This window comes from Callithrix jacchus, chromosome 9 (genome assembly GCF_049354715.1).
Source record: "Callithrix jacchus isolate 240 chromosome 9, calJac240_pri, whole genome shotgun sequence".
Lineage (NCBI taxonomy): Eukaryota > Metazoa > Chordata > Mammalia > Primates > Cebidae > Callithrix > Callithrix jacchus.
The window spans coordinates 24,394,126-24,460,580 of NC_133510.1; the positions used below are offsets into that span (position 1 = coordinate 24,394,126).

Sequence of the window (66,455 nt, forward strand, 5' to 3'; positions counted from 1 at the left end):
TCCACCTTTCCTATTTGAATACACTTTATTTCTTTTTCTTGCCTGATTGCTCTGGCTAGAACTTCCAGTACTATATTGAATAGGAGTGGTGAAAGAGGGCACCCTTGTCTAGTGCCGAATTTCAAAGGGAGTGCTTCAAGTTTTTGCCCATTCAGTATGATATTGGCTGTTGGTTTGTCATAAATAGCTTTTATTACTTTGAGATACATTCCATTGACACCGAGTTTATTGAGGGTTTTTAGCATAAAGGGTTGTTAAATTTTGTCGAATGCCTTCTCTGTGTCAATTGAGATAATCATGTGGTTTTTTTTTTGGTTCTGTTTATGTGGTGAATTATGTTTATAGACTTGTGTATGTTGAACCAGCTTTGCCTCCCCGGATGAAACCTACTTGATCATGGTGGATAAGGTTTTTGATTTGCTGTTGCAATTGGCTTGCCAATATTTTATTGAAGATTTTTGCATCTATGTTCATCATGGATATTGGCCTGAAGTTTTCTTTTCTTGTTGGGTCTCTGCCGGGTTTTGGTATCAGGATGATGTTGGTCTCATAAAATGATTTGGGAAGGATTCCTTCTTTTTGGATTATTTGGAATAGTTTCAGAAGGAATGGTATCAGCCCCTCTTTGTGTGTCTGGTAGAATTCGGCTGTGAACCCATCTGGACCTGGGCTTTTTTTGTGTGGTAGGCTCTTAATTGCTGCCTCGACTTCTGACCTTGTTATTGGTCTATTCATAGTCTCAGCTTCCTCCCTGTTTAGGCTTGGGAGGACACAGGAGTCCAGGAATTTATCCATTTCTTCCAGGTTTACTAGTTTATGTGCATAGAGTTATTTGTAATATTCTCTGATGATGGTTTGAATTTCTGTGGAGTCTGTGGTGATTTCCCCTTTATCATTTTTTATTGCATCTATTTGGTTGTTCTCTCTTTTCCTTTTAATCAATCTGGCTAGTGGCCTGTCTATTTTGTTGATCTTTTCAAAAAACCAGCTCTTGGATTTATTGATTTTTTGAAGGGTTTTTCGTGTCTCTATCTCCTTCAGTTCAGCTCTGATCTTAGTTATTTTTTGTCTTCTCCTGGGTTTTGAGCTTTTTTGATCTTGCTCCTCTAGCTCTTTCAATTTTGACGATAGGGTGTCAATTTTGGATCTCTTCATTCTCCTCATATGGGCACTTATTGCTATATATTTTCTTCTAGAAATATATAGCAATATATATTTTCCTTTAAATGTGTCCCAGCTATTCTGGCATGTTGTGTCTTCATTCTCATTGGTTTCGAAGAACTTCTTTATTTCTGCCTTCATTTCATTGTTTATCCAGTCAACATTCAAAAGCCAGTTGTTCAGTTTCCATGAAGCTGTGCAGTTCTGGTTTGGTTTCTAAATTCTGAGTTCTAACTTGATTGCACTATGGTCTGAGAGGCTGTTTGTTATTTCAGTTGTTTTGCATTTGCTGAGGAGTGCTTTACTTCCAATTATGTGGTCAATTTTCAAGTAGGTGTGATGTGGTGCTGAGAAGAATGTATATTCTGTGGATTTGGGGTGGAGAGTTCTGTAAATGTCTATCAGGTTTGCTCGCTCCAGGTCTGAGTTCAAGCCCTGGATATCCTTGTTGATTTTCTGTCTGGTTGATCTGTCTAATATTGACAGTTGAGTGTGAATTTGATACTGCCATTTTGATGCTAGCTGGGTGTTCTGCCCTTAGTTGATGTAGATTCTTCATTATGTTGATGCTCTTTAGCATTTAGTGTGATTATGGAATGGCTGCTACTGGTTGTTCCTTTCTATGTGTAGTGTCTCTTTCAGGAGCTCTTGTAAAGCAGGCCTAGTGGTGACAAACTCTCTGAGTACTTGCTTGTTTGCAAAGGATTTTATTTTTCCTTCACTTATGAAGCTCAGTTTGGCTGGATATAGAATTCTGGGTTGAAAGTTCTTTTCTTTAAGGATGTTGAATATTGGCCCCCACTCTCTTCTGGCTTGTAGAGTTTCTGCCGAGAGATCTGCTGTGAGTCTGATGGGCTTCCTTTTGTGGGTGACCCGACCTTTCTCTCTGGCTGCCCTTAGTATTTTCTCCTTTATTTCAACCTTGTTGAATCTGACGATTATGTGCCTTGGGCTTACTCTTCTTGTGGAATATCTATGTGGTGTTCTCTGTATTTCCTGCGTTGGCCTGTCTTGCTAGGTGGGGGAAATTTTTCTGCATAATGTCCTGAAGAGTATTTTCCAGCTTGGATTCATTCACTTCGTCACATTCTGGTACACCTATCAAACGTAGATTAGGTCTCTTCACATAGTCCCACATTTCTTGGAGACTTTGGTCATTTTTTGTGTGTTTTTTCTTTAATCTTGGTTTCTTGTTTTATTTCATTGAGTTGATCTTCAACTTCTGATATTCTTTCTTCTGCTTGTTCAATTCAGCTGTTGAAACTTGTGCATGCTTCATGAAGTTCTCGTATTGTGTTTTTCAGCTCCTTTAATTTATTCATATTCCTCTCTAAGTTATCTATTCTTGTTATTATTTCCTTGAATCTTTTTTCAAATCTTTTTTCTGGGTTCTTAGTTTCTTTTCATTGATTTAAAACATGTTCTTTTAGCTCACAAAAGTGTCTCATTATCTACCTTTTGAAGTCTAATTCCATCATTTTGTCACAGTCATTCTCCATCCAGCTTTGTTCACTTGCTGGTGAGGAGTTTTGGTCCTTTATAGGAGGCGAGGTGTTCTGGTTTTGGGTGTTTTCCTCCTTTTTGCACTGGTTTCTTCGCATCTTTGTGGGTTTATCCACCTGTTGTCTGAGTAGTTGCTGACTTTTCGATTGGGTCTCTGAGTGGATGCCCAGATTGTTTATGATGAATTATTTCTGCTACTTGGTTTTCCCTCTACCAGTCTAGCCCCTCCACTGTACGACTGCTGAGGTCTACTCCAGGCCCTGCTTGTCTGGGTTGCACATATAGCAGCTTCAGAACAGTTAGGGATGCTGCTGGTTTCTTTTTCTGCTATCTTTGTCCCAGAATGATACCTGCCAAATGTCAGTCTTTTGTATATAGAGGGGTCAGGGAGCTGCTTGAGGAGACAGTCTGTATTTTATAGGAACTTCAGTGCTTAGCTGTGAGCTCTGTTGTTCATTCAGGGCTGTTAGGCTGCTACGTTTAATTCTGCTGCAGCATAACTCATAAAAAAACCCTTTTTTTCTCAGGTGCTCTGTCTCGGGGGGTTGGGGCTTTCTTTGTGAGTGTCCATTGCACTTTCCTGCTCAGGTAGGAGTCAGTCTAGTCACTATTTGCCTGCTGAGGCTCCGCCCTGCTGGTGTGAGTTTCGCCCTGTTACTGCAGGCTCTGCCCTGCTGCTGCATTCTCCACCCTGCTTCCATGGGCTATGCCCTGCAGCAGAGTCTCTCTGTTGTGGCGGGTTGCCTCCGCGATGGCAGGCTGCATCAGCAATGGGTGTGTACCTCAGTAGGGGCAGATTGCCTTGGTAATGGCAGATGCCCCTTGCCCACCGAGCTGCACCATCCTGGGTTCAGCTGATCCTGCAGTGAAACTCTCCACCCGGAGCGTTTGGAATCGCCATTTTGTTTGTCCCACTGCGCTACCCCAAACGCTGTTTCCCTGGAATCTCCTGGCCTGGATCACTGTCCATGTCCTGTTCAGTCAGATAGGTATGGCAATCTGCCCTCTCAAGTCTCAGATTGCCAGTTCAACAGGGCACCCGGACCAGTGCAGTTTGTGTGGAGCACTGTGGAGCACCACTGCACTATAGCGCCAGCTGCTGGCTGCACCAGCTGCAGGCTGCTCCAGCCAAAACCTCTGCCTGGTGTCCCACGTCTCTTTTATACCTGGGAATTTCCTCGTTCTGTGGGCAACAAAGATCCGTCTGGAAATGCGGCCCTAACTCACCCTCCATGCATTCACCGAGAGCTTCAATACTGGGTTGTTCTCACCATGCCATCTTGAGTCAGGAATCAACCAGGATGGTCTTGATCTGTTGACCTCATGATCCACCCACCTCGGTGGATTTTTTTTATTATAAGGTACTCACAGTGCCTGTGAAATGGCATGGTATTATTTGAAAACAAACTTACATTAGTTTTGAGTGTATATTGCAAACACTAGGGTAACTATTAAAAATAAATTTTTAAAATATAATCAATATACTAATCATGGGAAAAAATGGAACTTTATAAATGCTAAGTTAAAAACTACAAATGCAGAAAAAGAATGGAAAACAAGGCTGGGTGCAGTGGCTTACACTTATAGTCCTAACCATTTGGGATGCTGAGGCAGGAGGATCATTTGAGGCCAGAAGTTCAATGCCAGCCAGGACAACATAGCAAGAATCTGTCTCTGTAAAAATTAAATAAAAATCCACCAGGCTGGTGGAACATGCCTGCAATACTGGCTACTCAGCACTCAGATAGGAGAATCACTTGGGCCTAGGAGTTCAAGGGTAGAGGGAGATATAATTATACCACTGCTCCAGCTTAATGAATAAAGTGAGACTCTGTCTCCGAAGAGAATAGAATGGAGAACAAAAAAGAAACAAAGAACAAAGGCCCAACAAACAGAAAACAGAAATATAGTAGATATTTAATACACCTATGTTAAAAATAATTTTAATGTTAATGATCTAAAGGCACCAATTAAAAATCAGATTAACCTATATGATGTTTGCAGGAAATGCACTTTAAATGTAAAGACACACAAATTAAAAGTAAATGGGTGGTAAATATATATATATACGTGTATATATATATATTTACCACCCATTTACTTATATATGTGTGTGTGTGTGTGTGTGTGTGTGTATACATATATACACACACATTTATATATCATACTGGCACAAACAAAAGAAAGCAGAAAAAGCTATAAAAATTTCAGATAGAACAAACCTCAAAGCAAGGACATCTATCTGGAATAAAGAAAGGCATTGCATAATGGTATAAGAATAAGTTTTCCAAAAAACTATGTTATGTTTCCACATAACAAATCTAAATGTGCATGCAACTAACAAGAGAGCATTTAACTACATGAGGCAAAAAGTAATAGAACTGCAAGGAGAAATAGATGAATTCATTATCTCAGTTGGAGATTTCAACAACACCGTATCAGAAATGCACAGATCCAGCAGGGTATAATGGCTCATGCTGTAATCTCAGCACTTTGGGAGGCCAAACGGGCTGGATTAGTTGACCTCAGGAGTTCAAGACCAACCTGAGCAACACAGAAAAAATTTGTCTCTACAAAAAGACAAAAATGAGCCAAGTGTGGTAGTATGTACCTGTATTTCCAGCTACTGGGGAGAATGAGGTGGGAGGATTGCTTGAATCAGGAAGCAGTAGTTGAAATGAGATGAGATTGCACTACTGCATTCCAGCCTGGGTAACAGAGCAAGACTCTGTCTCAAGTACAACCACATAAAAATAGAAAGAAAGAAAGACATGCACAGAATCAGGAAATAGAAAATCAGTAGAACTTAGTTGAACTCAGCAACACCATCAATCAACTGAATATAATTGACATCTACAGACTACTACATCCAACAACAGCAGAATATGCACTCTCAAAATTATGTGGAATAGTCATCATAATACACTACTTTCTGGGCCATAAGACATACCTTAACAAATTTAGCAAGATAAAAATTATACTGTGTCTGCTCTCAGACCACAATGTAATTAAACTAGAGTTAACGACAGAGAGAAAATTTTTAAATCTCACAAATCTCCACAAACATGTGAAGATTAAACAATATACTTCTAAACAACACATAAGTTAAGGAAGAAATCACAACATAATTTTTAAAATATTTCAACTAAATGAAAATGAACATACAGCTTAATAAAATTTGCGGGAGGCAGTAAAAGCATTGTTTAGAGGAAAATTGATAGTATTGAATGCATATATCAGAAAAAAATGAAGAAAATCAATGATCTAAGTTTGCACCGTAGGAAAGTAGAAATAGAAGAGCAAATAAGGTATAAAGTAAACAGAAGAAAAGAAATAGAGCAGAAATAAAAAATAGAATACCAATAGAGAAAGGTTATCACAACCAAAAACTAGGTTTTGAAAGATTAAAAAAAATGGATAAGGCTTTGGCCAGACTAATTAAGGAGAAAAGGGGAAGGACAAAAATTATTCATACCAGAAGTAAATAAGAGGCAATTAGTACAGATCCCATGGATGTTAAAATGGACAGTTCTATGTCCACACAGAGGATCAATCACTTGAGAGACATAATTTGTCTAAACTCATACATGGAGAAATAGATGATCTAAATGTGTTTGTATTTATTACAGAAGTTGAATCAGTGTTTAATAATCTTCCAAAACAGAAACTACCATATCAAGATAGGCTCATGGTGAATTCAACCAAAGATTTAAGGAAATAAATCAAATCAATTCTCTGTAATTTGTTTTGGAAGTTAGAACAGAGAGAATACTTCTTAACTCTTTCTATGAGGCCAGGTTTATTCTAATAGGAAAATCAGATTAAGACATTACAATAAAAGAAAACTATGGATGAATATATCCCATGAACATAGATGCAAAACTTCAATGAAATATTAGCAAATCTAATCCAATGATGTATAAAAAAAATTATATACTGTGATCAAGTGAAATTTATTTCAGCTATTCAAGACAGGTTTGACATTTAAAAATCAATTAATGTTATCCATAACATTAACAAGCTAAAAAAATCACTTGATCATGTCAATATATACAAAAAATTTAACAAAATTTAACACCCATTTGTGATAAAAACTCTCAGTAAATAAAATTCAATACAGATTTGTGACAAAACTCTCAGTAAATTAGAAATAGGGGAAAACTTCTTCACTTTAATAAAGAATATCTACAAAAACCTACAGCTAACATCCTCAAGTATGGTGAGAAACTTAACACTTTCCCACTAAGATCAAGAGCAAAGCAAAGACGTCCCTCTCATCAGTACTTTACACATTGTTCTAGAAGTACTAGATAATGCAGTAAGACAAGAAAAGGAAACAAAAGGTATACAGATGAGAAAATAAGAAATAAAACTGTATTTCTTTGCAGATGACATAATCATCTATGTAGAAAATCAAAAAGAATTAAATATTCTGGGAACTGATATGCAAGGTTACTGATATGTAAGGTGGCAGAATGCATGAATAACATACAAAAGTCAATCACTTTCCCATATGCCAGAAATAAACAAATGGACTTTAAATTGAGAATACAGCACCATATACATTATCATTCAAAATATAAAATGCAAAGGTATAAATCTAATAAAATATGTATAAAATCTATATGTGAAAAACTACAAACTGATGAATGAAATCAAAGAAGAACTAAATAGAGAAGTATTTTATGTTCATGGAAAGACTTAATATTGCCAAGATATCAATCTTCCCAACTTTATCTACAGATTAAATGCAATGATAATAATAATCTCAGCAAGTTATTTTGTAAATATCAACAAACTGATTCTAAAGCTTGTATAGCTAGGCAAAAGACCCAGAAAAGCAAACACATTATTGAAGGAGATGAGCAAAGTTAAGAAATTGATACTACTTGACTTTATGACTTACTCTAAAACTACAATAATCAAGACAATGTGGTATTGGTTAAAAAATAGACAAATAAATTAATGAACAAGGATAGAAGGCAGAGTAGTAGACTAAAGGGAAATAGACCCAGGTAAATATAGTCAACAAATCTTTGATAAAGGAACAAAAGCAATACAATTAAGAAAAGATACAATCAACAAATGATGCTGAACAACTAGACACGCACATACAAATAAATGCCTCTTGACTGGGTGAGAGATTTCCCAACAAGGCTCACCAGACACCTCATACAGTCTACAGAGAGTTCCAGTTGGCATCAGGCCAGTGCCCCTGTGGGACAAAACTTCCGGAGGAAGAAGCAGGCAGCAGTCTGTGCTGTCCTGCAGCCTCCATTGGTGATACCTAGGTGAACAGTGTCTAAAGTGGACCCCAGCAAACTGCAACAGACCTGCAGCAGAAGAGCCAACTGTTAGAAAATAAACAAAGAAAAAGTAACAACAACAACATCAACAAAAAGACCCCACAAGAACCCCATCCAAAGGTCATCAGCCTCAAAGATCAAAGGTGGATAAATCCACAAAGATGAAGAAACCCCAAGGCCAAAACGCTGAAAATTCCAAAAGCCAGAATGCCTCTTCTCTAAATGATCACCACACTTCTCCAGCCAGGGCATAGAATGCGGCTGAAGCTGAGATGGATGAACTAACAGAAGTTAGGCTTCAGAAAGTAGGTAATAACGAATTTCATTGAACTAAAGGATTATGTTCTAACCCAATGCAAAGAAGTTAAGAAGCATAATAAAAGATTATAGGAGCTATTAACCAGAATAACCAGTTTAGAGAGGAACAAAAATGACCTGATGGAGCTGAAAAACACAGCATGAGAACATCATGATGCAAACACAAGTATCAATAGCCAGACTGACCAAGCAGAAGAAAAAATATCAGAGCTTGAAGACTATCTTGCTGAAATAAGGCAGACAGACAAGATTAGAGAAAAAAGAATGAAAAGGAATGAACACAACCTCCAATAACTATGGGACTATGTAAAAAGATTGAACCTATGACTGATTGGAGTACCTGAAAGAGATAGGGCGAATGGAACCACGTTGGAAAACACACTTCAGGATATAATCCAGGAGAACTTCTTCAATCTAGTAAGACAGGCCAACATTCAAATTCAGGAAATCCAGAAAATCCCAATAAGATATTCCATAGGAAAATCAACCCCAAGACACAAAATCATCAGATACTCCAAGGTCAAAATTAAAGAAAAAATATTAAGGGCAGCCAGAGAGAAAGGTCAGGTCACTTACAAAGGTAAGCCCATCGGACTGTCAATTTTGTATGATTACAATATGCCAGTGCCAGTGCACACTTATTAATTGTAATAAATGTACTGCTAGTGAAGAATGTTGATGTTAGAGACTGTTATGGTTTAAATGTGTCTCCCAAAGTTCATGTGTTAGACACTTAATTCCCAATGCAATAGTGTTGAGAGATGGACCCTTTAAGAGGTAATTAGGTCATAATGTTCCTATAATGGGAGTGGGTTTACTATCAAGAAATTGGATTTGTTAAAAAGCAAGTTTGGTGCCTCTTGCTCTCTCTCTTTCTTATACATGTGCTCTTTTGCCCTTCCAAATTTTGCCATGGGATGATGTGCAAAATGACCCTCATCAGGTGTGTCACTCAGTCTTGGACTTTCCAGCCTCCAGAACCATGAGCCAACACATTTGTTTATTATAAAGTACCTAGTCTCAGATATTCTGTAACAGCAGCACAAAACAGACTAAGACAAAGTCTGTGTATGTGTGGCAACAAGGAGAAAATAAAGAAAACTACCTTTTTCTCAATTTTGCTGTGATCCCAAAATGGCTCTCAAAACATGGTCTTTAAATAGAAAAAGAGCAAAAGAAAAAAAGGATATACTAGAAGCAGATCTGACAAGACTATATAGATTTGACCAGCCATCAAATCAGTGGTGAATTTAAATTTCCCTCCTCTAATATTAGTTTCCTGAAATTAATACGGCCAGAAACATAGAATTGAGCATCTGTCAGCAAAAATATAGAGAGAGCTCCAGGAGAAGCACTATAGGTATGGCCTGAAGGACAGAAAAGCAAACCCCTACCTCAAATAGAGTATGAAAATGTCACATTATTTTTTCTTTCTCTCTTGTCTGCATTCTCATGTGCCTCAAACCTCAGGCAATCTGATGATGGTAGTAGAAACTACAGCAACAAACAATAGCCAAAACCATGAGAAAGGTCAATCTTCTCCATTTAGTAGCGCTGTGGTTCCATGAGGGTGGGGACAAATCTTTTCCTTTTTTTTTCATCTTCCTCACTGTCCTTCTGCCTCATGAGCTTAAAGATACAGCCATGATTGCAGAAGTGTATGGTACATCAGAATAAAAGGAGCCCCACATTTCTAGCTGGAGGATGGAAAGGAGAAGCCACTGGGATCCTGAAAGTACTAGTCTGATGGTGAAGAGGAAAGAACTTTAGAAAGAGACCCATGAACATTATTTATAAACTCCTGTATTCACCTTCCCCTCAACCTATGCATGCCTAGATATGGTTCTAATTGGCGTACTAAAGATGTTAAGACCTGAACTAATGAGCAAAGCATTGCATAGTTCCCAAATTCACCCCTGGTTGGTGCACAGGAAAGACATAACTGAATGGTACTACAAAGGTTTTCAAAATGGAACTGATATTGGAACCAGATCCCACAGATTGTCTTTATCCCACCAGGGTGATTGCTTGCTAAAACAATAGTATCAATATGCTCCAAAACTTAAATAAGATCCAGTCTAACTAAATATTTATTCAGAATGTTCAAATTACAATCCAAAATTACACAGCATATGAAGAACCATGAAAATGTAAACTTGCATGGGGCAAGACAGCACAAGCCAAGGAGGATATGACAGAGATGTTGGAACTATCTGACAAATGCTTCAAAGCAGTTGGTATAAAATGTTCAAAATACCCAATGAATGAATAAATAGTTGATGTCATTTAACAACATTTAGAGTTCATCTGTTTCCCCCCGAGTACTTTTTCTCTAACTTGATTACCTTTTAAGTAGAGAAGAAAAAACTCCAAACTTTTAAGTCCTAAGTTATAAAAGCTTGATTTTCTCTGGCTTTGGCAATAGTCATTATTTTCACTTACTAAACCATCATATAAATCTTCAAGTAAAGCTTTTTCTTAAAAAATATAAGCTTCATATATACATACTTACATAATATGTATATGTATTTCTTTTTCCAGTGCATCCAATGTAAGATAATTCCATTAGAATGCCCTACGAAGCTTTTACTTCAACCTTTGTTTACTTTTTTGATTTGTAAATGTCCTTTACATACTATTTTCTACCTTTTCTCTCTGATGAGCTTCCATGATAGGTTTTCTACCTATAGAATAATGATAGTATCTCATATCTGAGTAACACTATAGAGTTTGTGTAATTTCTTTAGTGAAATTATTTTTATTTTCAGTCATAACCTGATCTCACTGTCTTACATCTTTCTCTTCTTACTTGTTAGGACTGGGAATATAAATATATGCATATTTTACACAAATTATAAACCAATTTATGGACTCCCATATTCCATCTATTATCCTGGAAAACTTTTTATTAGTTCAGCCCCTTTCCTGTGTAAGCCCATCATACCATTACCCTCCCACTCCAGTCCCCACACTCACTCTGTATAGCCCAGCTTCTTACCTGGGTTTGCCAGCAATTTAGACTGTGCAATGTCTTTCTCCACATTATTACTGTCATTCATTTTGCCACCAGTTTCCACGTGTGATCTCAACCACAGTCTTTACCTTCTCAACTCCAAGGATGATTCAAAAAGAAAAAGCCCCAATGACTAAAATGTGTCAGTGTGTAACGGCCCCAGTAACTCAAAATGTCAAGCCTTTAAATTAAATAGAGGAAAAAAATGAAGCACAAATTCTGTCAAAAAAAATTAGCTCATCACACACACAGAAAAACTAGTGTTTGTAAGAATTTAAAAGAAAATATATTAAAGCTAGTTATCTAATAGTGTTTTGGTTATAAGAGAAAATAATCCTTGATAACTTTAAATTATTTTGTTATTAAAAATTATAATTTTACTATATGGGGTACAAAGCAATGTTATGATAGAAAATAAAAATTTATTGAAAGGAAAAGTTAGCTCTCAGAGGAAATGAATGTTAGGTAAGTAAAGACAACAGCAATTTTAATATCAAATTAAAATTCATTCCCAAGAGTTTACACTCATTTGAAAAATATCTTGCTTTCAAAAGAGCCACATACCTTGTCTTCCTCTAGAGAGACTCAGGATGCTTGAGTCTTTTTTATCCTTGAAATAGCACATACATATAGAAAAGTATTATTAAAACATAGGAAATGGGAAATTAACTGAGTCCAGGAGTTAAGAAAACGCCCCTGTAGTAGAGTGATGATTAAGCTAAGATTGTGGCGCACAGATCAAACTCCCTCCCATAGTTGCCTTGCTTTCCCTCCCCACCCTCCACACTCAGTAGTGGCTCCTTTCTCCAAAGATGATTCAAAGGAAAAGCTTGGTTCTCAGCACTGAAAATTAGAGATCTGTGGCAGTCCAATCACTAATTTAGCCATAATCCCAATTAAGCAGAAATTTGCACGATATTTTGGGAAGTTACTGCTACGGCTGATACAAGAGTTTTTATTTTTATTTTTATACTGCTATTCAAATCTGTGTAAATCTTTAAAAATAATTATTACAACCTAAATTCAACCATGTAAACAGCACTACACACAGTACAGACCTGCCCTGAAAAACAATATGCAAAAGTGAGATCTGGCACTGTATCATTTTGTAATGTTAATTCAACCTAACAGTCCCATCCCCCCCTCCCTGTTCTAAACCCTCCCCAACAAAAAAAATCCAATTTGTGCAATAAATGGTAGGCTTATTCTGTCTGAAGCCTTCAAAAAAAGATACACAATGTGTAGCCAGGTTCTAATATTTTGGGAGATCTCCCCCCAAAAAAGAAATAACCAAAATAACCAAAAAATGAAGAAAGTGCCTAAAACATGATATAGCATTTTAGAGCCCTTTCAGATACAAGGCAGAGAAAGGTGTAAAGTAGAAAATATCCAGATCTTCAGTAATTTTCTTTTTTTTTTTTTTAATTTTTTATTGCATTTTAGGTTTGGGGGTACATGTGCAGAACATGCAAGACAGTTGCATAGGTACACACATGGCAGTGTGTTTTGCTTCCTTTCTCCCCTTCACCCATATTTGGCAGTAATTTTCAAAAAGCTCCAATTCCTCAGTTGGCTGTAGGGCAGAGGGCAGATCCTTGCTGCTGCTCCTGGGACAGAGCCACTAAGCCTGCTCCTTGGGACACAAGCCCTCGGGCCCTGAGCTGAGTGCACCTCTCCCTTCCCCTTCTCTTTTCCTTCGCTCCATTTCCCACTCCACAAAGGTGTCAAAGAGACTTGGAGAGGCGTCATCTTCACTGTTGTTGCTGAGGTCAGGGCCAATCACCTAAGTGAAGTTAAGGAACGTGTTCCAAGTGTCCTGGAGATGCCCTTCATCACTGAGGGGTTCTCTGTTAGGAAGTTTAGCCATTAGTCCAATACCAGAGGATTGTTCTGGGTAAAGACTAGTTTCCATAGGGCAATGGCTATTTCCCAGTGCAGTGACCGCTGCCCTTCTTCAGAGTCCAGGCCAAACTGAAATGTAAACCGGTAGAGATCCTTGAATTTATCCTCTTGTTTGGCTTCTGTTAAGAGGCTAGGGAACCGTGCACAGATTCCGTCAATGCTGTCTGCACTTATTGCTTTGTAGCCATCAAAAAACTCCTTCCTGGTGAATTTGCACATGGAACTTCCAAGCTAAGAGCAGCACTTGAAATTCTGTGGGGTCGACACATAGGTCATTGCAAAAGTGCTCCATCCCTTCCTCCAAAATTGCATCTTCCCGCTCATCCTTATAGTGCCTGAACAGTTCTTCCAAACACCGCGAGGAAGACTCCTCAGCCCTGGACTTGGACTTCCTCCCAGCATCTTCCAAGGACGTTGGCAGCTGGCAGGCCTCGTTGGCAGCCTCGGCCTTCTTGGTCCCATTGACGAGGATATCTCCACCTGGCTTGCCACAGGGTGGTACCTGCTTCTCATGGTGGCCTTCACTCCGCCTGCTGTGTGACTTGTTGCTGTGGGCATGGTCTCCATTCTTGCTGTCCAGAGTCGATGAGGGATTCTTGCACTTGGTGACACACTGGCCCATGGTGCTGCTGGCCCAGCCTCTAGAGTGGCCCCCTTTGGATCGGATGCCCTCGCTGCCACTGGCCCATGTACTGCAACATGCCATCAGCCAAAGGAGCCAGCCAACAGCTTCTCCAGAGGTTCCTCCAGTCAAACCCTTTCTGGAAACGACGGCGGCCCAGCGGGTCCAAACCACCTACCATCCCAGCTCGTGTTTCCAGGCTCCCTGCCCCCACCGCCACCACCTCTACTACAGAGTCTTTTAAATGGGCCTCAAGGGTATGCAGCTTCTGTGCTCCCTCTGGAATAATCCAGGAGCACAGAGGCTCTTTAGCAGCAGCAGCTTCTTGTCAGATGTGTTAGTTTCTTGTATGTAAATGCCTGTAAGGGCACTTTTTACTAAAATATAATATATAGTACCTTGCACAAATCGTAAGCTTTTATTAAAAATGTAATGTGGAATACCAGGACTTTGGGAGGCTGAAGTGGGTGGATCATGAGGTCAGGAATTTGAGACCAGTCTGGCCAATAAGGTGAAATCCTGTCTCTATTAAAAACATGAAAACTAACCAGGCATGGTGGCAGGCACCTGTAATTCCAGCTACTTGGGAGTCTGAGACAGGAGAATCTGTTGAACTGGGGAGGTGGAGGTTGCAGTGAGCTGAGATGGTGCCATTGCATTCCAGCCTGGGTGACAAGAGCAAAACTCCATCTCAAACACACACACACACACCATGTAACAAGTTCCTAGATGAAGATATAAATAAAGCCATATAAAACAATACACTCTATGTGCCCAGCTCATGTCTTGTAATGCTCATTACCCCAAATATAATCTCTATCTTAACTCTGACACCATAAATTTCTTTTCCCTGTTTTTGAACTCTATACAGCAGTTCCTGCTTACCTATGAGAAATAAGTTTCAGATTGGACAACCATTGCCTTAATCGAATAGAAACAATGTTGAGTTAGGCCTGAGTTTCAGTTTCTGTAAGATTCTATATATCTCTTTGTTTACTATTTCATTTCTAGTTTGTCCTAGCATCTATGATAAAGCCTTCTAGAAATTCCATCTGAGAACCTGTTTTTTGTTTGTTTTTAATTTATAGACATGAGGTTTCTCCATGTTGGTCGGGCTGGTCTTGAACTCCCGACCTCAGGTGATCCTCCTGCCTTGGCCTCCCAAAGTGCTGAGATTACAGGCATGAGCCACTGTGTCCGGCCGAGAATCTGTTTTTTATTAAAGCTGCTTCTCTTTGTTGGAACCCAAATTTGATTTTGTCTCCTGAACAATGTGTGATTGCTAAAAGTTGAAGTCTGTTTTTCACATATTTCTTCCTAACCTCTTTTCCTGTGAAATTTAATAATTTGGAACATGGTTTGAGAGAAAAATTCTTCTGATTTCTTTGGCCCTCTCTCCTCTTTGGGATTTTGGCCCTTTAAGTGCTTAGGAAGAGATTTTTCTCTCTTCCAAAAAAAACAAATCTGGTTTCTAAAGCCTTCTGCTCAGAATCTCAGCATCTGACCCACTGCCAAGATGCCCCTAAAAGAAGGGTGGCTCCTGGAATGCTGACTCACTTCTCTGTGGCTCCTTTCCAGAATCTTGTTCCCCTTCCAGTTGCCTTGAACACTCTCCAGTACCTTAAGGAAGTCTTTTTCTTTAAATCTAGCTCTTCTAGTTGTTCGCAGCATGAGTTTGATGTCTCTCCAGTTATATTATCGTACACAGACGTGGATATGAACTGTCAGGCTTATCATTTTCACATTCTTTTATGATTTTATTTTTAGCTTAAAGGGGACAAAAGATAAACCTTGATAAATTTCACATCATCTTGGAATTTCCACACTAATTTTAGACTTTCTGGTAAAACTAATGATATTACTTTTACTATTACTATCCTAGCAGCTTATTACTGCTTACTATGCTCCAGATACATTAATATGAGATTTAAATATGTGTTCTTATTTAATTGGCATAACTAATAAGGCTGACATTATTTTTATTTTTTGAACGAGCTTTTTGGGTGAGGGACTAACTAACATGACTAAGTTCACAGTAAGCAATAAAACCCATGACTGTAAGATCTGATATAAAAACTACTTTAAATATAAAGGTCAAATATCAAATGACATGGTATTCTGAGTTAGTCACATCATTTAGTCATATCAGTCTCTTGGTTTCTATGTTGCTGTAAGTTTCTCCTTCTGTGGAAACTAAACTGAAAGTAAGATCATGGAGTTCTAAAGATGCACATAATCATTTATCCTTTAATAAATATTTTCAATTTCAATATCTTTCAACCAGCATGCCAGGTGGATTCTTAGTGTACAATAATGTCCCTTCCTTTAAGGAACTTAATACAAAACTGAAAAATAAGTAGGTATGCATGACTTATTGTAACAAGCTGTGAAGGGCAGGGTAATAATTTATTAGGAGAGCAACTAATGAGGGTACTTAACCCAGAAGAAGTTTTTTCAAGAAAGTACCTACCAATCAAATTTACCAGCTAAAAAATGAGCTAGAGTTAGCTAAATAAAGTGAGGCATTTGGGCCAGGCATGACGGTTCACACCTGTAATCCCAGCACTTTGGGAGGCCAAGATGGATGGACCACCTTAGGTCAGGAGTTCAAGATCAGCCTGACCAACATGGTGAAAACCTGTCTACTGAAAATAAAAAAATTAGCTGAGTGTGATGGCATGCACCTGTAGTCCCAGCTACTCAGGAGGCTGAGGCAGGAGAATTGCTTGAACCTTAGAGGCAAATGTTGCGGTGAACCAAGATCATACACCCTGGGAAACAGAGCAAGACTGTTTTTAAATTTCTGAGTTAGTCACATCATTTAGTCATATCAGTCTCTTGGTTTCTATGTTGCTGTAAGTTTCTCCTTCTGTGGAAACTAAACTGAAAGTAAGATCATGGAGTTCTAAAGATGCACATAATCATTTACATAATCATTTTAAATTTATTAAAATAAATTTAAAAAAATAATAAAGTGAGGCATTTGAGGTGAAGGAAGAAGTCTTCCAGTTTCTTCAGTTAGGCCCCAAGAGAAGAGAATATATAGCAGAGTTGGGAAAACCTAAAATTTGAGATGGCTGGAGCACAAATTATGAAAGGAGAAATATGACAAAACATCTCTCCAGTTATCACAAAAGCTTTATATTAATGTGAATCTCATGACTTCTAAGCTATATCATTGTGCTTACTTTCTTGTGCAACCCTGTGTTAAATAGCTGATACAATATATAAGATACAGTGAGGCGTATTTACATGATCCCTAGAGAGTTGCAGTGTGGGGAAAGAAGTACACATATAGAGTAATCTTAATTTCATTTGGAAAGTAAATATGTTTTTTTCAAAATATAATTATTTAGTTGAGTCTATATTAGGAGGCAGGAACTGATGACTTATTGACTGAATATAAAAGGAAAGAAAAAAGCCCCTTCAAGTTACCCATTACTCCTCAATAGATGTGAATGTCTCAACTGAGTAGTATAAAAGCAATATATAATCAGATTTTGCTTTATTGGAACAGCTACTGATGAAAAGTTGCAAGAAAGAACAAAAACTTACAAAATTATTTATTCTCAATGACCTGTATCACACTTCTCTTGGATTTTTCTGTTTGTGGTAGCATGATGAATGGTAACGATATTGAATAAGTGAGGGATATAAAAGGCAATGTATTATGATGTAATGGAACACAACCTTTGTGGCAACACAAGCGCAATTCAAATATGACTTTTGTAGCCTGACAGTTGTTTAAATGTAGGTGGAAAGCAGAATAATGACCCCCTAAAGACATTAATAGCCCAATTCCCAAAACTTTCAGGTAAAATGTTATTTTACATGGCAAAAGACGTTTTACAGATATGGTTAAGAGTCTAAAGACAGAGGGATTGTCTTGGATAATCCATGTGGGCCTAATCTAATTACATGGGTTTTTATTCAGGGAAGTTAGGAATGTCACTGTCAGAGATTTGAAGATGCTATGCTGCTGGCTTTAAAGATGTAGCAAGGGACCATAAGCTAAAAAATGGAGATGGCCTCTAGAAGCTGAAAGAAAGCAAGAAAACAGCTTCTCCCCTAGAGCCTCCAAAAGAAATATAGTCCTATCAGTGGCATCCTAACTAGCCATTTTGAACACCTCTCATCTCTAGACAGTAAGATAATCTGTGTTTTTTTCTTATATCTATGTCTTTTCTTTTTTATTGTACTTTGGGCTCTGTGATACATATGCACATCCTGCATCTTGCAGGATTGTTGCATAGGTACATACATGCCATGATGGTTTGCTGTCTCCATCCTCCCGCCCTCCCTGTCCCATCTCCTACATCAGGCATTTTTCCAGGTGATATCCCTCTCCATCTTCCTCTCCCCACTGCTTTCCATCCCCTCATATCCCCTCCACCCCCGAAACTAGCCCAGTGAGTGTTGCTCCCCTCCCTGTGCCCAAGTGTTCTCATTGTTCATCACCCACCTGTGAGTGAAAACATGCAGTGTTCGGTTTTGTGTTCTTGCATTAGTTTGCTGAGAATTATGGTTTCTACATCCATCCATGTCTCTGCAAAGGACATGAACTCATCTTTTTTTATGGCTGCATAGTATTCCATGGTGTATATGTGCCATATTTTCCCGGTCCAGTCTATCATTGGGCATTTGGGTTGGTTCCAGATCTTTGCTATCATAAACAGCACTGCAATAAACATATGTGTGCATGTGTCTTTATAACAGAATGATTTATAATTTTTGAATATATACCCAGTAATGGAGTTGCTGGGTCAAATGGAATTTCTATTTCTAGATCCTTAACGAATTGCTACACTGTCTTCCACAATGGTTGAATTATTTTACACTCCCACCAACAGTGTAAAATTGTTTCTTTTTCTCCACATCTTTGCCAGCATCTGTTGTCTCCAGATTTTTAATGATCGCCATTCTAACTGGTGTGAGATGGTATCTCAATGTAGTTTTGATTTGCATTTCTCTAATGACCAGTGATGATGAGCATGTTTTCATATGTTTTTTGGCCACATACATGTCTTCTTTTGCAAAGTGTCTGTTCATATCCTTTGCCCACTTTTGAATGGGTTTCTTTTTTCTTGTAAATCTGCTTTAGTTCTTTGTAGATTCTGGATATTAACCCTTTGTCTGATGGGTAGATTGCAAAAAGTTTTTCCCATTCTGTTGGTTGCCGGTTCACTCTAATGATTGTTTCTTCTGCTGTACAGAAGTGCTTAAGTTTAATTAGATCCCATTTGTCTATTGTTGCCTTTGCTTTTGGTGTTTTAGTCATGAAGTCCTTGCCTATGCCTATGTCCTGAATGGTGTTGCCTAGGTTTTCTTCTACAGCTTTTATGGTGTTGGTTCTTATGTTTAAATATTTAATCCATCTGGAGTTTATTTTTGTATAAGTTATAAGGAAGGGGTCCAGTTTCAGCTTCCTACATATGCCTAGCCAGTTTTCCCAGCACCATTTATTAAACAGGGTGTCCTTTCCCCATTGCTTGTTTTTGACTAGTATGTCACAGATGAGATGGTTGTAGATGTGTGGCATTGCTTCCGAGGCCCCTGTTCTGTTCCATTGGTCTATATGTCGGTTTTGGTACCAGTACCATGCTGCTTTGATTACTGTAGCCTTTTAGTGTAGTTTGAAGTCAGGTAGTGTGATGCCTCCAGCTTTTTTCTTTTTGCTTAGGATTGTCCATACAGGCTTCTTTTGGTACCATATGAAGTTTAAAGTGGTTTTTTCCAGTTCTGTGAAGAAGGTCAGTGGTAGCTTGATGGGGATAGCATTGAATCTATAAATTACTTTGGGCAGTATGGTCATTTTCAGAATATTGATTCTTCCTAACCATGAACATGGAATGTTTTTCTATTTGTGTCCTCTCTTAGTTCCTTGATCTTTGTAGTTTCTCCTTTGAAGAGATCTTTTACATCCTTTGTTAGTTGTATTCCTAGGTATTTTAATCTCTTTGTAGCAATTGTAAATGGGAGTTCGCTGATGATTTGGCTCTCTGGTTGTCTGTTGTTGGCATATAAGAATGCTTGTGATTTCTGCACATTGATTTTGTATCCCAAGACTTTGCTGAAGTTGCTTATCAGTTTCAGGAATTTTGGGGCTGAGACGATGGGGTCTTCTAGGTATACTATCATGTCATCTGCAAATAGAGACAATTTGGCTTCCTCCTTTTCTATTTGTATACACTTTATTTCTTTTCCTTGCCTGATTGCTCTGGCTAGAACTTCCAGTACTATATTGAATAGGAGTGGTGAGAGAGGGCATCCTGTCTAGTGCCAGTTTTTAAAGGGAATGCTTCTAGTTTTTACCCATTCAGTATGATATTGGCTGTGGGTTTGTCATAAATAGCTTTTATTGTTTTGGGATACATTTCATCTATACCTAGTTTATTGAGAGTTTTTAGCATAAAGCGCTGTTGAACTTTGTCAAAAGCCTTCTCTGCATCTATTGAGATAATCATGTGGTTTTTGTCTTTGTTTCTGTTTATGTGGTGGATTATGTTTATAGATTTGCATATGTTAAACCAGCCTTGCATCCCTGGAATGTGCTGTTGGATTCGGTTTGCCAGTATTTAATTAATGATTTTCCCATCAATGTTCGTCATGAATATTGGCCTGCAGTTTTCTTTTTTAGTTGTGTCTCTGCCAGGTTTTGGTATCAGGATGATGTTGGTCTCATGGAAAGAGTTAGGGAGGATTCCCTCTTTTTTGATTGTTTGGAATCGTTTCAGAAGGAATGGTACCAGCTACTTGTACATCTGTTCGACTTTGGCTGTGAGCCCATATGGACCTGGACTTTTTTTTGTTGGTAGGCTGTTAACTCCTGGCTCAACTTCAGACCTTGTTATTGTTCTATTCAGGGTTTCAACTTCTTCCTGGCTTAGTCTTGGGAGTGTGCAAGTGTCCAGGAATTTATCCATTTCTTCCAGATTTGCTTGTTTATGTGCATAGAGCTGTTTGTAGTAATATCTGATGGTAGTTTGCATTTCCGAGGAATCAGTGGTGATCTCCTCTTTATCATTTTTTATTGCATCTATTTGATTCTTCTCTCTTTTCTTTTTTATTAGTCTAGCGAGCAGTCTGTCTATTTTGTTGATCTTTTCAAAAAACTAACTCCTGGATTTATTGATTCTTGAAGGGTTTTTTTTTTTGTGTGTCTCTCTCTTTCAGTTCTGCTCTGATCTTAGTTATTTCTTGTCTTCTGCTTGCTTTTGAGCTTTGTTCTTGCCCCTCTAGCTCTTTCAATTTTGATGATAGGGTGTTGATTTTAGATCTTTTCTTGTTTCTCATGTGGGCATTTATTGCTGTAAGTTTCCCTCTAGGCACTGCTTTGTGTCCCAAAGATTCTGGTATGTTGTGTCTTTGTTCTCATTGGTTTCAAAGATCATTTTTATTTCTGCCTTCATTTTATTGTTTATCCCTTCATCATTCAGGAGCAAGTTGTTCAGTTTCCATGTGACTGTGCAGTTTTGTGTGCTTTTCTTAATCATGAGTTCTAATTTGATTGTGCTATGGTCTGAGAGACTGTTATGATTTCTGTTCTTGTGCATTTGCTGAGGAGTTATTTATTTCCAATTATGTGGTCAATTTTACAGTAAGTGTGATGTGGTGCTGAGAGGAATGTGTACTCTGTGGATTTGGGGTGGAGAGTTCTGTAAATGTCTATTAGGTCCACTTGTTCCAGATATGCATTCATGTCCTGGATATCTTTGTTGACTTTCTGTCTCATTATCTGTTGGATATTGTCAGTGGAGTGTTAAAGTCCCCCACTATTATTGTGTGGGAGTCTAAGACTCTTTGTAGGTCTCTAAGAACTTGCTTTATGTATCTGGGTGCTCCTGAATTGGGTGCATATGTAGTTGCATTGATCCTTTTACCATATGTAATGCCCTTCTTTGTCTCTTTTGATCTTTGTTAGTTTAAAAACTGTTTTATCAAAGACTAGGATTGCAACCCCTGCTTTTTTTTTTCTCTCTCCATTTGCTTGGTAAATCTTCTTCCATTCCTTTGTTTTGAGTCTATGTGAGTCTTTGCATGTGAGATGGGTCTCCTGAGTACAGTTCACCAGTGGGTCTTGACTTTATATCCAGTTTGTCAGTCTGTGTCTTTTGATTGGGGCATTAGGCCATTTACATTCAACATTAATATGTTATGCTTGAATTTGATCCTGCCATTTTGTTACTGGTTGGTTGTTTGCCCATTAGTTGATGTGGTTCCTTCATTGCATCATTGTTCTTTACCATTTGGTTCTTTTTTGCAGTGGTTGGTACTGGTTGTTCCTTTCCATGTTTGGTACTGCCTTCAGGAGCTCTTGTAATGCAGGTCTTGTAGCAATGAAATCTCTCAGCAATTGCTTGTCTGTATTTTATTTGTCCTTCACTTATGAAGTTTAGTTTGGCTGGATATGAAATTCTGCATTGAAAGTTCTTTTCTTTAAGGATGTTGAATATTGGCCCCGACTCCCTTCTAGCTTGTAGGGTTTCTGCCAAGAGATCTGCTGTTTGCCCAATGGGCTTCCCTTTGTAGGTGACCTGACATTTCTCTCTGGCTGCCCTTAGAAATTTTTCCTTCATTTCAACCCTGGTGTATCTGATAATTATGTGCCTTGGGGTTGTTCTTTTTAGGAATATCTTTGTGGTGTTCTCTGTATTTCCTGGATTTGAATGTTGGCCTGCCTTGTTAAGTTGGAAAAGTTCTCTTGGATAAAATCTTGAAGAGTGTTTTCCAACTTGGATTCATTCTCCTCATCACATTCAGGTATGCTGATCAAGCTTAGATTATTAGGTCTTTTCACATAATCCCATAGTTCTCGGATGCTTTGTTCAATTTTTTTACTCTTTTTTCTCTAATCTTTCCTTCTCATTTTGTTTTATTGATTTGATCTTCTATCTATGATACCCTTTCTTCTGCTTGATTTGGCTGTTGAAAACTTGTGTATGACTCACAAAGTTTTCGTGCTGTGTTTCAGCTCCATCAAGTCATTTACGTTACTCTCTAAGCTGGCTATTCTAGTTAACATTTCATCTAGCCTTTTTTCAAGGTTCTTAGTTTCTTTGCATTGGGTTAGAACATGGTCTTTTAACTCAGAGAAGTTTGTTATTACTCACCTTCTAAAGCCTGCTTCTGTCAATTCGTCAAATTTATTCTATGTCTTGTTTTGTTCCCTTGATTGTGAGGAGTTGTGACCTCTGGGAGGCGAAGAGGTGTTCTGGTCTCTGATGGTTTCATCATTTTTTGTGCTTGTTTCTTCCCATCTTCATGGATTTTTCTCCCTTAGATCTTTGAAATTGATGATTTTGGGAGGAATCTCTGAGTAGATGTCCTTTGTTAAGTTTAGAGCTATATCTTTTTTGGCCTGTAGAGGCAATGCTGGGCTGCCTCAGATTCAGTCAGGTTGCTGGGTGGGTGGTCCTCCCCTGGAGTCTGTTTGCAGGTGAGATTAGCCCTACCTTCCCAATGGTGTCTTTCCTTCCCCACGCTCCATCTTCACGGACAAACTGGTGTATTTGCTGCCAAGCTGTCTAGTGCGTGGGCTTCAGTTTGAGTTTTATGGGGATGGCACCTGCCAGGCCTTATGGCCTGTTTCCCTGCTTTCAACTCTGCCTCTTTCTGTGGGATGGGTCTGTCGCACTGGCATTTGTCCGAACTTCTGCCCAGGTCCATGCCAACAACTTGCAGCACCAGGCAGGAGCTGTTGCTCAGATATGCGACAACCCATGGCACCCCTCAGTCTGGCAGGGATCTTGTGGACTGGGTTGCAAGAGGGATGAGGTTAAGCACAGGATCTGAATTGGAGCACCAAGGGGGTGAAGTCCCTGATCCACCAAGCTGGCTGCATGTTCCAGGTGGGGACACATCCTGCCCTGTCTTGGTTTGCCCTCTCTGGGTGGCTCTCACCCTGCTTCAGCTCCTTCCCTGGGCTATTATATTCATGTCCTATCAGTCCCACCAAAAAAAAACTGGCACCTAGCTTGGAATCATGAAGTCCTTTAGCCCTCTGCATCTCATTCACTGGGAGCTGATTCCAGTGTTGCCTCCTCTCAGCCATCTTGGGGCCCCACAATTTGTGTTGTTTTTAAACCACTTGTCTTATTTCATTTAGGTTGTAATAAAATACCATAAAATGGGTAACTTATGAACAACAGAAATGTATTTCTCAGTTCAGGAGGCTGGAAGTCAAAGATCAAAATGCCGGCAGATTTGGTGCCTGGTGAGAATCCACTTTCTGATTCATTGATGGCACCTTCTACATGTGTCCTCATATGGTAGAAGGAACAAGGGGGATTTTGTGGGCCCCTTTTGTAAGGGCACTAATCCCATTCATCAGTGTTCTACCCTCATGACCTAATCACCTCCCAAAGGTTTCACCTCCTAATGCCATCACCTTGGGAGTTAGGATTTCAACATAATGAATTTGGGAGTGGAAGGCACAAATATTCAGACTATAGCACCCCTAGTTTATGGTAATTTATGATTACACAAATACAGTATGTTAATTAAGCTCTCTCAGCCTCAAGATCTATATGAATAAAGGAGTATAATAGCACTTTCCTTGGCTGGTTTGTTCTGAGGAATGAAATCTGTGATTTAGGTGAAGATGCCCAAAAAATTTCATCAGTTAATATACCTATTAAGTTACTAGTAATTCATGCCTGCTTTAGGAAATATTATGAACTTCAACATCTAAAATCTTCCTGGTGATGCTTTGATATGGAGAATATCTACAATCTTTTTATTCAGGGCTCAGATAATGACATTTCCCTCAAGTGTGGAACACTGGCCAAAGACTGTTCTGAATGTTCAGTTCTGGGGTTTAAATATTCTGAATATTGACGTTTCCTCAAGACTAGGAGAAAGGGTGTGCTTCATCCTAGTGCATCGTGAAAATGATCTGAGAGAAGATGAAGCCCATTAGGCAGAGCAACTACTGTTAAACAGCTTAGCAGAGAAAGAAGAAAAAATTACCTTCCTGAAGAAGCAAATTCACTGAGCCCAAAGAGTCCATGTTGACTTAATCATAGGTAAAAATCATTTCATTTGCAGGGCCAGCTACATGAACATGCAATCTGTGTGGTAGCACAGTTCCTCGGGCTCAAAGGGCCCCAAAGGTGGTTTAATGCTTTTAAAAAATTATTAATAATTTTTTAACAAGATGATCTACATTTGTATTCTGCACTAGGTCCTGCAAATTATGTTATACTCTCTGACGCTGTGTGCATGAAAGGGATGAACTATTTTTTGCTTCATCTAATATAGTTTTTATTTTATAATTAAACTTTTTATTTCGAGCTAGTTGTAATTCACATGCAGTTGTAAGAAATAGTACAGAAAGATTCCACGTCTTCTTTACTCAGTGTCCCCCAAAGGTAATACCTAAAAAACTGCACTAGAATATCACAACTAAGATAATGACCACGGATACAATGAGGAAACAAAACTCTTCCATCACCAGAGATCCACACCACCTTTTCTCCATACTATGCCTTCTTCTTCACTCACCTATCCATAACCCTTATTCTCTATCTGTACAATTTTGTCATTTCAAGAATGTTATGTAAATTTAATCATACAAAATGCAATCTTTGGTAATTGGCTCTTCTAACTTAGCCTAAGTACTTTGAGGAAGTTTTGTATGCATCAATAGTCCATTCCTTTATATTGCTGAGTATTCCATTGCATGCCTGTAACAGCGCTTACTTAATTATTCAATCATTGTGAGCCATATGGTTTTTATAGATTCTAGCTAGTATGAATAAGGCTGCTATGAACATTTTATATACAGGCTTTTGTGTAAATATAAGTTGTCATTTATGTGAGAGAAATGTCTACAAATGTAGTAACTAGATTGTATGATAGTAGAGTATTAAAAGAAACTGTCAGAGTCACCAGATGGCAGAATAAAAAGGTCTAAACTCTCCTTCCTCACCATGGACACATCAGTTCAACAGCAACACACAGATAAATTTCCATCATTGGAAATCCAGAAACTAATGAGCCACTCCTGCACCCTAGGTAAGTGTGAAACTATCCATATCAGAACTGGCAGGAAACAACTTGCACACACTGCGATATTAACCCCCAGTCCTCATATGATGCCACGTGGATGGGAAATAACTCTCAGCCTGTCCCTCAGGAGTGGATACCTAGAGAAGTTGTGATACCTGTCTGGTACTTCTCTAGGTATTACTAGAGGGATTGATTTCTTTTTTTTCTTATTAACCCCTTGGTTGAAGAGAGGAACTGTTTCTAACTTCCCTGTTTTGGTGAGCTGACAGGGCCCAGCATCTGTTAAACACCTGGAGCTACACAAAACAAAACAAGAGTTGTTTTTTAAATAGTGTTATAGCCCTGTTACTTCAAATATTTTCAGGGCAGTTTTTAATAAGCATGTGGGTACTTTCACTGCTCCCCACTTTGGCTCAGTGCAGAGTGATAAAGCCCAGCTTCCAGCATCTCTCTGAAAAGCAAAGGAGACAGACCAAGTAACTAGCCCCCCAGCTTTTCTGGCTGCTACCTGAGGAACTGGATTTTATCTCATGTGTCTGAGAGCACTGAAAGGATCTGACATACTCTAGATACCTGAGGACTATTTTAAGAACAAACATTGTGACTTGAACTACCATGAAAGTATACGTGGTACCCAGAACTTCCGTCTGGACTGGTTGGTAAAGGTGGTCTCCTGTATGAGACCTGTCTGTGAAGACTGGAAAGGAAGCTGTGTTATCTGGTGCACAGACACCAATGCCAAGAGTCAAAGAAAATAAAGAAATATGTTCCAAATGTTACCCACACAATAGGTAGGTTAGTCACTTGTCAAGTGTCAACCCCATGACCACAGCCAGGGAGGATTTAGCAAGAGTTCATCACTTGCAGAAAGTAAAAAGCACACTGGGCAAAGCTCCCAAAGCAATCCTTCTTCAAGATGGGAGTTGGGTCAGGTTTTATAAGCATAGGGTAATGACACCATCTGGTTGGATCTTGTAATGAGGTGATGCTGGAAAGTGTGCTCTCAATGGATCCTGCCATGGAGTGAGACCAGAGTTACATCCAGTTGGATCCTGGATCCTGCCACCATGTGCCCACTTCTTAATTCAGCCTCTGTACCTCATTCTGAACAATTAGGTTTCCCCTGTGGTTGCATACTTGGTTCACCTGGCCATGCTCAGGTTACATGACCTGAGGGTCCATGACAACTGAAGAACAATTCCCAACTTTGTTACCATAAAAGCTGAACCATGTAAGTCTATTGCTGTACTAGTCACAATAGCCAAGACATGGAATCAGTGTAGATGCCTATCAACAGTGAATTGGATAAAGAAAATGACCTATGGTCATAAGATGTCTACAGCTAAGGAAGTGTAGTAATGCCTGCAAGGACAAAAGAATGTCCAGATGTCCTAATGTCACATAACAGTACATGCTTTTAAGATATAGTCATACTTTGATGCACTTATGCATTAAAATGACAAAGATAAGTTTCTTTATATCAATGAAGTACCAAATTGTGTCACACTGACAGCCTACTCACATGTAGACATAATTTAGCTTTTATATATAAAAGAAGACTTTAAAACAAAGACAGCTTTCTGAGGATACCCTCCTCTGTAACTGAGTAGCTTTCAGTAAATCAGCTTTCAACTGATTTAGGTGAGTCTTGACAGTCCCAAAGTTAGTGGGTGTGGGCTTTCCAGGAACTCAGAGGATGGTGGCTCTTGTTTTACAGCTCTACCAGGTAGCATCCCAGTGGGGGATCTCTGCATTGCCCTAGTAGAGGTTCTTCAAGAGGGATCCACCCCTATGGCAGTCTTCTGCCTGGATATCCAGGTGTTTCCAGGTGTTATATACATTAATTATATATAACAAGTTATGACACATCTATAGGGAAATTCTGTAAAGAGTTTCTAATTTGGCAACTGTAGACATAACTCTTTGGCTTGCTACAAATCCATTTTCTGTCTGTATAGATGCTGGCACTACTGACTCCATTGTCATTCAGGTAGGCACATTCTCCAACTCCTCTGATAAGAAACCTAAAAACAAACACAAAAATATTGAATATTTGGAAGTTAGACACCTGCATTTGTTCCTCCCCTATCATTATCTGCACCCCTCCAAATTTTAATGTGAATAAGAGAAAAGCAAAAGCCTGTCATTAATATTGCTTCATAGTAATATAAACCATTTCTGTATTTAGTGTCTTTTATGTTCTCAAGGTCCTTGCTTGAAAATCACAAGCTTATCATTCATCCATACCAAGCCCAGCTATGTTGATAGGTATTTAACTGATGCTTGCTGCTGTACCCAAATGAACTGCTGCCACTGGTGGTCTTCAGTGAAGATGATTTCCAGTCTCCTGAACTGTTTCATAAATGTGTGAAAGTAAAAACAAACAAAAAAACAGTAGATTCCTAAAAAGGCTTAGCTTTGATTAATGGATATGACTGGGTTCCTATATTTTATCTGCTGCAATGTGATGATTATATTCAAAATACCCCATTGAAATGTTCACAGTCCAAATAACTGTTACTAGTTTCCTTCTGGTGACAAAACTTTAGGAGTGAGAGATTCCCTTGAGTCCCCTGGATGCTTTCCTATTGTGAATGGATGCAACAGCTGGAAGAGTGGGCTTAACAGCCTTGTGGATATCAGCTCCTCAGTGGTGTCCTACAATTGTAGAACACTTGTTGTAAATCAGTTATAAGTAGTGATTTCAGCAGTTTTAAATCAGTGAATTAAAGTGTAAAATTGTGTCAAATGTCATTGTTATGTTACTGAAATCACAGTTAAGTAAAGCTTTCCCAAAGACACAATTAATAAACAGAAGAGTATAAAAAGGGTTTAGATTTCTTACCTTATATTGCAGTAAGCTTTCCATGATACATTTCTCATCTCATAAACACAACTCACACACATAACCACACATAAACAGAGCAGAAAGATAAGTCTCAAAACATACATGTTATTATATTCTGTGTTGTCTGTCCACCTCCAAATGTGATGGTATGATTCTCTTCTAAGGCCAATCCAGTGGTCAGAAGGGCCTTTGTATCTTTTCAGGAAATTCTATAATAAAACAGAAAGTAATACCATGTGTCCCTTTCTTCCACATTACTCTGGAGTCTGTCTTCCCTATCCCTTCTCTTTTTGACTGGCAGTGTGGTGTAATTAAGCAGCATATGCTCTGGAGTAAGACTAATTCCCAATTCTCAATTTAAGTCATTTAATGTCCCTGATCCTAAATTACTTTATTTAAAGTGAGCATATATCCCAGTTTGATTGGGAAATTCCCAGTTTAAGCTTGTCATTCCACCAATATATTAATGCTCACTTTCAATACCCTATATGTCTTAATCTAGATGACAAATTATTTAATTATGTTAATTATTAATAGAATGAGAACAATACAACTCATCTTGCAGGTTCACCATGAGAATTACATGAGAAAATATATCTAAAATATCTCACAGGGTTCCAGGCAGAGAACACATCCTCAACAAATGTTGGATGTGAAAACACATCTCATGCCCCTGGAATGGGATCTTTCCTCGTATTTCAGCTTTAACCCTATGCAGCTGACCTGCCTCAGGGGCCTAAGTTATTTGACAGAAAACATGATTCAAAAGTATCTCTTACCAGTTCTTCCATAGTTGCAAACTGAGCAAGGCTGGCTTCTAATGAGACACAGAAGACTTGACTGAAAGTCCAATTTCTTGTGTCTTCAGAAAAATAAAAACATTTACTCCCAAATCCAATCCAGCTTTTTGGGCAAGCAGCATACTTAGGTGACTCTATCACTGGCTTTTCTTCTCTTGCTAAAACCGAGACAATCACAATGAAACATAATAAATAAATTTTCTCATCCCTTTTATCTATTTTTCTGCTTACCTTCCTGAGGCCAATTTTGAAGTGTACACATGTGATTGTTGTTTTCCTAACTCATCACATAGAGCCTTATCCTAAGCACAAAGTCATCAGTCCAGTGGTTTTCAGCTGGATACCTGCACCCTTTACTTTCTGAAGTTTACACTGACATTACAGTTTCAAGGAAATCAATTTCTATAGCATCGACTTCCATAGTACTGTACTTCACAAGGCCGTGTAGATGATTTTTCCATATCCTCCCTCATATTAGCCTTCCTTCCTCTTGACGAAGCCATTTGAGAACCTACTGCCTCTATATACAAGAGATGAGGGTTTTTTTTAATGTATATAGTTCTTTTATGTATATAGTGCTTTCGTGCATTCTCAATCTGCTTAAGTAGAAGACACCAGTTCTTAAGGCCAGATGGTTTGTCTGAAAACATTTCAAGTAGAGATATTACTTTATTTTTAATAAAAATGAAAATTCTTATAGGAATTTGTCAGGAAATAGCTCCGTAAGTGAAATTCCTATACCCATAGCTTTCTCATATCAATGAATGGCAAGTGCATTGTTGCCAAGGCTCAAAAGAAAAAAGACTTACCTTTTACTTTTCTCTTTTTAAGACTTTTTATCCAATTTGATATAAAATACTGTTGGCCCAGCTTTCAAAATATCCAGAATCTGACCACCCTCCCCTACCTAGTCCTAATCCAGCAATCAAGTGATTATTCTACAATGGAAGTCACATCACGACATTCCTCTCATACACTTTTCCTCATCCAAGGCTCCCTATTACACTGAAGGTAAAAGTCTTTAACTGATCCTCAAGGTTCCTCCATTTCTAATGCCCATGGTATCACTCTTCTTCTTCATCCTCACTCTGCTTTACCTACAGAAGTCCCCTTGCTGTTCCTCAAACAAGCCAGGAAGAGTCCTCCTTTAGGCTTTTGGTCCACATGTTCTCTGTTTAGAATAGGTTCCCCAGGTAGCCACATGGTTCCTACATCTCTTTCAAAAGGTTGCTGAAATATCATCTTCCAAGGAGGCTTTGTCAACCTATTGCAACCTGTTAGACCTCCACCCTTATTTATTATTACTTTTGTTTTTCTGCTGGAATATAAGTCCCTGAAGAGCAGGGATTCTTTTGTGCGTGTTTTGTTTGCTGATGTAATTCAAGCATTTCACACAGTGACAGGCAAATAATGGAGCTTAATAAATATTTATTGGCAACATAAACATGTAAATAACATTGTACAGTTTGTAGAACAAATAACTTACCTGACAAAACAATAGAAAGTGCAACCACACTTGTAGTCAGAACTGCAATGATGAACAAGCAACAATAAACCTTGATAGGAGTTACCGGAGATATAAGTGCTAGGCATTTTCTCTGCAGAGTTCTACCTGTAAAATACAAATATTAGAATCTCAATCTCAGGAAGATCATAGGGAGAAAATGTATCATACAATCAACAAAAGCTTAGTTGTACTTCAACTCTCCTATTGCCAACTCCTCTCACAAAAGGTCTTGGATCAAAAATAAGAAAAATGGCCCAAAGAGGGATAGAGACAAAAATCAAATTCTCCCCATCATCAGGGAATCTTCCAGTTATTGGAAAAAGTAGAAATTGGGATGAAAAACAAACATACACAATCCAGATTTAGTCCCGTAGTAAAACAGCTGGTTAGAAGCAACAAGGAAAACAGAAAATGAATCAGTGTAATTCACCATATTAATAGAATGAGAAAGGTACAACATATGAGTATCTGAATAAATGCATGTTAAAAACTTAATATTCATCTAACAAATTAGATATTGAAGAACCTTCTTCAACTTGATAAAGGGCATCTACAGAAAATCTACAGCTAGCACAAAAGTTGATAAAGGAATGAATTCCAGTGACAAGGAATAAGGCAAAGATGTCTGCTCTCTCTAACCAATCCAATTTAACATTTTGCTGGAGTCCTATTAGGGGCAAAAAAAATAAGAACAAAGAAAGAAATGTCATAGAAGTTGGAAAGAAATAAAACTGTTGCTATTCACAGACAACATCATTGGCTGCATTTAAAATTCTAAGGAATATACCAAACTGCTACCAAAACAAATGAATTTGGCAAAGTTACAGGATTAGTTATGTTAATATATAAAAATATATTTCCATATATTTGTAATTATGAAGTGGAAATTTAAGTATAAAAACAATGCCATATATAATAACATGAACGACTATTATAAATATATCAAAATGTTTAGGATCAGTATGATGAAAGCTACAAACCAAAGGGACAAAGAAATCAAAGCTGACTTGAATCAACAGAGGGACATAAGATATTCATAGACTGTAATATGCAATATTCTGTATGTCAATTATATCCAAAAAGGTTTAGAGATTCAGCAGATCTTGATAAACATTGCAGTATGTATTTCTTTTTGTAGAAACAAGCAAAGTAATCTTAAAATTAGACGGAAAAGCGAAGAACTAGAATAGCCAAACAATTTTGAAGAAAAAAATGGCCAAATTTGGAAATCAAAGAACCTGTGTTCATAATTTACAAAGCAATAGAAACAAAGACAGTATGATATTGACAAAAGAACAGACACATAAATCAATGGAATAGAAAAAAGATTTCAGAAACGAATCCAAACATGTATGATCACTTGACATTTGACAGAAGTGGAAAGTAATCAGGCATGTAAGGGGTAGTATTTTCTGAACATGTAATGCTGGAAAAGACAAGCAAAGGCAGAAAAACATCTTTCTAAAAAGTGAATTGTATCTAGAATATATTAAGAACTCAAAACTCAACAATAAGAACACTAAATTAAAAATGGACCCAATTATTTGGAGATACACTTGATTAAAGATATGAATGGCAAATAAGTGCATAAAAACATGCTTGAAATAACCAGTCATTTGAGAAATACAAATTAAAAGATGAATGACTACTACATGCTTATTAGAGTGGGAAACAAAACAAAACAAAAAAGAAACAAAACCAACTGCTGGTGAGGAAGGGATGTGATATAGTTTGGATCTCTGTCCCCACCCAAACCTTATGTTGAATTGTAATCTCCAGTGTTGGAGCTGGGTCCGGTGGGAGGTGATGGCATCATGGGGGCAGATTTCCCTCTTGGTACTGTGTCGCAGTAAGAGTGAGTCCTCTTGAGATCTGGTTGTTGAAAACTGTGTGGTATCCTCCCCCGCTCCCTCTCTTCTTCTCACTCTGGCCAAGCAAAGTGTAGACTCCCCCTTTGTTTTCTGCCATGATTGTTAAGTTTCCTGAGGCCTCTCTAGAAGCTGAGCAGATGCCAGAATCATGTTTCCTGCCCAGCCTGTGGAATGGTGAGCCTCTTTTCTTTACAGATTACTCGGTCTCAGGTTATTTATTTATAGCAGTGCCAGAATGGACAGGATTCAACTGGAATTTTCATGCATCATGACTGAAAATACAAAATGTTATAGGCACTCTGGAAAAGAGTTAAGCAGTTCATTATGATAAATGTAAATGCACCACATGCCCTGGCCATCCTATCCCTAGGTATTTAAACAAGGGGCGTAAAAACTTGTGTTTACCCAAAAACCTGCAAGGAGTATTTACATCTGCTTCATTCATTATCAGAAAAACTAGCAACAACTGAAATATGCTTCAGCTGGTGAAGAGGTAAACAACTATTCTTCAGCCCTAATAAAAAAAAATTGAATCACACATTCACAATTGCCCACTTCTTACTGTGTGTGAGCTGGCCAAACCTTTGTCAAGTTATTCTCCTCCTGACAGACCCCAAATGGGTTTGCCTGCAAGTTTGCCTAACAAGCCCCAAAGCACAGACTTGCAAGAAAACATCCTGCCTTACCCTGACTACAAAACACCATTTCCTGTTGAAATCCTTAGACCTTTTCCCCTGCTCTCTCCCACACCATTAATATATTTTCCAAATCAATGTTACTTCTATTTCAACAGTCCCTTTGAATAAAGTTTCTCCCTATCTAAGCTCAGACTTGTTTTTCTTTGACAAATGACACATACTATAATAAAGATGACTTGCAAATGTATTATTGCTAAGTGAATAAAGTCAGATTCTACATTTACCTACTGCAGGATTCTGCTGATATGACATTCTGGAAAAGCCAAAGTGCAAGAACAAAAAACAAATCAGTGGTTGCCAAGGGCTGGGGGTAGAGGAAGAGACATTCTACACAGGAGCATGAGGGAATCCGGAGTGGGTGGGTATGGCTCGATAGCTTGACTCTGATGGTATTACATGAATATATGTTTATCAAAACTCATAGAAATGTACACCAAAAGAGTGAATTTTACTGAATATAAATTGTAGTATTTTAAAAGTCCCTGCCAACTTTCTTTCATTTAACATACATCTCCAAGAATAACAAGGAGCTTCAGCTTTTAGATTCTAGACAGAGAAAAAGATGGGTAAGATTGGATTAAGCAGTAAACATTGTTTGGATTTTTGCTCATATAAAAATATCAACCTTTATTCTTTCTGGTTCCACACTAATGCAAAATTGTCTTAAAGGTTCAGAATACTAAGACTTCCATAATTCTTTTTCATTCTTACTAAGCTAATATGTAACTCTCCCCTTAAAATTTCCCCTAAATCTCCCATTTGCCTCTCTTACTAAACCTTCTAAATGTCCCTAGTACTCTTCTGCTTTTTTACATCTCTAGCTCCTCCGACTAATACTGAGACAGCCAGGTGGGAAGCGGTCCCTAGAGAAACTCCCAACCAGCCTGCCCACTGAGGTGGAGCCTTGGGAAGTTCACAAGGTTTGCAGCAGGAATGAGCCTGAGCCTGGCCCCTCTTTCTCCTGTGTGGAACCTGGGATTCAAACTGCCAGGTGGAAAGCGCTCTAGCAGAGGGCCTCTGACCTTGCGAGAGTACTTGTTTCCCCGCCCTTTTCACCCAATAATACCCTGCTTCGCTAACCCTTTAAACTATCTGCAAGCCTGAATTTTTGTGGCCATGGGACATAGAACCTCGTTTTTAGCTGAACTATGGAAAAGCCTTACAACAATATTCCCGCATGCATCTTGTTTCATTTCTCTCTCTTACTCACTTATTTCTCTTCTGTCTTTGTTATGGTGTGTCCTGACTCCTGCAAATTCATATCACTCTTAAAGTACACACTGAACACAATACCCTTCAGATTTCTAGTTGGAAAAACAATATTAGGAATTATGCCTCAGAGGAACAAAGAAATAAACCATATTACTGGTCAAATTTTAACTCAGTTTCAGGATCCAACAAACAACACAATGCATCTTAAAAAACAATTTCACAACTGCACCAAGTAGCAAATATTTAGTTTCAGTTCTGTAAATATTTGAGTTAGTTCATACAATCTTTAGAACATTTCTGTTCTTTAGAACATTTCTTAAACATTTCTGTTTAAGAACCCTGAGCAGAATCAGGTCCGGCAGAGTTTGGAGGAAAAAAAAAGTACCCTGTACTTTTTCTATGAAATGCAGCATCCTGAACTCCTGAATAAAAGTATATTTAATAAATAAAATTGAGGGAGGAGGGGAGAAGGAAAGAAAAAAAGAATGAAATCACTTTTTTGAGAACCAAAAGAGGTCAGGAAAAGGTATCCTTTCCTCTGTACCGAAGCTGTACTTTTGGTTTTTGAAAAGCAAAAGAGGTTCAGTAAAAGGTATCCTTCCACTGTACTGAAGCACAAACTTAACCCATTAAGTGGTTGTTCTTAGAAAATTTGCCACATATTGAAATGCTAAAGGGTTTGCTGGTGGGCAGGGTCCACTTCTCACTCTTACCCTCAAATCTCCACATCTCTTTTTAATTACAAAGGATCTATAAATCGAAAGCCATGGATCAATAAATAAAAAGCCCCCGTGTTTGCAGGGCAACACTTAACAAAAATAGCACTAACAATATAAACATAAAGAACATTTTTCCCTTCATCTTCTTATAATCTAATTAATTGTTCATTTCTCTTACCCCAGAGATATTTAAGTAACGTGCACAGTACAATAACTGATGTAGCAATTACACATCTATTCTCCAAACCATCCCTAAATTGCAAACATATCACTTCTACAGAGACTAGCAAGTGCTAATGCTCCTAAAACCCAGCTTCCTTCATGCTGCAGTGGAAGAAAAGTTGCCTCTATTTTTTCAAATGCCATCAATTACATTACCAGATTCTCCCTCTTCCAAGCCATCTCTGAATGCAAGATCTATTTTTAAAATTTTCTGTGAAGTCTCTGCAGCTGTCATCTTGTAGCTTAGCAGAACAGATTAGAAAATGCCTTTAGAAAGGAAGCTGAAACTGAGCCGTCAACGGTTTGGTATCTGGTGACGTTGAAATGATTTGCTTAACTCTTACCGTGAACTCACAAAATGCTCTGGATAAGCAAATAATTCAAATATCACCAGATATGAGGAATTATCAGATTCAGGGATGAAAGTGGATACAAGGAAAAAACCTTATAGATATCACTAAACATCCACTATTAATGGCTAAAACAAAAGACTAATACAAATATTTTTAGGGGAATGTGCTACTATTGGAACTCTAATACACTGCTGGTAGGAGAACAAATCTAAAAACTGTGTAATACTCTCTGACATAACTACTAAAGTTAATCATAACCAAATCCTGATCTAGTAATTCTACTCCTAAGTATATTTCCCCATGAAACACACATATATACACAAAAGGGCATGCACAAAGTGGTCATAATAGCATTACTTGTAGCAAACCTGGAAACTCAAATTCCCATTACAAGTAGAATGGAGACATATTGCATGTTAATACTATGAAGTAATATACAACAATAAACAGGAAGAAATTCCTACTATAGGCAACGCCATGGATGAACTCAAAAACATAGTATTTAGCTCAAGAACTCAGACACTACTGCTTACATCTTGAACTGTTACACTTATATAAAGTTAAAAACAGACAAAAGTAATCTGTGAAGATTCTTTTGTGAAACAAGAAGGAAAAAGGTGACTGGAAAGGGTCCAAGAGGGTTTGACACTGCTGGTAAACTTCTATTTCATAAGAAGAGTAGTGGTTGTATGGATGGTGCTCACTTTGTGAGAATTAAGTATATACTTGTGATAAATAACTGTTCACTATGCTAAATAAAAATATTTACTGAATAAATATATTTGTGCCGAAAACAATACCTGTATTAAAAAAATAAAATAGCACACATTAAATGCATCAGAATGGGTACCTGCCTGTAGGGGGTTGGGAAATAGGACTAAAACGAGAATACATAAATAAGAGAGGCTATAGAAATGTCAATGAGGACAGTGTGGCATCAACACACATTATAATTTACACACCAAATATATTATCTGTGGTCTAAATCCCTTAAGCCACAGATGGCATGGCCTGTCTGGGAGAACTCCCTTCTTGTGCCCCTCAAAGTTCTGCAAACTCTGACAGAGAGGGCAGGTCAGAAATGGGACTAAAAATAGAATACATACAATAAGAAAAGCTATAGGAAAGTCAGTGATGCTAGTACGACATCATCAACTTGGTCTATAATTAACTTGCCAACTGCACTACCTGTGGTCTAAGTGGAGGGCAGAGAGTGTCTTTCCTTGGGAGAAAAATGAAGGGGTGATGGCACTTTTACTGAATCTTAAAGGAAGAGTAAGATTTTGAGAGATAAAATTGAAATGAAGTTATTTCAGCTATAAGGAATGAGACAGAATAATAATTCTCTACCTTGCCTACACATGTGAATCACAAGGGTGCCTTTTAAAAACAATTATAATGTCCAACAGACTAAATCAGGATCTCCAGGGGTGGAATTTGAACATCCCTATTTTCTGAGACATCCCTCTCCCAAATGACACTTAAAGGAAGCCTGTATTGAGAATCACTGGTATAGAGTACCTGAAGAAGAGAAGTGTGAAAATTGGTAACAATGATATCACAAAGGTAGGTTAGTGACAGTAAATGGCCATGAATATAGCCACTGGGGACCCATGAAAGTAGCTGTGCAATGCAGGTATTAGTAATTAACACTGTAATTTTAGGAGATTTAGTGGAGCACTGCTTCCAGGATGGAAAAGAAAGAAAAGAAAGAGAGAAAGAGAGAAAGAAAGAAAAAGAAAGAAAGAAAGAAAGAGAGAGAGAAAGAAAGAAAGAAGAAGAAAAGAAAGAAAGAAAAGAAAGTGTATGCCCTTTTCTTTTTTATAATGTAAGTTTTAAACTTCTCAAGTCCATACTTGGTACTTACACTTGAAATTCCTTTTTATTAATAAATCCTAGTAAAAAGTGTCTCAGAAAAATGAAATTGAAAATTTCTCCTCTTCCCCAACAGCTGAAATCCTAAAATCTGGCTCTTATAAAATAGTAAATTGATAAAATTCACAAAAGTATCAGAATTACTCTCCTGATGAAGTGCAGATATTATTTAAAAATGTAAAGTCCTATCTTGTGTTCCATTATATAAAATTCTAGTAATGTCATCTACAGAAAGAAAGCTCTTCTAAGACACCTAAATATCAGAAATTGTAGCTTTGTCCTATGAAAGACTGCAATATAAATGTTTGTGTAAACTTAGTAACTGTCACATTGTAAATTGATGCATTTATCTTCTGACTGGATATTTTTCCCTGTAAGCCAGAGAAAAGCTTTAGAATTTCTTGTTTCTTTATGTGTAAAGGTTACTAAAGTAAATTAAAATGGACACCAGGCCTGAAGAATCCCTGAGCAGACAAACTCAGTTAAGCCTCAGAATTGACCTTAACCTTGACTGATTTGAAAACATAACTGAGGAGACCGACTCAAGATGGCACGGTGAGAACAACCCAGGATTGAAGCTCTCGGTGAACGCATGGAGGGTGAGTCAGGGCCGCATTTCCAGACGGATCTTTGTGGCCCACAGAACGGGGAAATCCCCAGGTATAAAAGAGATGTGGGACGCCAGTGCAGCGGTTTTGGCTGGTGCAGCTGGTGAAGCCAGCGAACGGCACAGCCAGCGAACCACGCTGCAGCGCAGCGGTGCTCCACAGTGCTCCACACAAAGTGCAATGGTCCGGGTGCCCTGTTGAACCAGCAATCTGAGACTTGAGAGGGCAGATTGGCATATCCATCTGATTGAACGGGACTTGGACAGTGAGCCAGGCCAGGAGATACCAGAAAAACGGCATTTGGGCCAGGGCAGTGGGACAAACAAAATGGCAATTCCAAACGCTCCGGGTGGAGAGTTTCACTGCTGGCACAGCTGAACCTAGAATGGTGCAGCTCGGTGAGGGAGGGGCGTTTGCCATTACTGAGGCAACCCACCACAACAGAGAGACTCCACCACAGGGCGTAGCCCATGGCAGCAGGGCAGAGACCACAGCAGCAGGGCAGAGCCTGCAGCAACAGGGCAGACCTCACACCAGCAGGGTGGAGCCTTGGCAGGCAAATAGTGACTAGATTGCCTCCTAGCTGGGCAGGACAGCACAACAAACACTCATAAAGAAAACGCCAACACCCCCGAGACAGAGCATCTGAGAAAAAGGGGTTTTTTTTATGAGTTCTGCTGCAGCAGAATTAAATGTAGCAGCCAAACAGCCCTGAATGAACAACAGAGCTCACAGATCAGCACTGGAGCTCCTATAAAGTACAGACTGTCTCCTCAAGCAGCTCCCTGACCCCTCTATATCCAGAAGACTGACATTTGGCAGGCATCATTCTGGGACAAAGATAGCAGAAAAAGAAACTGGTAGCATCTCTCACTGTTCCGCGGCCGCTATAGGTGCACCACAGACAAGCAGGGCCTGGAGTGGACCTCAACAGTCGTACAGTGGAGGGGCTAGACTGGTAGAAGGAAAACCAAGTAACAGAAATACTTCAGCATCAACAAGCTGGGTGTCCACTCAGAGACCCAATCGAAAAGTCAGCAACGACTCAGACAACAGGTGGATAAATCCACAAAGATGAAAAGAAACCAGTGCAAAAAGGAGGAAAACACCCGAAACCAGAACACCTCGCCTCCTAGAAAGGACCAAAACTCCTCAACAGCAAGGGAACAAAGCTGGACGGAGAATGACTGTGATGAAATGACAGAATTAGACTTCAGAAGGTGGATAATGAGAAACTTTTGTGAGCTAAAAGAACATGTTTTAAATCAATGCAAAGAAACTAAGAACCTAGAAAAAAGATTTGAAAAAAGATTCGAGGAAATGATAACAAGAATGGATAACTTAGGAATATGAATGAATTGAAGGAGCTGAAAAACACAATACGAGAACTTCGCGAAGCATGCACAAGTTTCAACAACCGAATTGACCAAGCAGAAGAAAAAGTATCAGAAGTCGAAGATCAACTCAATGAAATAAAACGAGAAACCAAGATTACAGAAAAAGGCGCAAAAAGGAATGAACAAAGTCTCCAAAAACTATGGGACTATGTGAAGAGACCTAACCTACGTTTGATAGGTGTACCAGAATGTAACGAAGAGAATGAATCCAAGCTGGAAAATACTCCTCAGGATATTATCCAGGAAAATTTCCCCCACCTAGCAAGGTAGGCCAACACTCAAATGCAGGAAATACAGAGAACACCACAAAGATATTCTGCAAGAAGAGCAACCCCAAGGCACTATTCGTCAGATTCAACAAGGTTGAAATAAAGGAGAAAATACTAAGGACAGCCAGAGAGAAACGTTGGGTCACCCACAAAGGGAAGCCCATCAGACTCACAGCAGATCACTCGGCAGAAACTCTACAAGCAAGAAGAGAGTGGGGGCCAATATTCAACATCCTTAAAGAAAAGAACTTTCAACCCAGAATTTCACATCCAGCCAAACAGAGCTTCGTAAGTGAATGAAAAATAAAATCCTTTGCAAACAAGCAAGTACTCAGAGAGTTTGTCACCACCAGGCCTGCTTTACAAGAGCTCCTAAAAGAGGCACTACACATAAAAAAAAACAACCAGTACCAGCCATTCCAAAATCACACTAAATGCTAAAGAGCATCAACATAATGAAGAATCTACATCAACTAACAAGCAAAACAGCCAGCTAGCATCAAAATGGCAGTATCGAATTCACACATAACAATCTTAACCCTAAATATAAATGGGCTAAATGCACCAATCAAAAGACACAGACTGGCAAACTGGATAAAAAAACAAAGCCCATCAGTGTGCTGTATTTAGGAAACCCATCTCACATGCAAGGATACACAAAGGCTCAAAATAAAGGAATGGAGGAAGATTTACCAAGCAAATGGAGAGCAAAAAAAAAAGCAGGAGTTGCAATTCTCATCTCTGATAAAATAGACTTTAAAGCAACAAAGATCAAAAAAGACAAAGAAGGTCATTACATAATAATAAAAGGATCGATACAACAAGAAGAGCTAACGATCCTAAACATATATGGACCCAATACAGGAGCACCCAGATACATAAGGCAAGTTCTTAATGACTTACAAAGAGACTTAGACTCCCACACAATAATAATGGGAGACTTTAACACTCCACTGTCAATATTAGACAGATCAACCATACAGAAAATTAACAAGGATATCCAGGGCTTGAACTCAGACCTGGAGCAAGCAAACCTGATAGACATTTACAGAAATCTCCACCCCAAATCCACAGAATATACATTCTTCTCAGCACCACATCACACCTACTTGAAAATTGACCATATAATTGGAAGTAAAGCACTGCTCAACAAATGCAAAACAACTGATATCATAACAAACAGTCTCTCAGACCATAGAGCAATCAAGTTAGAACTCAGAATTCAGAAACCAACTCAGAACTGCACCGCTTCATGGAAACTGAACAACTGGCTCTTGAATGTTGACTGGATAAACAATCAAATGAAGGCAGAAATAAAGAAGTTCTTTGAAACCAATGAGAAAGAAGACACAACATGCCAGAAGCTCTGGGACACATTTAAAGCAGTCTCTAGAGGAAAATATATAGCAATAAGTGCCCATATGAAGAGAATGGAGAGATCCAGAATTGACACCCTATTGTCAAAATTGAAAGAGCTAGAGGAGCAAGATCAAAAAAACTCAAAACCTAGCAGAAGACAAGAAATAACTAAGATCAGAGCAGAACTGAAGGAGATAGAGACACGAAAAACCCTTCAAAAAATCAATAAATCCAAGAGCTGGTTTTTTGAAAAGATCAACAAAACAGACAAACCACTAGCCAGATTGATAAAAAAGAAAAGAGAGAACAACCAAATAGATGCAATAAAAAATGATAAAGGGGAAATCACCACAGATTCCACAGAAATTCAAACCATCATCAGAGAATATTACAAACAAATCTATGCACATAAACTAGTAAACCTGGAAGAAATGGATAAATTCCTGGACTCCTGTGTCCTCCCAAGCCTAAACCAGGAGGAAGCTGAAACTATGAATAGACCAATAAAAAGGTCAGAAGTCGAGGCAGCAATTAAGAGCCTACCACACAAAAAAAGCCCAGGTCCAGATGGGTTCACAGCCGAATTCTACCAGACACACAGAGGAGCTGGTACCATTCCTTCTGAACCTCTTCCAAATAATCCAAAAATAGTGAATCCTTCCCAAATCATTTTATGAGACCAACATCATTCTGATACCAAAACCCGGCAGAGACCCAACAAGAAAAGAAAACCTCAGGCCAATATCCATGAATAACATAGATGCAAAAATCTTCAATAAAATATTGGCAAGCCGATTGCAACAGCAAATCAAAAAACTTATCCATCATGATCAGGTAGGATTCATCCCGGGGATGCAAGGCTGGTTCAACATACACAAGTCTATAAACGTAATTCACCACATAAACAGAACCAAAAACAAAAACAACATGATTATCTCAATTGACGCAGAGAAGGCATTCGACAAAATACAGCAGCCCTTTATGCTAAAAACCCTCAATAAACTCGGTATCCATGGAACATATCTCAAAGTAATAAAAGCTATTAACGACAAACCAACAGCCAATATCATACTGAATGGGCAAAAACTGGAAGCATTTTCTTTGAAATCTGGCACTAGACAAGGGTGCCCTCTTTCACCCCTCCTATTCAATATAGTACTGGAAGTTCTAGCCAGAGCAATCAGGCAAGAAAAAGAAATAAAGGGTATTCAAATAGGAAAGGTGGAAGCCAAATTGTCTCTATTTGCAGACGACATGATAGTATACCTAGAAGACCCCATCGCCTCAGCCCAAAAACTCCTGAAACTGATAAGCAAATTCAGCAAAGTCTCAGGATTTAAAATCAATGTGCAAAAATCACAAGCATTCCTCTACACCAATAACAGACTTAAAGAAAGCCAAATCAAGAACGAACTGCCATTCACAATTGCTACAAAAAGAATAAAATACCTAGGAATACAACTCACAAGGAACTTAAGGGACCTCTTCAAGGAAAACTACAAAGCACTGCTCAATGAAATAAGAGAGGACACAAACAGATGGAGAAACATTCCATGTTCATGGTTAGAAAGAATTAATATCGTGAAAATGGCTATACTGCCCAAAGTAATTTACAGAATCAACGGTATCCTCATCAAGCTACCATTGACTTTCTTCACAGAACTGGAAAAAACCACCATGAACTTCATATGGAACCAAAAGAGAGCCAGCATAGCCAAGTCAATTCCAAGGAAAAAGAACACAGCGGGGGGGCATCACACTACCGGATTTCAAACTATACTACAAGGCTACAGTAATCAAAACAGCATGGTACTGGTACCAAAACAGCGATATAGACCAATGGAACAGAACAGAGGCATCGGAGGCAACCCAACATATCTACAACCATCCAATCTTGGATAAACCTGACAAAAACAAGCAATGGGGAAAGGATTCCCTGTTTAATAAATGGTGTTGGGAAAACTGGCTAGCCATGTGCAGAAAGCAGAAACTGGATCCCTTCCTGACACCTTACACTAAAATAAACTCCAGATGGATTAAAGACTTAAACATAAGACCTGGAAACATAAAAACCCTAGAGGAAAATCTAGGCAAAACCATTCAGGACATAGGAGTAGGCAAGGACTTCATGGACAAAACACCAAAAGCATTGGCAACAAAAGCTGAAATAGACAAATGGGACCTAATCAAACTCCACATCTTCTGCACAGCAAAGGAAACAGTCACTAGACTGAATCGGCAAACAACAGAATGGGAAAAAATTTTTGCAGTTTACCCATCTGACAAAGTGCTGATATCCAGAATTTATAAAAAACTCAAACAGATTTACAGGACAAAACAAACAAGCCCATTCAAAATGGGCAAAGGATGTGAACAGATACTTTACAAAAGAAGACATATATGGGCCCAACAATCATATGAAAAAATGCTCATCATCACTGGTCATCAGAGAGATGCAAATCAAAACCACATTGAGATACCATCTCACGCCAGTTAGAACGGCGATCATTAAAAAATCTGGAGACAACAGATGCTGGAGAGGATGTGGAGAAAAAGGAACACTTTTACACTGTTGGTGGGATTGTAAATTAGTTCAGCCATGTGGAAGACAGTGTGGCGATTCCTCAAGGCCTTAAAATAGAAATTCCATTTGACCCAGCAATCCCATTACTGGGTATATATCCAAAGGACTATAAATTGTTCTATTATAAGGACACATGCACACAAATATTCATTGCAGCACTGTTTACAATAGCTAAGACCTGGAACCAACCCAAATGCCCATTGATGATAGACTGGATTGGGAAAATGTGGCACATATACTCCATGCAATATTATGCAGCAATCAGAAATGAAGAGTTCGTGTCGTTTGTAGGGACATGGATGAATCTGGAGAACATCATTCTCAGCAAACTGACACAAGAACAGAAAATGAAAGACCGCATATTCTCACTCATAGGCAGGTGATGAAAAATGAGAACACATGGACACAGGGAGGGGAGTACTAAACACTGGGGTCTATTGGGGGGACAAGTGGAGGGCCAGCGGCAGGGGAGCTGGGGAGGGATAGCCTGGGGAGAAATGCCAAATGTGGGTGAAGGGGAGAAAGGAAGCAAAACACAGTGCCATTTGTGTACTATGCAACCGTCTTGCATGTTCTGCACATGTACCCCAAAACCTAAATGCAATAAAAAATTTAAAAAAAAAGAAAACATAACTGAAACTTAAGTTATTTCTGTAATTCTCTATTTGAAGGAAAACAGAACTTAAGCTCAACCAATCAGAAGTAGCCAACACACTTTCATAACTAGGGACTTTCCAACGTAATAAATCAAATAAGGCAAATATATAACTGCAACCAATCAAATGATTTTTTTCACATTTACCCTGTAAAAGTCCAGAACCTTAAACAACGTTTGGTTTGATTTATTTCCCAATTTATGAATTTCTTCTTACTCAAATAAACTTTTTAAAGTTTTATTGTGCCTCAAGATTTTTCTTTAACAAGGTACAATGATAAACCTATGTGCTTATTATACTCTAATTCCTAACTCAAATGGGAGTTAAAGCTGGCAGTTATTTGTAAAGCAAATATTATTTTTGTTATAATTGTAGATACAAATGCAATTTTTTAAAATACCATTTGAGATATCTGCAGAAGTCTAGACAGATTTTCTAGAATGGCCGAGCCAGGACAGGCGCCCCCCTTCTGATGTCTAGTCGAGAGATGGGCATTTAAACAGACATAGTGAAACCACCTTTGAAAAATTACAACTGAGGAAAGTATGAAAGTGAAAGAAAGACTCCATCTTGCTACTAAACTTTAAGCTGTCCTTATTCATTCATTCCTGGGCATAGGCTGAACTAACTTTGAGAAGAAATTCAGTTATGATTTGATTCTGAAACAAAACTGATAACAGCTCTTTCCCTGAAGAAACCCCCTTCGTGCCTGGGGACCACTCTGCCTTTGCAGGACTAACAAATTAGCTACAAGATTAGAAATTACAGTTTAGGGGTCATGCAGTCTCTGGCTCCAAGAGTCTGAACCTCCCCAGATTGTTCCTGGGGATAACATCACTATTGTAAAACCTAAGATCATTGCTTGAGATATTTTGCAGATCCTGCATTCCATGGATCACCTGACACTACCCAGACCTGTAATCTGGCCCAACCAATTCTGCCATCGCACCCAAGAACAGAAGACAGCAATTTTGACCTCCTATGATTCTATCTCCAACCTGACCAATTAGCACTCCCCACTTCCCATGTCCCTTCTGCTAAATCATCTTTAAAATGTCTGATCCCTGAATGCTCCCAGAGACAGATTTGAGTAGTAATAAAACTCCCGTCTTCTGCACAGCTGCCTCTGCATGAATTACTCTTTTTCCATTGCAATTCCCTTGTCTTGATAAATCGTCTCTATCTAGGCAGCAGGCAAGGTGAACCCATTGGACAGTTACAATAGTACCACGAATGCTAAGAGCTAAGAACACCATGTTACAAAAACAGTGGCACACCTCCTTTAAAAACAAGTTTCCCCAAGAAAGGTGGGAAGAAAATATGGGGCTCACGCCAGCTGCAAATAGACGCCCATCTTCCAAATAAAATGCCAAGCCTTCTCGAGATCACAGCATGTTCACGTTTCCACCCCAGGCTGGACGAACAAATTGGATCAGAGAGAGTTGTGTGGGGAGACGGCGACTGGGTGGCCCTGAAGCAGGCCACTAGGATCCCCCGTTTCCCTGTCCCTGTCCCTCCAAAAGCCCGTAAGCCACAGACAACCGTGGCCTGTCCAGGGGACACCACTTCTCAGGCCCCCCAAAGTTCTGCAAACCCTGATGACAAAGGCAGGTCAGAGGCCCGTGACATGTGGGGAGGCATCGGACAGATTTTTCTTCCGTGGTCTGGTCGGAGCCGATGCTCACCCAACTGAGAAGGCCCTGGCGCGGTCACACTGGGTAAATCGAGGCGAAGGAGCTTTTTTCCGCTTTTTTTTTTTTTTTTTTTTTTTTTGGCGCTCCTGGTGCCGGCTTCTCCTTTACCCCAAGGGAGAGCGCTGCAGAAATGGCTGGGAAGCCGGAAGGGAGGAGTGTTGTTGCGGCTGCGGGATTCGCGGCTACGACTAAGCGGGCGCCCAGTGGGCTTCTAGGTTCGCTGGCTCTCACCCGGACCCCCACCTACGGAACCCCTTCCGGTCCCCGCGCCGACCCGGGCCCCCACCTAGGGAACCCCTTCCGGTCCCCTCGGTCTCCTGGCCTCAAGTCCGCGCGGCAGCCCCGGGGGGGCCGGGCGGGAGGCGAGACTGCGCCCAGCAAGGCCCCACCTCCCCAGCGCCCGCTGGATCCCCTGCCTTCCATTTCCCCAGCAGCCTCTGGCGCTTGTGACCCGAGCAGGAAGCCCAAATCTGTAGGAAGGTAATTCTTGGACTACCTGTCCCACCTGCAGCAGGGACGTGACCGTCCTCCAACTGGGAGCGCAAGTCCGGGTCTGGTGGATCCCTTTACCGGTGATAAGGATACAGAGGATGCCCTTGTCCCATGTCCCTCAGTTGGAGGCAGAGCCCAGCGGTTAGGGGGAACCCAATGGAGGCCTCGACCCAGAGCCGATTCCCACCCTGGGGCACAGGAGCGTTTTAGGTGGTGAAGCTATTCTATGTGTAATGGTGGATATGTTATAGGAGCGGAAAGAAATCATTTCGGTTGACAGGGTAAAACGAGTCTCAGGTAGAAAACAAAAAGCAGCTCAAAAATAGCTCCCTTTCTAACCTCATGCAACTCAAAGAAATCACTTCTAACAACAAGCAGCCTGAAAGAGCAGACAGTAAAACATAAATAAGACAACTCAGACACAGAAGGACTGGGGCGGGTTCAGGGAGTCTCCTGGGTAAATCACCAGGCTTCACGCTTACACGGTGGACCCCAGTAAAACAGTAGGTCATAATAAGCACGTTCCTTTCCCTTTAGGCGTACCAAGATGCCTGCAGCTGCAAGATGTAGGGGAACAGAAGCAGAAACTCTCCCTCCCAGATAGGCAGTACCAAAAAACACGGACTAAGAGTCTATGTGGTCAGGGAAAGGGGTAAGAGCTGATAAAAGACTCTGCTCTGTTCATGTAATACACTTGGTCCCAACTAAACCCTGGGGCCATAAGAGGATAAGACATCCCCTCCTCACGAACCCCCTCCTCACTGGCCCATTTATAAAAACCCTGACACTTTTACCACAACTTGGCAGTAGGCTTGGGACCCCTCTTTGTAATAGGACCTGTTCTTTCCTTTTGCCTATTAAACTCCTGCTCCAAACTCACTGTGTGTGTATGTGTCCAAGACCTCAACTTCCTTGGCCATGAGACCGGGAATCTTGGTTATTTACACCAGACAACGAGGCTGCTTCAGATACATCTCATATGTTTGTCAAACCCACAGAATATACAACAGAAAGCAGGAACCCTGAATGATGGATTTACTCATAATGTATCCATATTTGTTCATCCAGACAAATTGTACAACACTAATGGGAGACATTAATAATAAGGGAAATAGTATAGGAGGAAGAAGTGAATTCTGCACTTGCCACTCGATTTTTCCACAACCCCAAACCTATTCTAAAATAACATGTATTATTTATAAAAAGCAGATGACTTTTTGTCAGTGTTATGATTGCTTTTAGCTGTGACATAGAAACCTATAATCATCCTTCAATATAACTTATAATTTGTTGCCACATACAAATAAAAAAATACATATATATTTACTATATATATATAACTATATCCTGCACCACTGGATATAGTAAGATTAAAATTTTCTTACATGATCACGAAACAGCCTTGATCACATTTTAGTGATCACATTTTAGAAGTAGTACCTTCTGCATATGGATATCCAGTGTTCCCAGAAACATTTATTGAAGAGACTGTCCTGTCCACAATGAGTGTTTTTGATATGTTTGTCCAAAATCAGTTGACTGTAGATACATGGATTAATTTTTGGGTTCTCTATTCTGTTCCATTGGTCTATATGTCTTATTCTAGTACCATACTCTGTTAGTCCAAATGCTCATGATAAAGACGTACTCAAGACTGAGTAATTTATAAAGAAAAAGATGTTTAATAGACTCACATTTTCACATGGCTGGAGAGGCCTCACAATCATGGCAGAAAGCAAAAGGCACATTTTACATGGCAGTAAACAAAACAGAACTTGTACAGGGAAACTCTGCTCTATAAAACCATCAGATCTCATGAGACTTATTCACTATGATGAGAACAGCACAGGAAAGACCTGCCCCATGATTCAATTACCTCCCATCGGGTCCTTCCCATGACACATGGGAATTGTGGGAGCTATAATTCAAGATGAGATTTGATTGGGGACACAGAGCTAAGCCATATCATTCCATTCTTGGCCCCTCCCAAATCTCATATTTTCACATTTCAGAACCAATCATGCCTTCCCAACAGGCCCCCAAAGTCTTAACACATTTCAGCATTAACTGAAAAGTCCACAGTCCAAAGTCTTCTGAGACTAGGCAAGTCCCACCTATGAGCCTGTAAAATCCAAATTAAGTTTGTTACTTCATGGCCAGGCTTCACAGAGCTGAGAATAAAATCTTATTTTCACATTTAGAGGAAAACACAAGAAAAGTCAGCAAATGAGACACTGGCCCTTGAAGTGGGAAGAACGGTAGAATAATGTATTTTAGGAAGATATAAGGGAAAGACACTGAACAGGGGTTACTTTGTTTATAGGTTTACTTTTCAGTGGTTTCAAGTGTAGAGGAAAAATATCCATACTTCTCAATTACACTTATTATTTTCTAATAATGAGACGTAAAGAATGCCAGCAGTATGCATGTAGCTAATACAACAACCTTATTGTATTTGCATCTCTGTAGGTTATTCTCAAAGAAGATTTGCATTGAACAAAGTTAAATAGTCAAGGACGACTTTATTCAAAATTGTTGCAATAGGGTCAAGCCTGTTTCAATAGGGAAGGGAGACTGTATTCAACTCTGTTGAACAAAAGGCAGGACAGTTTGTAAAGCCTGGCATATGCTAGTGAAAAAGTCCTGGAGAATGTTACTGGGGAAGGTAGGTCAATATGATGAGGCCATTTGTATTTGCTAACGGGCGCATATGGAAGTAAGAGTCCTACCCTCCCACAGAGATGGGGAGATAGGGAACTATTTTTCTTGATTATTATTTTTCAACAAAATGGCTCCCAGTTTTTTGAGAAAGGTATTTCTGGGCCGTAAAACTGATAAAAGGCTAGAAAAAGATTTAAATATGAAATAAGAAAAAATTTATAGTGGGAAGATTTCTAAAGTAAATCTAAGTAAAGGATCTGTAGTCAGGAAGAAATCTGTCTGAAGTTTAGTCAAGTTGAGGGGAACATCAAGGCAGTCTTGTTCATCCTACACATGTATAAAACCTTGTTCAGAGTTACCTTGACATTATCGCACCCTTAAAATTCTTGCAAGCACATAACAGAATATTTTATTTAAGTTTTCAAAGTCTAAGCAATGTGGATAACATTGTGTTGAAAGCAGCTAAAAGGCTCCTAGCAAAGCAACACAATAAATATTGGTTTAATCTACTTGAATTTAGCCAGACCACTCAACTAAGAGCAGAACTACCTTTTTAAGAATTAAGCCCAGCCGTAGGCAGAATTGTTTAGTAGACAGCATTTTGCTTCAGTTCTTCTCCATATGTCCTGGTATTTCTGGTGTCATAACAGCCTGCAGTAGTACCACAGATTGTGAAAGAAGCCCAAATTTGGGAGTTGGGAAACAGTTAAGTCTTCCTCTTTACTTATCTACAAAGTAAAGAATACCTACCTAGCAAATACAAGTATTGGTACATCCAATGAAATAATGTGAATTTAAACATTTTACCAATTACTTTCTGACTTCAGTACACAGGCGAACAGACAAAAAAAAAAAAAAAGGGGCATTGCAGCGCCCTCTTCTGGGTACTGTTCGTAAATTAACTCAGATAGTTGGATTTTCTAGGGGAATACAAAAGTTTCACCCTAGGAATAACTGCTCAATTTGTAAAAATACATAAATACATTGAAATGTGCAAACAAACATCAAATTCAAACGCGTGAAGAGAAACACCAATGTTCATTCTTTTCCTCATCCCTTATCCACACATGCATTTGGGCAGCTCATGGAATCTCAGAATGAAAATCAGAAAATAATTTATCAAGAATTCATGTCACCTACAGCAGTAGTTCTAAAACTTTAATGCACCTATAAATTACCTGGAGATCTTTTTAAACTGCAAATTCATATTCACTTGGTCCCGGGGTCTGTATTTCTAACAATCTCCCAGGTGAGGCCTACACTGATGGTAGCATGACTGAAATCACCTTTGCAAAAATTGTAGCAGTGAGAACATAACTACCCAACAGATTCACCTTGCCTAATGCCTAGACAGAGCCAAGCTATCAAGACAGGTAAGTTGCAATAGAGGAAAAGTAACTCATGCAGAGCCAGCTGTGTGGGAGTCCAGAGTTTTAGTCAAAACTCAAATCAGTCTTTCAGAGCATTCAGGAAGCAGTTTTTAAGGACAACTCGGTGGGTGGGAGGAAGCCAGTGATACAGGTGATAGAAATAAATTATTTAGGCAGATAGTAAGGACAACAGAATCATAGGCAGAATTTTCCATTTTAACAAAAAGCAGCCCCCAAAATCACTTTTTTTCTAACAAGGAGCAGCCTGAGAAATTGAACTGCAGACATAACTAAGCAAGCTGGAAGCTTGCACTGATGAATGCTGACAGCTATGCCAATAGAAAAGGGCTAGCTCAAATGGAGGCTCTGTCTTCTTTTCTTTTCTTTTTTGTATGTTGAAAATGTAATTTTAGTAGTTAATTCTTCATCTTACATAGGAGCACATTGAAATACACCACAATCTGAAGAAACTCCAGAATTACGAGTATAAGAGTGAAGAAAACTCAGATGGGCTACAATAGCCATTACCTTAAACTGCAAGAGACAAAGTTCCAACCCGAAGGTTAACGTTTATGTATTTATGACTGGCTACATTTATGACTTAAAGAACAGTTTTGTGGGCTGGGAGTGGTGGCTCACACCTTTAATCCCAGCGTTTTGGGAGGCCTGGGCAGGCAGATCACTAGCTCAAGAGATCAAAACCATCCTAGCCAACATGGTGAAAGCTCGTCTCTAATAAAAATACAAAAAAAATTAGCCAGGTGTGGTGGCATGCACCTGTGGTCCCAGCTGCTTGGGAGGCTGAGATGAAAGAATCGCTTGAACCCAGGAGGCAAAGGTTTCAGTGAGCCGAGATTGCGCCACTGCACTCCAGCCTGGGCAACAGAGCAAGACTCTGTCTCAAAAAAAGAAAAAAAGAAAGAAAAAAAGAACAGTTTTGTGAGGGGAGAAACTCTGTCAATGAAGAAGAAAAATTACTGAATTTAAAATTAAAGAATAAAAGGAGCTCCCATGGCAAATACTAGAGGAATGAAAGCAAGAATCATTAATTGAGGATTTGATGCTCTCAAAGGAATAAACCTCTATGATGACACACAAGCTGGATGCTTGAGATCTACAGGTTTATAAGGAAGATTCATAAATGCCTCAGCAAATCCCAGATGATTATCAGATCAGTGTTCTCAATAACACACCAAAGTACAGTAAAGGAACTGGCAACATGGCACAGGACAGGTAGAGAACCATCTGTATAATAAAAGATTAGGAAGGAGGTAACCAGCTTCTTCACACATTATGCAAATAGCACACCTAGTCCTAACCAGTTTTTCTCCCACTATGTCAATGACACAGCTGGTCTGACCAATCTTTCCTGCTCTACATGAATCAGACGCTACCTCCTCAAGCTCATCTATAAAACCTTCCACATTTCACTGCTGAAGCGGCAACCCATTTCTTCAGGACCCCCTCTCTGTGCAGCAGAGACAGCTCTACTCTTTCTTTTGCCTGTTAAACTTCTTTTAACCCCATTCTGGTGTATCTGTGCCTTGTTTTTAGTGGCCGTGAAATCTCAGGTATTTACACAAGACAGTGACGCCGCTTCCCAGTAAGTCAGGAGTGCTGATCATTTGAGTCAAAAGTAAAATCACAGGGAGTCGAAGCTGTCTTCTTGCACTGAATCAGTTCCTGGATGGGGGACACAATATCAGATGAACCACTTTATTTATCTGGGTGGTTTCAGCTGATCCTTCAAGTGCAGGGTCTGCAAAATATCTCAAACACTGTTCTTAGGTTTTACAATAGTGATTTTCTCCCAGGAACAACTTGGGGAGGATCAGATTTTTGTAGCCTCCAGCTGCATGACTCCTAAACCATAATTTCTAATCGTGTGGCTGATTTGTTAGTTCTCCAAAGGCAGTCTAGTCCCCAAGAATGAAGAAGGTTTGTTCTGGGAAAGGGCTGTAATCATCTTTGTTTTAAACTATAAACTAAGTTTCTCCTAGAGTGAATTCAGCCTACACCCAGGAATGAATAAGGACAGCTTGGAGGTTAGAAGCAAGATAGAGCTGGTTAGGTCATATCTCTTCCACTATCTCAGTTATAACTTTGTAATGATGGTTTTAAGAAAATTATGACACTAAAAGACATCTGACCTAACCAATTTCATCTTTCCTTTAACCTCCAACTGCCCTTGGTCATTTCTGGGTATGAACGCAAGCTAACTTTGGGAGAAATTTAGTTTATAGTTTAAATGATAGCCCTTCTCCAAAACTACACTGCATTTGTAAAGTTAATGAAAGTCCACCCAGCTAGGAGAATGAGAGGAAGCTGAATTCCATCAAAGTGTAAACATAAATGATTACCATCCATTATTCCGGAGGTCACAAGATTTGCAAATTCCCCAGTTACCCCTGTAGATAACATCACTGTTGTAGAATCTAAGATTGGCCTTTTGAAATGTCTTTTCAGGTTTTTGTATTTCTAATGACTGATGGCTCCACTCACACCTACCAAGTGGTCCTCGGGCCCTGCCCAGAAGCTAACTTAGTGCTCACCAGGACTATTTTCCACATCCCAGGATTGCATCTCCCACCAATGAGCCACACCCATTTCCTAACCACCCCCTCCTCTCAAAACTATGTTTGGAAAACTCTAGCCTCCAAATTTAAGAGGAGGCTGATTTGAGTGTTAATAAAACTATGGTCTCCCGTTTAGCCAGGTTTACATATGTAAAACTTTTTTTACTGCAATTTTCCTGTCTTGATAAATAAGCTCTATCTGGACAGTGGGCAAGAAGAACCCAATGGACAATTAAAGGGCCTTCCAGAAACTTCCAGTCCTGGCATACTGACAGAAATACTCGCTGCTAGAGTGGTAAAATGGAAAAGTCCTACAGTCCTTAGGAGAGTCAGCTCTCAGCACAGGAGGGAGTAAGAGGCTCAGCAGATGTTTGCATAGGGTGAGGAAGAGGGTACAGCACAGCACAAAGGGGTAACCTGGCCCCAGGAGCAGGTTATGTTTTTGGGTCCCATCACCCTCCCCAATGTCCTGGAGCTTGTGACTATGCAACAATCAGGCTGGAAAAGGGTCTGAGACCACTGGCCTGGGACAGATTTAAGAATCTCTCTCTACTCAGGCCTAGCATGGTGCCTCACTCCTGTAATCCCAGCTCTATGGGAGGCTGAGGCCAGCAGATCACCTGAGGTCAGGAGTTCAAGACCAATGTGGCCAACATGCTGAAAACCTCTCTTTACTAAAATACAAAAATTAGCCAGGTGTGGAAGCGGGCACCTGTAATTCCAGCTGCACGGGAATTGCTTCAACCTGGGATGCAGAGGTTGCGGTGAGCCAAGATTGTGCCACTGCACTCCAGCCTGGGCGACAGAGCAAGACAACTCTATCTCCAAATAAAATAAAATAGAATAAAATCAATTCTATTCAGTCTGTTTTAAAATACAAGGAAATTTTCTTCCTAATGAGCAATTAAGTGGTGTTGAAGGTGACTGAACCATGAGAAGGAACTTCCTTGGGTTGGAAAGATCTTTTAGGAGGGTGAGTGAAGAGAGGAGAGATGGTTAGCTGTTCTGGGTACTACCCTCCTGCCTCTGCCTTTGGTGTAGCTAGGAGGTGGATAAAGGAAAATTCATTTCTAAAGCAAGTGGAAGAAATTAGAGGTTCATGGGGTGTTCAGTAGATGCTGTCTCCAGGTAGCAGGTTATAGGAGAAGGTAGGAGTTTTAGTGGCCAGGATAACATATCTATTATACTACCTGCTTCTACATCACACAGACAGAAGTCAAGCTGTCCACAGTTCAGACCAGACATTATGCCCTGTGATGAACTTTAGTGCTTCCTGTGCAAAACTGAAAAACCCTTCTAGGTCAAAAGTCTGACATTTGGAATAATGACTTTCCACACTACTTTGCAAGTTACTTAAATAACGCTTTTTAATGACTGAAGTGTGCCACATATACTTTGTACATATAATAATTTATTTTCAATTTATAGTCACTGTCCAAGATAGTGCAGTCAACACATATTGAGCCTTTCAGGCATTACCCTACCATGAGCCCAAGCTCTTTCTTTCTTTTTGAGGGAGGTAGGGTGGCAGGAGAGACAATGTCTTGTTCTGCTGCCCAGGATGGAGTGCCATGGTGCAATCAGAAGCTCTGTTAGGCCTGACACATATATTGTCTCAGTCAGTTTCCCCAGAGCACTACTATCTCCAGAGTATTCTGATTAAGAAAAAGTTTAAAGAGTTTTAAATATCTTGTCCAAGGTAACAGAATATGTAAGTGCAAAAGCTCATACCTGAATCTATGCCATCTGATTCTAGAGTCCATGGAAACTGACAGTTGGAGCACCCAATGTGATGCAACTACTAAGTGACAGGTACAATTTGTAGGTGCAGAAAGACGTGATACATTTTGTCATCTATCATATGGGTTATAGCTACACTCTTATAACAAAAGACAGGTTAACAAGAGAAAAGCATAACAAATTTACTTAAAGTTTTGTATGACATGGGAAATTTCAGAAATAAAAACCAGAAGACTCGAGGAAAAGTGTCCATTTTTATGCTTATATTGTATGGAGAATGGAAAGCCATGTAGGACTGTGATTGGAACAAAAAGTGTAATTGAAAGGTACAGACTGGGGTGGGGGTCGTACCCAGCAGGACCTGTTTGTTCCAATCTTGGCCTCTGTGTGCAACAGTCCTTCCTCCTGAGTAGAGTGCAAGACCCATTCTAGAATGAGGCTCTTATGATCTACTATCAGAGAAGTAGGTCAGAGAATTTCTTTATGGCCAGATTACATGGAAAAATAGAGTAAACTTAGAGTAATATTTCTAGTTTTTATAATTAGCCTTTAGAAAGAGGAATTCTAGTTTCTATGACATGCCTAGGGAATAAAGGGGAGTCAGAGACAGGTGGATAGAAGGTCAAAGAGAAACTGCTTCTGAGGCCCTTCCAATGTTTTCCATTTCAAAGTACTCAGCATGCCAGAGTGCCAGTGTTTGGAGTATCATTTTATAAGCCCACAACAAATTCAAGCACACCTATGTAGTTCTAACTCAAAAACTGTGGTCACTCTTTTGCTCTGAGCTGGCTTAGTACACTTAAACAAAAAGTACATATACATTTGATCTGAAACAAAAAAAATGACTACATAATTGAATAGGATAAAATGTAAAAATAAATAAACGCTATTTTCATGTAGTTAATTAGCAAATATTGGATAAATAAAAATTAATATTTGGGAGTGATACAGATAGGTAGGAATAGCACTGTGATGGAGGAGTACAACAGCCACATGGTGGAGTAAGAAGCCCTGGACCATCCTTTTTCCAACAAACACAGTAATTAAACAACAATTTATGAAAAAAATTCCTTTTTGAGAAATCAGAAACAAATTGAAAGTTTACTACAACACGAGAGAATGCAAAACTACACTCACCAAAGCTATTAGGAAAATTCAGAATAGCTTCTGGCCAAAAACTCTTCTCAGTGACACATAATTAGGAAGAAACTCTCTAGCTCTCAGCTTCATTCAGGGGAGAGAAGGTATTGATTTGTGCATCCAGTACTCCAACTTTTCAGAGGGGGTTCCCCAGAGGACTGGCTTCTGTCTTGCCATACTTGGAACTCTGAAGTTTCCAGCACAGTCTAGCCACCTTCAGATGAATAAAGGTGGTGGCTTAGGCTGATAAATGCCATGGATACTTTCCTCTGCTCAGCATACAGCAAGCGGATGAAAAGTTTCCCTTAGCTTCCCTTTGGGAATGGAAAGACTTAATCAATGTATCTAGTACCATGGCTTCTCCAGGGCTGCCCAAATATGAACATCTGACTCATCAGTCCTAGAACTCTACTGAGTCCTGCATATATTAGTAACCACGGAGAAAATGAAGGTGGTAGCTTGGCCTGGTAGACACCATAGCTCTTCCTCAACCCTAGCTCAGCAAAGAGGGAGCTGGCAAAAACCACAGTGGCCTTCTTGGGGAGGGAAGGGTTCGTAAAGACCCCAAAATATGTGGCTGGACTAATTTGTGGGGTCTTTTCCTATACAAAGTCAGTCTGTGAAGACTAGAAGAGGTGCCTACTTTTTCTAAAGTACAGACATCAATACAGAGAATCAAGAATAAAATGTAGGGAAAGGTGTTTCAAAAAAGAAAAGCACATACATTTTTAGAGATGAACCCTAATGAAACAGATTTATGTGATTCACCTGACAGAAAATTCAAACTAAAAGTCAAAGATGCTCACCAAGATCAAGAGAACAACACATTAGTAAAGTAAGAATTTCAGGAAAGATTTGGAAAATATTTTTAAAACTACCAAACAGAAATCATAAACCTGAAGAACACAATAACTGAATTGAAAAATTTAGTAGAGGAGCTCAAGAGCAGACTAGATCCAGGAAAAGAAATGACCAGTGAACTTTAAGAATAGTCACTGGAAATAATTCAGTCAGAGGTACAAAAAAGAAAACAAGAGTGAAAAGGAGTGAAGAAAGCTTAAGGGAATTATGGATCATGTAAGACAGAATAATATAAACATTAGCAGAGGCCTAGAAGAAGAGAGAAAGAAAAGACCAGAAAACTTATTCACAGAAATGATGACTGAAAACTTCTCAAATCTGGGAAAGGAAGTGGACATCCAGATCCAAGAAGCCTGAAAACAAATAAACACCAAACCAAAAAAGACTGCTTTGCAAAATTCATACCAAGACACATTATAATAAAATTGTCAAAAATCAAAGACAAAAAGAGAATTTTGAAAGAAGCAAGAAAAAAGTGATTTGTCAATGTAAGGGAAACTTCATAAGACTATTAGTACATTTGTCAGCACAAACATTGAGGGCAGAAAAATGTGGGGTCATAAATCAAAAGTGCTGAAAGAAAACTGCCAATGAAGAAGACTGTACCCAACAAAACTGTTTACAGGTGACATAAAGATGATCACTACCAAACAAGAGTAACACAACATCATAGAAAAGCAAGAAGCTCATTGGTAAAGGTATATATATAGACAAATATAGAATACTGCATTACTGTAATAATGATGGGCAAATTCTTTTTAGTTCTGGCATAAAGATAAAAGCAAAACAGCCAGGCATAGCTGCACATGCCTGTAGTCCCAGCTACTTGGGAGGCTGAGGCAGGAGGATCACTTGAGTCCAGGAGTTAGGGAATAGTCTGGGCAACATAGCAAGATCCTGTCTCAAAAAAAAAAGAACCCAAAAAGTTAAAAGATAATACCATTAAAATAATTATTTAAAAGTTAGAGAGATACATAATATTAGTAGATATAAACTGTGACAACTATTTCAAACAGGAGATTCTGAAATATGGAACAACATGGATGAAACTGTAGGATATTATGTTAAATGAAATAAGCCAGACAGGGAAAGACAAATGCTGTATTATTTCACCTACATGAGGTATCTAAAATAGTCAAATTTGTAGAATTAAAGCATGTAAGGGTGGTTGCCAGGGAATGTAGAGAAGGAAAATGAGTTACTAGTCAATGTGCATAAAGCTGCAGTCAAGTAAGATGGATAAGCTCTAGAGGTCCGCTATACATTGTACCTACAGTCAACAATAATGTATTGTACTTAAAAATATATTTATGAGATAACCTCATGTTGTGTTTTTAATCACAATAAAATAATGGAAAAAGAAATTGGCACTGTATTCATAATTGCCATGAGATTAAATTGACACAAAATTTCTGGAAAGTAGTTGACAAGATGTTAAGAAACTTAAAAGTGATCAGACCTTTAGACACAAAGACAAACAATGTGAAAAAAATCCACTTCACCTTATTTGTTTCTTAAATACCACATAGATTGTATTATTTATATGGTTAAAATGCTATTCATTGAGCATACATTCTGAAATAGTAATGTAGCATGTTCTTCTGGATTGTGGAATGCTTTGTGAGAGTGTTAGTAGAATTAGTGTTGTTCAAAAATACATTTTGGTTTTCCTCATTTCAAGAGCATGATAGAATTACACTTTGCTACCTTCTTAAATTTAGGTATAACCCCATGACTAGTTGCAGTCAATTAAATGTCTGCATGTGTTACTTTTGGAAGTTTTAAGAACTAAAATGTGGTTTGCACATTCTCCTCCACCTACCATAGCAGAAAACATTTCCAATGGTATCTTCTGTGTGCCCTGGGTCCTGCAATGAGGTAGATACAAAGCAGAGCCTTCAGTTAACTTTCTTAAAACAAAAATAGGAAGGGTCTCACTCTGTCACTCAGGCGTGAGTGCAGTGGTGTGATCTCAGCTCACTGAAGCCTCAACCTCCTAGGCACAAGCAATTCTCTCACTCCAGATTAAGTACTATAGGTACATGCCATGGCATCCGGCTAATTTTTTTTTTTATTTTTTTTATAGAAATGGGATCTCACTATGTTGTCCAGACTGGGTTTGAACTCCTGGGCTCAAGCAGTCTTCCTGCCTTGGCCTCTTAAAGTGCTGGGTTGACAAGCTTGAGCCACTGTTCTTTTTCTTTTTTCTTTTTTGAGACGGAGTCTCCCTCTGTCACACAGGCTGGAGTACAGTGGCACTATCTTGGCTCACTGTAACCTCCACCTCCCAGGGTCAAGTGATTCTCCTGCTTCAGCCTCCTGAGTAGCCGGGATTACAGGCATACACCCAACACCGGGCTCATTTTGGTATTTTTAATACAGACAAGTTTTCACTATGTTAGCCAGGCTTGTTTCAACTCCTGGCCTCAAGTTATCTGCCCACCTTAACCTCCCAAAGGGCTGGGGTTATAGGCCTGACCAACCATGCCAGGCCCTGGCCTAGTTAACTATCAGTAGATGTGAAGCATGGGGAAAAAATTTTGGAATTCGAGGGTTATTAGTCATTGCCTTTAACCACTAAAATGCTTCTATTGCTTACTTGTTCATGAGATAAACATCTAAAGTAAGAAAACACCTCCTTTCGTTGCCTGAGAATATATGAAGTGGTATTAAGATCTGTGAAAAAGTTTTAGCACTTTGTGTCGATGACATATTTTTATGACACCTAGAGTGTGAAAAAATGTCTAAATTTAGCATGACTCTTAGCTCTAAGGAACCAGAGTTTCAGCACAATTTAGTGTGTCCTTACTGATAAAGGGAAGAATATATTGGTTGTAAAAGTAGTTAAATATTCAATTTTGCAAATTCAATTGTGATTAGTTAGCAAACATCAAAACATCATCGAGTATATAGTACATGCCCCATCCATGGTTTTAGGATATGCTGTATGTATAGTTGAATAAACTTGATACCTAAACTCAAAAATTTAATGGAATATGCAGATATGCACCCTCTAAGATAGTCTGGAATGGTCCCAGTCTCCTGGTAATCATACCATTGTGTAATTCCTCCTTGACTGTGGGCAAAAATGACAGGTATTATTTCTGCAATTAGATTAAAAGAATCTCTCTCAATCTCTCTCTCCCCATCTCTTTCTTCCTCTCTCTCTCTCTCTCTCTCAGTTCCCATGGCTGCCATAAAAAATTACCTTAAACTGAGTGGCCTAAAAAAAAAAAAAACCTGTTCTTTCACAGTTTTGGAGGCTAGAAGTTGGAAATAAAAGTGTGGGCATAAATCATGCCTTCTTGCAGCCTCTAGAAGAAAATTTGACGCCTTTCTCTTGCTTCTGGTGTCACCAATCATCCTTAGCACTTGTTGGTTTGTACCTGCCTAACTCCAATCTCTGCCTTCACCATCACATGGCATTCTTCCCTCTGTGTTAGTGTCCAAGTTTCTCTCCTCTTATAGCAGGAGAGTCATGTTGAATTAAGGGTTCATCTCACTCCACTATAATCTCATCTTAACTAATTATATCTGCAAAAGTGCTATTCCTGCATAAGATCATATTTTGAGGTACTGGGGGTTAGAATGTCATTACATATTTTGAAGGTACACAATTCAACTGATAACATTCTAGAAGCCCTAATTCTGAAAGAGGCAAGCTGCCATGTTGTGAATAGCCCTTTTGTGACAAGAAATCGATCTCTTCGGCTACCACAGGCCTAGCAGTTTCCAAGTGAGATGACTTCAGTCCTGTCCAGCACCTTACTTGAAGATTTGTAAGAAACCTTGAGTTACAGTACCCAGCTAAGTTACACCCAGATTCCTGACCTACAGAGACTGTGACATAATAAATGTTGTATTAAGGTGCCAAGTTTGGTAGTAATTTATTAAACAGCAATACAAAACCAATATATCAATCAAAAATGAATCAACTAATAGAAATAACATATAAAGTATGGTTAGGAGAGGATGAAATGTAGCCAATATGGACCTGGTTTGCTTAAGTTTCCAAATTAGAATAGAATTATTATTAATACTTAGAGTACTTTTTTCATAAGTGACACATTAAGTGTTAAATAATTTACTCAGTAATATGGAGGTGAAGACTATGAATGCTGTCAAAAAGTATTTTCTGAAAAGTAGCTGATATTAAAGAGTTTTGCATGGATGTTTAGAGATAGATGATGGATTTTTCTTCTCATTGGTTGTTAAAAAATGGTATCATATTACCTTATATTGTTTCTTTTTAAATATTTTACCCAAATTCTATTTGTATTGTTCTTAAAGTTTTTAGATAGAGTCTTCCTCTTAAAATCCTTTGGTGATTTCATATTACACCTGGTGTGAAATTGAAGACTTGTGGTTTATTCATCTTATTCTACCAATCCCTCCCCAAACTATCTTTGAATAAACTGCTGGCCAGGATAGGTGGTTCTACACACAATGCAGAATTCACACGAATAGCTTACAGGAGACATATGCATAGACATAATTATTTCAGGCATGTTTTCTATGCTTTTATTATAAATATTTATTGCTAGATGAGAATTACTTCATGTATTTTTTTTTCTTTGCACGATGTTCAAAATTCAAGCTCCTTGACCACTTGATGTTTTTTGCTTTGGAGAAACTCTCTTATCTTCACCACCATCTGGAACACCACAACCATCTACAGGAAATCAGCTGTAAGTTACCATTTCCTGTTTTACTAAAGACACAGCTTGTATTTTACATTTGTTGCTGATAGATTTCTATTATACATTTGTGTTTTAAATTTAACATTTTGATATAATCCTCCCAACAGATAACGTGAAGTGTAACATAGTAGATGCTTTCTGAATAGTAACTGCGTTACTGAATTGGAGTCTCACATGAATCTCATAATAAGGGGATCATATTACTTTATAGTTTGAGAATTTAACTCCCAGAAGCTGCTTTATCCCCCATTCCTAAACTTTGTATTTGTATTTGATAATACAAAAATGATAGGAGAACTGTGCTATTCCAAAAATAAACACAATTATTAGATTATAAAAGTCAGCTTTAACAATACATATCCCCCATCTTGGTGAATGGACTTAAGTCTCATGCTAATATCTCCACTGATAGTTGACATGCTGATTGATGATAGCTTATAAAAATATCTTTCTTTGGAGATTTTTGTGGTAAATATTTCCTGTGCAGATGACCTAATTTTGTTTGCAGTGGAAATTTCTGAACCTTGAACATCAAAAGGTTGCACACAATATATTTTTTCATGATAATTTTGAAAATATTCTGAATACTGGTATAATCTATTATGGAACAGGTTATAGAAATACATTTATTATTGGAAAGAGTTTATATTTCAAGTCTTGTATTGATGAGTAGGTTAAGTTCAGTTGGTATTTAAAAATCATATATTTTGCTGTATGGTTTTCCTATATTAGTAATGGTAAATTCAGTTATAATGCCGAATCTCTCTCTCTCTCTCTCTCTCTCTCTCTCTCTCTCTCTCTCTCTCTCTTGCACACACACACACACACACACACACACACAGAATTATTTTTTGCAGACGAATATAATTATTTGCCTAGACTAAATGTGGAACATTTGTTAGGAGGTGTTATGAGCTGAACTGTTTTCCTATCATCTTCCCCGGAATTCATATGTTAACATCTTAACCCTCAGAATATGTCTGTATTGGAGATGGAGTCTTTAAAGAAGTAACTAATCAGAAAATGAAACACCGCATATTCTCACTCATAGGTGGGTGATGAACAATGAGAACACATGGACACAGGGAAGGGAGTACTACACACTGGGGTCTATTGGGGGGAATAGGGGAGGGACAGCGGGGGGGGGAGCTAGGGAGGGATAGCATGGGGAGAAATGCCAAATGTGGGTGAAAGGGCGGAAGGCAGCAAAACACGCTGCCATGTGTGTACCTATGCAACTATCTTACATGTTCTGCACATGGACCCCAAAACCTAAAACACAATAAAAAACAAAAAATTTTAAAAATTAAAAAAAAAATCTAAAGGTGAGCGGTAATCCAATATGACTGGCATTTATATAAGAAGAGATTAAGGCACAGATACATACAGAGGTAAGACCAGGTGAAGACAAAAAGAGAAGCCAAGGAGAGAGGTCTTTAAAAAAATCAACTCTACCAATACTCTGTTCTCAGATTTCTAGACTCCAGAACTCTGAAAAAAATATTTTTATTTATTTATTTTTGGAGATGGAGTCTCTCTTGCTCTGTAGCCCAGGCTGAAGTGCACTGGCACGATCTCAGCTCATTGCAACCTCTGCCTCCTAGATCCTGGTTCAAGCAATTCTGCTACCTCAGCCTCCCAAGCAGCTGGGATTACAGGCATGAGCCACAAATGCCCAGATAATTTTTCTGTTTTTTAGTAGATACAGGGTTTCACCATGTTGGCCAGTCTGGCCTTGAACTCCTGACCTCATGATCCACCAGCCTTGGCCTCCCAAAGTGCTGGGATTACAGGTATGACACATCGCACCCAGCCTGAAAAAATTATTTTTCATTTAAGCCACCCAGTCTGTGGCATTTCATCATGGAAACTCTAGAAAACAAATATAGGAGGCGTTCCAGAGCTACACTCCAGTGCAAATAGGAAGCACAGGATAAGCACAATAAATACACCACATGTCTGTTCTTCCTTCAATATACATTCATGTCATTGTTCTCTGGCATTACAAAAATAGTCACGGTTCAAGGGAAAATCTTCATTTCCTAGCAAAAACAGACATACATTTATATTACCACATTGCAAATATAAATGTATTTACATGTAAAATCTATAGGAACACAGAAGGAAGAAAGCACACAATGAATCTTTTTTTATAGAATGGTGAAGAACTGAAACTTAAAACAAACGAAGTGTAGCTGGCAGATGTGAGTGAGAAGTCCAAGCAAATAGAAAAGCCACAGCCAAGTGGTGAGTTCCTTCTACGCTTAGGACATATCTGTCTTAACTCAGAAACCACACCCAATCTTAATAGCTTAAAATTCTCTTAAGAGGATATAAGTACTTTTTAACTGCTTAAATTTAGCAAGAAATATTTTGTTTATAATTCTGAATTTGAATGAGCTAGTTATGGTGCACCCAGGCAGTAAATAACAAATGAGGTAGAGAATAAATAAAGTGATAGTGCCACGCCATCTTTAATCCTTAGAGGCTTCACTCACACTCCCAACTTACTGCACTCTCCTATTTTACTGCACTCTTCCAATATGATTGACCGTCTTCCAGCTCTGTGGGTGGAGAGAGAGTGAAGATATTTCACTGAAAACACTGTCCTTATATTCTCAATTTTCTCAGAGAATATGCTTCTCTTCTTGTATTTGTCACCACTTAACATTAGAGCTCCCCCAATTATACAACCTTCTTTTGTATTTTCTTACTGTGGTTAAAAAAACACATAACATAAAATGTGTCAATATAACCATTTCTAAGTGTAGAGTTCACTAATGTTAAGTTATTGGCATTGTTATAAAACAGATCTCCAGAACTTTTTTCCTCTTACAAAACTGAAGCAATGTTCTCTTAAAACAATAATCCCTCATCCCTTGCTCCTCTCAGTGCCTGGAAATCACTATTTTACTTTTTTTCTCTATGAATTTTACTTCTTTAAGTACTTCATATAAGTAGAATAATACATTATCTGGTGTTTTTTTTTGAGACAAAGTCTCGCTCTGTCTCTCAGGCTGGAGTGCAATGGCATGATCTCGGCTCACTGCAACCTCCACTTTGCAGGTTCAAGAGATTATCCTCCCTCAGTTTCCCAAGTACCTGGGATTACAGGTCCCCATCACTAAGCCAGTAGTTTTAGTAGAGACAGTGTTTCACCATGTTTGTCAGGCTGGTCTCGAACTCCTGATCTCAGGTGATCTGCCCGCCTGGGCATCCCAAAGTGCTGGGCCTGGCCCACTATCTATTTTTTAAAACTGGCTTATTTCACTTGGCATAATGTTCTCAAGGTTAATCCATGTTGCAACATGGATTTCCTTCCTTTTTAAGGCTGACTAATATTCTATTGTATGTATATACCACATCTTAGCCCCTTACCTGCTAATGGACACTTGAGATGCTTCTACTTTTTGGCTCCTATGACTAGTACTGCTATGAAAATGAGTGTACAAATATCTCCTTGAGACTGATTTAGTCCAATTTTGCTGACATAACAAAATACCAAGACTCGGTAGTTTATAAAGAATGGAAAATTATATCTTACAGTTCTGGAGGCTAGAAAGTCCACAGTCAAGGTGCTGGCATTTGCTGTCTGGCGAGGACCTTCTTGCTGCATCCTCACATGGCAGAAGGGGTGAAAAATGCAAAAAATATAAATCCTGTGTCTTCACATGGCAAAAGGCAGAAGAGCAAAAAGGGTCTAAAGCTAGTTCCCTCCATCCCTTATAAAAGACACTAATCCATTTATGAGGCTGGAGCCCTCATGACTCAAACCTTCCCCAAAGACCTCACCTCTTAATACTGCCACAATGCAGATAGTTTCAGCAGGAATTTGGAGGGGGCACATTCAAACCACAGCAGAGACCCTGCTTTCATTTTTTTTTTCTTTTCTTTTCGGATATACACCCAGAAGGAGGACTGCTGGGTCATATGGTAATTCTATTTTTAGGTTTTTGAGGAATCACCATATCATCTTTTATAGTGGGGGCACCATTTTATAATCCCACCAATAATGCATAAGACTTCCAATTTCTCCACATCCTTACCAACCATGATTTTGTGTTTTATTTCACTTTGTTTAATGGTAGGAATCCTAATGGGTTTGAAGTGATATCTCATCCTGGTTTTAATTCTAACATCCCTTCTATGTCTGGTTCTGATGCTTGCTCTTTCATTTATTTTTTGCTTAAATTTTTTTTTCTTGATAGCCTGACAATATACCAGAAAAGGAACTGCTGCAATTTGATCTTTAGTAACATGGTGGTGAGGTGTGGGGAGAGGGGAAGTATGGTTAGATCTCAGGTTTTTAGTGAGGCCTCTGGACTGTGAGCTTCATAAATGTTTCTATTTTTCTTTTCCATCCCACTTAGGTGAGAGAGAATGGCTAAGGACTGCTAAAGTTGGATATT

The 66,455-nt window shown here is 38.9% G+C and overlaps 2 protein-coding genes and 1 pseudogene across 2 annotated transcripts; 1 reads left to right on the forward strand and 2 right to left on the reverse strand.

The window, feature by feature from the left end:
- Positions 1-12,755: 12,755 nt before the first annotated feature.
- LOC100405130 (DCN1-like protein 3 pseudogene) lies at positions 12,756-13,975 on the reverse strand (annotated as a pseudogene).
- Positions 13,976-25,062: 11,087 nt separating this feature from the next.
- On the reverse strand, positions 25,063-35,971 carry LOC100894320 (C-type lectin domain family 2 member E). The gene is made up of 5 exons (XM_035255711.3): positions 35,868-35,971; positions 30,969-31,094; positions 29,462-29,640; positions 28,785-28,891; positions 25,063-27,858 (listed from the first exon to the last, which is right to left on the reverse strand). The coding sequence occupies exons 1-5, from the start codon at positions 35,944-35,946 to the stop codon at positions 27,693-27,695; spliced, it is 657 nt and encodes a 218-aa protein (XP_035111602.1). The 5' UTR covers positions 35,947-35,971; the 3' UTR covers positions 25,063-27,692.
- A 10,665-nt stretch (positions 35,972-46,636) lies between these two features.
- LOC144577813 (uncharacterized) lies at positions 46,637-48,006 on the forward strand. Its single transcript, XM_078338150.1, has 2 exons — positions 46,637-46,986; positions 47,536-48,006. The coding sequence occupies exons 1-2, from the start codon at positions 46,637-46,639 to the stop codon at positions 47,600-47,602; spliced, it is 417 nt and encodes a 138-aa protein (XP_078194276.1). The 3' UTR covers positions 47,603-48,006.
- The last annotated feature ends 18,449 nt before the right edge of the window (positions 48,007-66,455 follow it).

What these genes read in the sequence shown, in the direction of transcription:
- LOC144577813 (XM_078338150.1), top strand. Translation starts at nt 46,637, where the DNA reads ATGGCTGGGAAGCCGGAAGGGAGGAGTGTTGTTGCGGCTGCGGGATTC. An exon ending in AAGCCCAAATCTGTAGGAAG is followed by an intron (nt 46,987 to 47,535) that starts GTAATTCTTGGA and finishes CTTTCCCTTTAG; the next exon opens with GCGTACCAAGATGCCTGCAG.
- LOC100894320 (XM_035255711.3), bottom strand. Translation starts at nt 35,946, where the DNA reads ATGACAGCTGCAGAGACTTCACAGAAAATTTTAAAAATAGATCTTGCA. An exon ending in ACTTTCTATTGTTTTGTCAG is followed by an intron (nt 29,641 to 30,968) that starts GTAAGTTATTTG and finishes TCTCGGTTTTAG; the next exon opens with CAAGAGAAGAAAAGCCAGTG. An exon ending in AACACAGAATATAATAACAT is followed by an intron (nt 27,859 to 28,784) that starts GTATGTTTTGAG and finishes GTTTGTTTTTAG; the next exon opens with GTTTCTTATCAGAGGAGTTG.